A 72,089-nucleotide genomic window follows, 5' to 3' on the forward strand; every position below is an offset into this window, starting at 1 on the left:
CTGTAAATACACACATAGCTGTTGTTGAATCTACCATTGTACATCAGTGGCGGATCCAGAGGAGGCCTAGAGGGTGTACGCCCCCCCCCCTTTTTGCTCGGACTTTTTTTTTTTTTTTTTGGTAAAATGATTTATCAGACTTTGCCATTTCCCGTGTACATTAGTACTCTAGTATTTAATTTTTTTGCGACAATTCTTTACTTAGAAAGATATATTTTGCTGAAATTTACTGATTATCAAAGTCATGTAATTTGCTATGGTGGAGTTGACCAGTGCGTCGCTCTGTCAAATTACAGTAACACAATGCTTTATAGGCTGAGTGAGGATGACAATCACGACACCTTTATAGCAACAAAGTATTGACTTCTATTTCACTATACCACCAAACAGAAAATAATACTCTATAGACTCTCACTCTACAACAAAGGAGTCATCTAACTACGAAAAACCCCAAACGCCCCCGCCTATATTAAAATAACATAGCGTAATGTCTGACCGGAATGTCTGTTTCGCCGAACTGATATATGGAATACTTTTTTCAAGACTAGACTGCAACCTGCCTGCTGGGTGTGGCCTTTATGAAAAATTCTGGCCGTAACTGGATTGAAAACAAAACTCTTTTTGCTATTAGAAATGAATATTGCTAACAGAATTGTATGGCATTAAACATGATGAATAAAACGGGCATATTTTTTGGCAGGGGTTTTAATGTCTGACCGGAATGTTCTTATATGATAGACAAAAAATACGGAGAATACAGAATCGAAAATGTCCAACCGTATAAACACCTTTACAGCAACTACAAAATATGCCCCACGCCAGCAACTTTTTTAAAAAAAAGTGCATATTACTTTATTTTTATGTTTTTAGCCCAAAAAAGGGCCCAAAAAGTAATTGCTACTGTGTTTAATGCTCTGTTATTAATTAGAAACTTTACCATTATTTACATGGCTCTGTTACTGTCTGTTACAGTATCAAATGCTATGTTAATAACTGTAGAAGTATATTATTAAGAAAATCATTTTACCTACATATTAATTCTATTCCTTTATTAAGACAATACCGTGCTGATGGGTACTTCTGCCGTTGTGAAGATGAAAAGCAAACACTTATAGTTACTTTTGGTTTTGCCAACTGTGTTAGCTGTCTAAACATAAAATAGTATGAATCAATTCATAAAATCCTTTTTCGTATTCGTTCTTCTTGTTATTATAATAATAAGCAGATATCCGTGAATTGTATTGAATTGATGAGACATAATTTTAAAACAATGTTTTTCGATTGCTATGCAATAACTATACATTGTGTAGAGAAAGTTGGTTGATCATCAGATTAGGAGAAAAGTTTAGCGAATCTTCCGAAAAGCTGCGAACAAAACTGAAAAGCTGTGTATATATACGATATTCCCGTGCTTGCATTTCCTATCATGATTTTCTTGATAGAGGGTTGCTGCTCACACGGAAGCTATTAAACCAAGAGTTCCAAATGATGAAGTTGAAATCATCCCTTCGTACATTTTACGGACACCATCACGTGTTGGTTGACCGTTATGGAATAACCGTTTCACAAATGATATCGGATATGTTCCTTATGTTGTAACTACAATCCCCTTCCCTTTCATGAATGTGACCTACCGAATTATACTATTTACCGGATTTGTTATCACATAAGCAACACGACGGGTGCCACATGTGGAGCCGGATCTGCTTACCCTTCCGGAGTACCTGAGATCACTCCTAGTTTTTGTTGGGGTTCGTGTTGTTTATTCTTTAGTTTTCTATGTTGTGTCATGTGTTCTATTGTTTGTCTGTTTGTCTTTTTTCAGTTTTAGCCATGTCGTTGTCAGTTTATTTTCGATTTATGAGTTTGACTGTCCCTTTGGTATCTTTCGTCCCTCTTTTATAGCATGTGCATATGAATTGATAACGGTTTCGAAAAAAAAGAATTATATTTCTCCATCAATTGTATTTTTTTTTATTAATTTATGAGTTCAACATTTCTTACGAATTGAAATTTGTATTCAGTATCAAAAGATAAAAAGTTTATACATGTGTATGTCAATATCCGATAAAATATGTTAAATACATATTGCAAGCTTTCAGTATGAAACAATATTTTCATATAAAATTTTTCAATTTCATTTATTTGTAGTTTGCCATACCAATGACATTTATGTTAAATGTGACTTATAGGCCCAAAGTATTAGTCCTTACAGTGTTTTGTTTATTGTAATATACACTTTTGTCAGAATCACATGTAACGATAACTAATTTGGTTAGTTATTAGAAGTGAATTGATTTCAAATGGAAACAAGCATATGTATAATGGATGTTTAAATGGTCATTTGCTAAATAAATATAACAATTATAGTCAACATTTTAGATATTTAATTTTTAATTTACTTTATCGTACATTTCTGTTATGAATACAAGATATGTTGACAAAACAATATACTTTGAATACATGACGTATCACCCTTCTTACAGGGCTAAATCTTTACAAACAAATCAAAATTCCAGCTGGACAGTTGCGGTATGAAAATGCTCATATTGTTGCCTGCTCTTTTCATATTTTTACCCTCTATAAAATGTGTATTATTGCGAACCAGTGTTGGCATAAATAATATAGATTTTACAGATTTCAAAATAACAGAAAACAATCTTAATCTTGGAGTGGCACATAATGTGAATGGTTGCAGTATCCGTTGTCTGGAAAATCTCCAGTGTCTATCGTTTTCTTATAACTGGAAAACAAACGCGTGTGAAATGTGGGACGAAGATTTTATTCATATTTATGACACAGATGGGTCAACAGATGTTGGGTGGATATATTACTACATCATCCGAGGTAAGACCATCTGATTGAAATATATTTTGAGGAAACATGATTCTTTTAAAGTATAGACATATATTTATTGTGTTGCTAGGCTGTTATCTAATTGATGCAATTTATCGACTATCTTTTTATATTCAGTTATTGAAGTAAAAATGTTGAACAAGAATAGATATACAAAAACGACAGTCAAACATCAAAGTACTTACAAGATTACTCATAATAATGTATCATTTTCAAATACAAATTTTATTTTATGCATTTCTTTTTTTGAATTAGGCGCATCACGTCTATATACAAAGTTGCATGTTACCATCTTTAAAAATAATGGCGATAACACTTTCATAATTGTGAGTTCTCTTTGTGGCCATAAAAGTGCCCTCTTATCAGTTACAGCTCTAGTTGTAGACTTTCCCGTGTCGGTATCACATGTGGAACAGGGTATACTTATCCTTCTAGAGCAATTTATAGCATGCCTCGTTTTTGGAGGGGGGTCGTTTTGCCCTGTCTTTAGTTGTGTATGTAATTTATTGTTACGTAGGTTGCTGTTTATCTTTTCGTGTTTTTTCTTTTTCATGGTTCTGTCGGTATGTCTTTTTTTTCTTTTTTTTCTAGTCGTATTTCTTTCTGAAATTGGTAAAGCTTTAACATATTTATTTAGTGTCGTTTCTTTTCCTGGATGTCTTTGGAATATTTGGCACTGGACCTTTCAAGGAAACAAGTAACAAATCGGTTCAGCAAACAATCAAATTTGTAGTTGTCTGCATTAGCTGTATTTGGCTTACATTTTGGAATTATTTGTTTTCCATGCTCTGTATTTCTATTATTTATAAGGTCTCCTAACTTTTATGTTAACGGAAAGCGCTCTTCACGTTCCAAACTTTAGCCCGGGTTGCGTTTAATACAGTAGCAGCTAGTATAGCCGCTACATGTATGTCTAAGATGTATATCTTTATTGAACGATATGCTACGTAGATATAGACTATCAAAATGACGTCATTATTAATAACTTTTTCCGACGCCATTTAGGATTCCTAGATAGTAGGAATAGTAGCTTCGTTATTAAACGCAAACCTAGTATCTATAATAAGCTCTAGCATTATCGAATGCGCTTCAATCATTCAATTCATCGTTGTCTGACCCCATTAGTTGTATTTAGCTTACTTGTTAGATTTTTTATCATGCTCTTTATTTCCTCTTTTTATAAGGTCTCCCAACTGTGTTATAAACGGAAAGCGCGACCAACGTTACAAATTTCAGTCTGGTAACTATAATGAACTCTGTTATCATTGAATATATTTCCCTACACAAATTAAAATGTCATCGGAATATCACTCACGTCACAAGATATAAGTAAAAGTTGCATTATTTATCAATCATTAGAAATGTTGTCCAATGAGAAAATATAATTGTCTAGAAATGAGCCTGACAGTACTTTGATATGGTTACTCTACCTGAATGATTACCTTGTTTAGCGAAAGAAAACTGATCAACTATTAGCCAGTTGTGATAGTTAAGTCTGGGCGACGTTTCTCTTCTCTAAGATTGTTAATCATTGGCCCACTGCTTAACAGCTACCGTACACGCTTGCCGGAAATTTAACATGCCTATTCAGGACGATTACACCATAATAAGATAGTAATATACTCATCTGTGCACTAAGTCACCAAGCCGAGACTGATAAATCATATTTAAAGAACATCAAAGAGTTATAATTTCAGTTTTTTTAAGTACAACTTGAATACAATAACAAAAACATTGTAAATGTGGATGTTCCGAAGCATTATGTATTCGGTTTGGTGCTATTTGACACTTTCTTCAACAAAGACAGAAATAAAAGTACGAAAGCGATCCCAACCATGTGTTTTTATAACAACAATCATCATTTGCTATACATCAAACTACAGGTTTGAAAGGACAAACAACAGAGCGTTTTTGAAACGTCGAAACCAAAATAATCTAAAATCAACTTTCATAAGCTCACCATAGATGACCAGGCTTCAAATAGTGTACTTCAAATTTAAAGGTTTGATAACATTTTGATTATACTAATGACAATATCGTTGATATTTCATTCCAACACAGAACCGCTTACTCCTGGGATGGCGATACCTTATAAAATTGAGAATGGAAATAGGGAATGTGTCAAAGAGACAACAACCCGACCAAATAAAAAACAACAGCAGAGGGTCCCCAACAAGGTCTTCAATTTAGCGAGAAATTCCCGCACCCGGAGGCGTCCTTCAGCTGGCCTCTAAACAAATATATACTAGTCCAGTAATAATGAACGCCATACTAATTTCCAAATTGTACACAAGAAACTAAAATTAAAATAATACAAGACTAACAAAGGCCAGAGGCTCCTTACTTGGGATTACCGATTGAAATCCACATTAACCGATTGAGAGTGCAGTCGTAGATTTAATACAATCACATGATGCTGGTAATCACAATTGCGTACTACGTATTCATACCAGTACCAATGTCTTAAAGTTTTCTTCTATTTTGAAAACACAGTAGCACCATCTGGACTTACACTCCATTTATAGAGACCTCAACCAGTCACAGTTATATATGTGATTACGATGTATGTGCGAATGATATATTTTTGATAATATTGATGAATCAATTCTATGAACAATAGTTTATGGTCAGGTTTTTTCTACCTTGATTCCATAATGTATTTGTAATCCACCATTTTTTTCGCAAAACTCCTGTACTTAGTCAGAAATATGACAGTTCGTTTGATTTTGTCAGATTTTATGTACTCTTCCTTTCATTAACTTACCTTGGGGTTTAGACTTTGTTTTATATATTGTTTTCTACTTCGACCCAGACATAAGAAAATTCCTGTATCAAGTCAGGATTATGACAATTATTATCCACTCGTTTAATTTCTTTTAGCTTTTCATTTTGCCATTTGATTAAGAACTTTCCATTTTAAATTTTCCTCGGAGTTCAGTTTTTTTGTGATTTTACTTTTTACTATGGTCAATCTCTTTTTAACTTACAGTTTATCTGTATAACTAATTGCGATTTATAGTTTAAGTATCTATAATTGACTGGTATTGATGAATGTATTCATGGTTCTGTTATTTTTCTATAGTTCATTATTTTAGCTGGTTTTGTTTCATGTCATTTAATGTACATCTTGTGTATTCATATTTGTTTTCGTCTTAATATTGACACTTACTTCATCTAAAATTGATTATAAAGTCAGCAATATCATACGTTTGTTCTTATAGCTTTAAGAATTTAAAATCATGAATTCATTCAGTTGTTGGATACAAGGGCTATTTATTCCGGAAAAAACAACTTATAGACACTAAATACGGGGGCGAAGGTTCGTGTAATATAAGTTATCATCCCCAGTGTTTTGGTGGGGTTTGTGTCGCTTAATCTTTAGGTTTTTTTATGTTGTATCTTGTGTACTATTATTTGTCTGTTTGTCTCCATTTTTTTCTTTAGTCATGGCGTTTTCAGTTTATTTTCGATATATGAGTTTGAAAGTCTCCCTGGTATACTTCATCCCTCTAATATCAATCAATAACAACAACAACAATAAAAGTAATAATACTGTACGTACATGTAATTTGTTTGTAATAATATGACGGTTTTCCATGCTATTTGTCTCCTTTCAGATCTAGAGTGTGGTATTACAAAAGAAACATGTCTTTCCCATAGCGGGTTTTCCTACACACCTTGTTTCTGTCATAGATATGTATCAACACAGATGTTCTATCAGAATGCATTAGATAATTGTGCGTCCCACAACAGTTCTCTGGCAAGAGTAAACAGAGGATTTTTTCAACTAACACTTGAAAATATATTAGGTATTTTAATAGAAAATTAAACATTAGTTTAACCTTGAACACGTTCTTTCATTGTGCATTAACTAACATACGTTAAATTACTGTGATTAGATGAATACTTTTATGATATGGTTTTGAAAAGAAATTGAAGAGTATTGTGCACTATATTTTGGTGTAAAATTCAATGTTGATATCCTGACCTTATATTTTTTCATTATTTGTCTTTTATTTGAACATATCCACTCATCCGTATTTTATTTTATTTTTTGTAATATTTCATTCTTTGGTAATACGAGATACTGCAAAGTCTGTGTTAAACAATATTATCAAATAGGACAGGAAAGTGTAAATGATGTTGTGTGTTTGGTCTGGGTTAAACATTTTATTTCGGTTGAATCACAAATGTGAAAGTTACATATTGTGCATTAACATCGATTTATAGATAGCTTAGAATAATAAAGCCTTTACGGTTAGTTTATATGAACATCAAGATTGTTGTTTGTATGTTTTATAGACCATTTTCTGTTTGATAGTCCGTATTTGCATATCATGTTTCCCATTGAAAGTAAGATTGTACTATTCTACTTGTAAGTATTTCCGATATATTGCACCAGATATTTCATAGTTTTTCTGGGAAATATTCCTTATACATGTTATATAGGTACCATGGTAAATGAGTTGGCGATTCTAGTCAGCTGTGTTTTCCAAAATTGTTTTATGTTCGATCTTTTCAATTCAATTTTATGGAAACATTAGGTTTCAGTTTTATTCAACCGCTTTTATTTTTTTTTTATATAGATAAATGTAAATGGTTTTATGAAGGATCACTCAAATGGATTGAAAGTCTATTTTGGATCATATTTTGTGTGACTTGTGACATTTTCTGCTTACCTCTTTTTGTCTGTGTTTTGTATCAAATGGATACAGATTTTTTTCCACGGTTATACCAAAAAGTTATTATATTTTACAATTAAAAATCAAATCTATGAAAGTGCTGTGTTCATGCATATGCACACACATGACACAAACAGTAAGCTTTATTTGTTAGAAGGCAAGCGAAAGAGGGTGGATGAAAAAGAGGGACGAAAGATACCAGAGGGACAGCCAAACTCATAGATTGAAAATAAACTGACAAAGCCATAGCTAAAAAATAAAAAAAGACAAACAGACAAATAATAGTACAGAAGACACACCATACATGTAGAAAAATAAAGATTAATAAAGGCAACAGTAGTATACCGCTCATAAATCCATGGACAAAAAACTAAATCGGGGTAACAAACTAAAACTGAGGAAACGCATTAAATATAAGAGGAGAACAACGACACAACACTACAATGTACACACACAGAAACGGACCAAGCATCAGACAAAAGATTAAGCAACACGAACCCCACCAAAAACTGATGGTGATCTCGGGTGGTCCGGAAGGGTATTAGGTGTGTCAATATTAATGTGTTTTTCTAACTATGTATTGCTAATTACAAAATATATTTCAGCACACGTAAACGATGGTGAAGTTAGAATTCAGGGCGATCGAGCCAGTATAACATCAACATGGAGATTTGACAATGGAGATTTAATGAAATACTTTAACTGGAATACAATCGATAATCAACCAAGCCAAACCCCGACTGAACTATCTATTATTATAAGAAAATCAGAAGGATATCGTTGGCATGATGCTCACATAGATTATGCCCTTAGTTCTGTGTGCCATATCTACTGAACTTTTAGAGCAAAGTACTTTGCCAGTGGTTGTCCTTTATATTTTGTGTGTGTTGTCGTTAATAACATATCTTTTATTGTCCCTTTCAAATTCGTTTACCTCTTATTTTTACTTTCAATGGATTTAGATGTGACTATTTTGTACAGACTGGAGAATTGATGAAGGCCGTAATATGGTTATCTTGAGAAAAAGAAACATTTACATGTTTACTTTATCGGAAAAGTGTATATAAAATTATGTTACTTTTGTAATAATGAACTACAAAAAGTATTTTGTTGATTTCTTTGTTAGGTTTATTTTTGTGTTTGTTTCTTTGTTAGAATTATATTTTTATGTTATATGTAAGGCATATTCAAGAAGATATCATGTTGATATAAGATTAAGTGATCAAATTCTGAATGTTGACTTGAATACGTGCAGAAAATGAAACTACATTATCAATAGAGTCTCAATCTAAAATACGTAAACTTCATCCTAGAAAACAACAAAATGTCATAAAAATTATATTGTTTTCAAAGTAACTATAGAAAAATTTACATAAAGTTGGAGCAATATTGTTGAAATGCATTCAATGTTTAGTGGATTTTTACACTTCAATTTCAAAACATATATATATAGATTTAATCCTAAATCCTATGAAAAGTGCTTGAAATAGAAATAATGCAAATATAATAAATGACTAGTATGTTTGGTCTCATCTCATGTAATAAAATTATTCAAAGTAAAATACCTAAAAATGGTTCAATGTGTTTATGATATGTTTATGGCATAAATTTGTCCTTTTCTCCTTTTAAAACACAAGCTAACTTACTTAATTTAATTTAGTTTGTCGATTCCTGATTGAAAGGAGAACTATCATGTGTTTGTATTTTGATGGGATAAGTTTTTCTGATCGTTTTCCTAAACTTGGTATGAGTGTGTGGATAGGGATCGGTCATTTCTCTATTTCTTTAATTTTAGGTAATTTTTATGTATTCTTTATAAAGTTTGTCTGTTTATATATCCTATTCTTATTTTAGCACCCTATTATTTTCTATGCATTATTGTTTTGACCATTTGTTATCTTTTCTTTTTTCTTTTAGTCCTTTATTCTGTACATTTTTCTCATTATCCTCTATGCTTTATACCCCACTCAGACCTTCTGGAATAGCTTCCTTGTGTTGCATTAGACTAAGTAGCAAAAATTTGATATACAATCTTCCAAATTGTGTTGGTCAACCTCATTAAAGATACCAGTCAATATGACATGTTTGCATTTGATAACAGAAGACAAATCAATAGCCCCATTTAATTTCACATTCAGATATATTGATGATGTTCTTTCCATTTACAATCCAAACTTTTCTGATTGTGTTCCATTGATATATCCCCGGAACTATTCCGCCTCATATTAGACTACACGGTCATCTCAGTACCAGAATCTATGACAAACAAGACGATTTTAATTTTGAAATCATCAATTTCTCCCACATATTAAGTATTAATATACCAACTTCACCTGCATATGGGATATACATTTTCCAACTTATTCGGTATTCAAGAGCTTGCAGCTCCTACTCAGATTTTGTTTAATGTCACCTGTCTGAGCAGAAAGTTGACGAACCAGGGGTATAAAAAATCTATTTAAACTAAAGGAACGTTTCGAACTTTTTATAACAAAAACTTCAACGGAAGGTACCAAGACCTTCTTGGTAGATATTTCGTTTCAACCTCACAAATGATATACGACAGTGGTCTTGACGTATATATTACTTTTACTGTTTAATTAGTTTGATACATATGACGTGGCTGTGTAGTTATATATCCCGTCATTGTATTATTGTTCTATGATAATTTTTGTATTCTTGTCTTTCATTTTTGCTAATGTGCTTTGTATTCTTGTCTTTCATTTTTGCTAATGTGCTTTGTCTTCATGTCTTTTTGTGTTTCTTAAATTGATACGTATGACGTGGCTCTGTACTTGTGCATCCCGCCATTGTGTTATTGTTCTATGAAAATTTTTGTATTCTTGTCTTTCATTTGTTCTAATGTTCTTTGTCTATATGCCTTTTTTCGCTTCTTTGGTGTATATTTGTATGTTTTATAGAGTTTGCTGTGCCCCTGTTGTTGAAATTTTTTCCCGTCGTGTCTGTTTGTTTTCCTTACGCATCGTTGTCAGTGTAGGGGAATTTGATGCGACTGTCATACGGGTGAGAGGTTTGGCTGGCTATAAAACCGGGCTTAATCAATCGTTTTCTACATAATAAATGTCTGTACCAAGCCAGGAATATGACAGCTGATATCCATTCGTATGATTTGTTTAAGCTTTTGATATTGCCATTTGATTAGGGACTTTCCTTTTTGAATTTTCCTTGGAGTTCAGTATTTTTGTGATTTTACTTTTTTCTTTACTGAGTTTGGTCATTAACTGTACGTGATGCATAACAGTACAAAAACACGTCTGTTCAGTATTAAAAGGGCGCTACTATTCGATAAAATTGAATGTCGAAATGTACATACATGTAAATATGATCAAAGAGAAAACTTAACAGCTTCAATCATCTAAACACATCTCAAGTAAGCATAGCTAACATATTAACCTTTTTCGTAAGAGAAGAAGGCTTTAAATGAGTTGCAGCAAATATAATTTTTGCTATCTGATTTACAAAACGACCATTTAATTAAATATGAAAACTGTTGTTTGATTTTTGTATATAAGTGTAATGTAAAGAGATCAACTGTAAAACCTGCCATCAGAAGCAAAACGGCTATCAAAACCACGTTATTTATCTAAACATTCAAAGTGTGTTTTACATTACAACATTAATTCTTAAAAGAAGATCTGGTGTGATTCCCAATGTTACAACTCTCCACGCTAGACCAAAAGACACAGAAATAAACAACGATACATCCACGTTAGGCCTTATAAAATTAGCAAATTTCACTATTTTCATTATTACAAAAGTTATATTTATATAAAGCCTTGGTCACAACGAACCCACGACACATCTATGCAGCTCCACGATTAGAAATATGGTCAAATCGCTGGACATCTGTGATCGTCGTACGACGGCTGCACGACAGTCGCATGATATTTTCAGCATCGTGGCGCTGTCATGTGTCGTGGGAAGAAAATTGAACATGCACCTTTTTTTGCTCTACGATTATTTGTCGTGTCACTGTCTTGTGGCTGTCGTGTGAGTGTCTTACCACAGTCGTGCGACTGTCGTGTGATAAACACATTGTCGTGGGTACCAAAATAAACCATTTTTATAATAAAAAAAAAACAATCGTACGATTTTCGCACGACTGTCGCAAGACACTCGTGATACAGTCGCATGATTGTCTCAGGATTACAAAATTTCGTACGTTGCTCGCACAACATTGATTGTATGTCGTACGACAGTGCATGGTACGTATACGTTCGTCGTGCAACATGTTTTTGTTTTATTTAGAAAAATACAATTCGGCGAGAATGTCCGTAGACTCCTATCTGGTCCCCCGTCACAGTGACGACATTATCAGCAGCGGGTCGTCTCCAGCAGTTTCCGAATCGTTTAAGCTTGTGGTAGGGCCGGGGTCCTTCGTCTGGTCAACATCACCCACGTTTACTGATACCATCTTTCCTTTGTTAATTTTTCTTTTCGGGTGCATCCCGATTTAAATTCGGTGAACAATTATAATATAAACTAATATTAAAAACGTCGTTTATTTAAACCGAACTTATAATGACACTGAAAAATATTGAAAGCAAATGGCGAATGGCACGCAATAAATCGGGTCTTCTTTAAGGACTAGTAGTTCGGAGTCAAACGCACGAGTGACCAACGAGTGTTGTGCGACACTCGTGCGACAGTCGTTCGACAATGACACGACAGTAACATGCGCATCCCATGACAAGGAAACCTGAAAAATAGCACCAAACAACTCACGATTGTCGTATGACTGTCGCACGGTTTCGCACGACTCACTTGCGACAAACCCACGACAGTACGATTACAATTATTTTTTCCTGTACGGTACCGATCGGGGAACCATCGTGGGCATGTCGTAGCTGATGTGACCACTCGAAATATTTTTTTGACATTTTGCACGACAGTGCCACGAAAACTATTTCATAGATCTTCCACGACAAGAAATCGTATGATCTGGTTGTGACCGTGGATTTAGTTATTTGATAGTAATGACGGAACACGTTAAAGATCGTTAAAGCAGTCTTCACGCCGAGTGGCAGCCCAGGCAGCCCAGGCTGGTAAAATTGCTCTCGGGCCTGTAAAAATCAGACCTACAGGCCAACAGAATCTAACTAAAATTTTTCAAAAATTGAGCTGCGGGCCTGTAGATTGTGCAGTTCAGCGTGAAGACTGTTAAAGGAACAGAAAGATAATTTGTAGACACAGAAAAGGTATAATATAAGGTATATAAGAATTTTTTCTAAGACAATTAAGTGCCTGTGGTTGTAGAACACTGGCTATATAGATGCCACTGGGATGAAACGATAGTTTACTGGTGTTTTGAGTAGTTAAGATAACTAATACATAGCAATATATTTAAAAGAATAAGAAACGCGGATCAATCGAATTCCCGCGGTTCCACTAACGACCCCCCCTCACTAACTTTTGAATAGAATAGAATAGAATAGAATATTTTTATTTACCAAATTAGGGCCCCAGGAGGGCATATAGCATACAGACAATATTATTATAAAATATTATTATGAAATAGACAGATCAACCATGGTCAACCATTTATTTATATTTATGAAAAGTGAGTTAGCATGTATAATAAGTTCCCAAATGAGATGTTCTGCCTCTTGAGGACTCTGGATATGGGGATGGTAATGGCATTGGTAGTCTGTTTCCCGGCCGTTATTGAAATTCTTGACAATACCGTCCGGTATGGGCTAATTTAGTCTGTTTCCCGGCCGTTATTGAAATTCTTGACAATATTTGTATATTCCGAAGGCATACTGAATGTTATAGTACGGAGGGGACCAACCTATGGCATTGGTAGACATTTTCCGGAAAATATTCCGAACTCTTTTACATTTTACAATTACCTTTCACCGGAAGTTTGTAAATGCGAAAAATGGAATCGCAGGAAAATCGAAATAATTCTGAATTGCCAGATTTATCAAGTTTATCAGAGACAGAAAGACTACAAGTTATTGCTGTAATGCAGCGAGCTAAGGTAGCCAAGTGTTGCAATAAAAATGACAAAGATATACGTTAGTTAATTCGTGTTTCCCCAGTGAACCCCTTTCAAAAAGTAAATTTTAAACGTCAACATCCTGTATTGTGTCGCCACCTGAGATTCCGGTGTCATAAACCGATGTTGACACCCCTTCCTTGCAACCTTGAAGCGTATAGTTGATCATTTGACCATCTCCCTGATTAGACACCAAAGACTGCCTAGTAAGAAAAAGCATTTATCATTCTTATAACAAGGATAATTTGTATTACATAAAGTATTATAAGGCAGGTGTTGCATGTACCTCTGATCATAGTCATATGATAGAGAATTGATTACTGATTGTAATTTGTGGGTAAATTGGTACTACAAATACATAAGTTTGAATTTTGGTACAAAGGCCATCACTTTTTTTAACATTTTGCAAGATAGGACATTTTTAAAAACAAAAAAACGTAACAATTTGCCTTTTCAGAATGTAGAGGACTATGGGCAATCGCATTGTTCGTACATAAAAATGACAAAACAAAATTACGTCATTGGTAAATTTCTATTGTTTATCAACTCCAACACATTGTCTTGATGAACACATGGAACATGATGAATCTTTATGATCTTTTAAATGAATATCTTCTGATAAAAATTATTAAACGAACCAAGCAAATTTCTAAATTCCTAGTCCGAGATTACTCTGACGTCCAACGGCTGTTTTGCCAGATAAGCTGGGGATGTGGGACATCAGAGCTCGTCCCATATCAAAAAGTGGATATTTGCCCGTCCAAAATACATGTAGATGCACTGCTTCGTTGCTTCTTGTGCCGTCTAACGGCCTAGGAATTATATAAATCGGGTATCAATTTGTTCATTTTTCATTTATCTCTTCATTTATGTAAGTTTCACCTACCTGCCACCCTTTATTTTCTCATATTTAGAGAGTTTTCAAAGTGACCCATCGATTCAGACATTTTTACTTTTATTTTCAAATGGACTTCAAGTTAAGAGAGATTTCACGATCTCGAGACTCAAATATGAAAATATTTATACTTTCCTCCATAATGACGCATTTTGACGCCACCCTCTTTACTCCATAATGACGCCTTTTGACGCCTGTGTACCTCAGTTGAAATGCTTTGACTACAAAGTGTCTGCAGTAGACTTAATAAAATTTGTATCCAATATGAAAAGGAATGTCATAGGTATATCCAACTTAAATTTGTTTGATGAAATATTTGTTTTTTGCAATGCATTAAACCTTTAAAGCATATTTTCAGCATTTAATTGAAAAATCCTATGTGAATCAAGTATGGAAAAAAAAAAATTTCAATGGAGGAAAGGGTTAAAGGAGATCGATAACTAACATTTATCGTCCTTCCCTACGCCTATATCACCCTGCTCTGTCGCCCAGTAATTCTCGTATCAAGACTTCAAAACAAGACCAAGCATTATCAGCGACGTCACAATGTGAGAGGAGAAGTTATCAGCGACGTCACAATGCGAGAGGAGACGTTATCAAGCTTGCTTTCAACAAGCTTCAAACTGTATTAGGGAGAGGAAAAAAGACCATTAATAGAACGATAAACAGATAATCAGGTTTTCTACGCTCGACACAATGTGAAACTTCTTAGCTCGTTCAGTACGCTCACTCGCCAAAAAGCTTCACATTGTGGCTTGTGGCTGATATTTTACGATATCAATGTATAGAAAACCCGATAATCTATACTTAGTAGTCAACCACAATATTTCACCTCCTTTACAGGAGATCGGTATTAAGCATTTAGTGTCAACCACTATTACAATCGGAAGCTCTCGGACATTTACATTACTTGCATCATAAATGAACAAGGTATTGACCTAGGATCATTTGCATACATCATCTCTCATAGTCCATTGTGCCTTACTTTTTTCTTGTGATCACGTGACAATCTTTCAAAATGAAAGTTAAAATGCCAGAATCGATGGGTCACTGTGAAAACTGTCTAAATATGAGAAAAAAAGGGTGGCAGGTAGGTGAAACTTACATAAATGAAGAGATAAATGAAAAAATGAACAAATTGATACCCGATTTATATAATTCCTAGGCTGTTAGACGGCACAAGAAGCAACAAAGCAGCGCATCTATTTTGGACGGGCAAATATCCACTTTTTGATATGGGACGAGCTTAGAAGTCCCACAGCCCCAGCTTGTCTGGCAAAACAGCCGTTGGACGTCAGAGTAATCTCGGACTACTAAAATCCAAGTTCCTCCAAATTGTGTTTAAAACTGGTCCAAGTTATCTTTTAGGTACATGTAGCAATATACATAATACATAAAATAAAAAACTCGAAAATTGACTCCCCTCTTTCCGTTGCTTTTTATCAAATAAGGCTTAATGTTTGTGTTATGTCATGTATGTATGGAAACAGCAGCTTCCATAGATATTATTTCGAATAGTTAAAATTGTAGAATATAATCTCCTTTTAGTGTTACCATTGAATTGGCAACAATTGCAATTATTTGACATGTTTGATACAAAATATTTCAAAAAGGTGGGTGAAAAGGTCACAAAAGTTCCCAAAAATTCAATCAAGATTTAGAATCATATTGCTTCTGCTTACTGATAGGTCTGAAACCCTTAAAATTTTCATAAAAGACATTTTTGTTTAAACACAAAAAACATTTCCTTATAAACCTTATGTAATTTAAGTTTTTACAAATATATAATCATATAATCACCTTGTCTACCATGTCTGTCTACCTAAATAAGTACATAAAAAGAAATATTTCCAGAGGCGGATTTAGGGAGGGGCCTGCCCCCCCCCCCCCTTTCCAGGAAAAATTTGGCCCTGGGGAGAACTGAATGGTTTGAAAATAATACAACTTTGACTTTACCATGTTTACACTTGCCTGTGTTTATGTTATTTTATATATTTATTAAACAATTTTGTAGGAATTTGAAGAAACTGAAGACAAAGTAGTAAGCAGAAGGTGTGTTATTTTACTAGCTACAATTAGTACATTAAAAATAAAGTTATGTTGATGGAGTAAAAAAATCTATTTTGGGTACAAAATGAAATTGTTATTTGTAATTATTCATTTTCTTATTTTCTGCTATAAAATCAAATGCATGAAAAGAATTTCATTTATAAATGCACCATGGTCGTAACAGCTAGAGAAACAGACAACTTATATGACTTACAACATTTACATTGTATTGGCATGATGGGGTCAAGATTTAATTTCTATTTTCACAACCAATACTACACACAATTCACATATTTATGATATTTAAGCATAAATAATGCATATCTTGGCAAGTAAAAATTGAAAAAATTAGTTTTGATTGAAGTGTTTTCCCTCTTAAACACTACAAAAAGAGTAATGTACAAAATGTATTTGAACTGCAATTTTTTAGTCTCTTCATGTACTGTAGAAACATTAATTTTTGTGGGGTTAAAATTTCGTGGTTCTGTCTCTATGGAAGATTTCATTGGGATTTAATTTTGTGGTTTCCAGTAAATGGAAGTGATATCAGATGTACAAATGTAGGTAAAATTTTCGTGGAGGTTTAAATTTCATGGATATATTCATTCTACGAAATAAACGAAAATTTCTGCTTTTACAATATTTGTAAGTATTTTTGTTTAAATCATTGTTTCTTCTTAAGACAAGCAATGGAAGGCACACTGAACAAGTATACCAATGTGATGAAAGGCTGGCAGCACAGATGGTTCCTCTTAGATCCTCAATCAGGCATGCTGGAATATTTTGAGGTAGGTGCATATAATTAAGTTAAACAATGACTTTATGGGGGCATAACAGGGTTCTCATCTCAAAATTTTGCTTTTCAATTCTTAATTTGTAATTTTTGTTTAAGGTTGACCGCTGCTTTATCAGATTTTACATACATGAAGATTATGAGGTAAACAGATAGTTCTTATAAAATTGAGAATTTAAACAAGAAATGTGGCAAATAGTGAAAAATCCAGACTTTAAAGTACATCGTTTTTACAATGAAAATGAGAACAGGGAATGTGTTCAAGACACAACAACCTGACTGAAGAGAAGACATTAGCCCAAGGCCACCGATGGGTCTTCAACACAGTGAAAAAAATCAGGCTTCAGCTGGTGCACAAACAAGAAATTATACTAGTTCAACTATATACATATGTGTATATAACTTTTATGGATTTTATCTGAGTTGCTTCATCTAATTAATCAATTCTGACTAATTGGAAGTCATTTGCAAATAATTGTATTATTTTACAGTCACATATTAAGTCATATTTCAAATATTATGTTGTTCATCTTGTGATAGCTTTTGATTTTGTATCATGTTATTTTCTTTCAGAAAGAAGAATATAAGAAACAAAGACCAAGAGGCTTTCTTCATTTGGCGGTATGTAATCTAAACCTGTATATTTGTTTATTTGTTGAATATGTTGAACAAATTGAATGTTATACTCTCTCTACAGCAATCCTTTGTTTTCCTTTTTTTGTGTCAAGTCATATTTTCTTAAATTATCTTTTATCCCTCCTGGAATTAGCTGACAAATGTTGAAATTGGAATTTCATAATCACATGAACCATAATTACTAGATTTTCTGATTTTGGACAATTATTCCTTTGTATAACTATTTAACAAATGTTTAATGTATTTCATGACTGCTATTTGAAAGCAAATTTTCAGAATACTTTTTATTTTTTTATTTTTAAATTAACAGGCAGCAGTTATCTGCCCTTCAGATGAAGATTCACAAACATTTTCTGTCAGTGCATCTAATGGAGAGACTTACAGACTAAGAGGTAATTATAACAAAACTATGTCATTTAGGCAAATTCAAAAGTACTACTAAAGGTAGATATATTCTGATAAACACATGGGTGCTACTTTGAACAGGAACTGCTCCTTGATTCAACTTTTTGTTTTTGTTTTATATAATAAGATCATATTTTTCTAGAAAATCAAACTAACAATATAAGAATTTATCTCATTCTTTTCTTTCTCCCTGATAGGGGCTGCAACCTGTACTTTTCACTTGTAACTTTTTTCCCAACACCAGCTAGTATTATATGATCCCCACAGCGGCCGATCCAGGATTTTTCATAAGTGGGGGCCCGATTTTGTCACGCTTCAGTGATTCCCTATATAAGCAACCAAATTTTTTTCTCAAAAGGGCTCCCCCCCCCCCCAAATCCGTCTCTGCCCCACCTCTAACTATTCCTGACTATCAGATTTTGTGTCTGGAGTTGTTACCTTTTCATAGGTATCAAACAAGGACAACTAATCACTACACATAAAGTATTTGTTAGTATACAAGAATAAATATATATTGTATGTATATGAATGTCTAAGAATGCAACTAACACACTAATGTATATTGTATATATGTATTAACTTTATAACAAGAGAAAGAGCCAATGATACAAGTTTAATATTTTGGTTTTATTTTATGTTGAAGCATCTGATGCCAAAGAAAGACAATTGTGGGTGGACAAACTGAGATCCACAGCAGAGTACTTTACAGCTCATATGTCAAAAGTAATGTATTAAGTTTTAATTTTAAATATAAAATTAAGAAGATGTGGTATGATTGCTAAAGAGACAGATCTCTCTCTACCAGTCTTCCAAATGAATTAAGCAACTATTGGTCACTGTACTGCTTTCTTTAATGAGCATCACCAATACCTCATAGTAAGCTATAAAAGGCACCCAAATATCAAATGTAAATCACATTCGAATGAGAAAAGCTAACAGCCTAATTCATGTAAAAAACAACGAAAAAAACAAATACCGTAAGGTATGCAGCACCGAACAGCAACCACTGAAATTACAGGCCCACATTTGCTAGTAAGATCAAAAATGTTAAATCTAATCCAAATACATAACACCTTTTATCTTACCTCCTATACATTTCTACGAAATCAAAAACAAGGTTTTTACTTTAAAAAAACATATTTAAAGATAACAAGTTGTTATTGTTGGCATTTGGTTTTGAATAGACCTATGGAAATTGGTTCATAATGCTAACAGTATTAAAGACAAGATCACTTTTATATGCCACTAGTCTAAATATCACATGTTAAGATAGTCGGTAAGATAAATTTGTTACATAGTGTGCTAGTGACCTAATATGATATATATGGGGGTCAGTAAATTCCATATATAGGTCACTAGCGCACTATGTAACTAATATAATTTGGGTCTTGGACCCTAGATTTTCTCTGTTTTTCTTAACTTATAGTTTTGATTATCAGCTTTGTATCTCTTATTTCCCTTTTTGTCCTGTCTTTGAATTGTTTAGAAAATTAGTTTTTTATCATTGGCCTTAGTGTTAAAGTTTGTTATTAGGTAACATAAGGGAGACTTCTGTGCTAACAATTTATTTGTATCCAGTCTTTTTTTTTAACAGAGTGCTTCTTTCACTAAAGACAGATCATCATCAGGTATTTCAGTCAATGAATTGTTCAACAAGAAAAGATCAGATTCAAATGAACAGATTCACAACCAGCGTGCAGTTGTTCCAAGGTATTTATTAACTGTTCTCATTATGATTGATTGGTTGATAATCAAGAAAAAGTATCAACACATTTTTCTGACTCCATACCAACAAATCTTAGCATAAACTCCTAAATACTGCATGCTATATAAGCAAAATCAGAAAATACCAGTTTTTATACGACCGCAAAAATTGAAAAAATTTTGGTCGTATATTGGTATCACGTTGGCGTTGTCGTCGTCGTCATCCTAATACTTTTAGTTTTCGCACTCTAACTTTAGTAAAAGTGAGTAGACATCTGTGAAATTTAAACACATGGTTTATGACCACAAAAGGAAGGTTGGGATTGATTTTGGGAGATTTGGTCCCAACAGTTTAGGAATAAGGAGCCAAAAAGGGCCCAAATAAGCATTTTCTTGGTTTTCGCACTATAACTTTTGTTTAAGTACATTGAAAATAGAAATCTATGAAATTTGACACAATGTTTTATGACCATAAAAGGAAGGTTTGGTTTGATTTTGGGAGTTTTGGTCCCAACAGTTAAGGAATAAGGGGCCCAAAGAGTCCAAAATTAAACTTTGTTTGATTTCATCAAAAATTGAATAATTGGTATACTTTGATATGCCGAATCTGACTGTGTATGTAGATTCTTAATTTTTGGTCCCGTTTTCAAATTGGTCTACATTAATGTCCAAAGGGTTCAAAATTAAACTTAGTTTGACAAAAATTTAATCCTTGGGGTTCTTTGATATGCTGAATCTAAAAATGTACTTAAGATTTTTTATTATTGACCCAGTTTTCAAGTTGGTCCAAATCGGGGTCCAAAATTAATCTTTGTTTGATTTCATCAAAAATTGAATAATTGGGGTTCTTTGATATGCCAAATCTAACTGTGTATGTAGATTCTTAATTTTTGGTCCCGTTTTCAAATTGGTCTACATTAAAGTCCAAAGGGTCCAAAATTAAACTAAGTTTGATTTTAACAAAAATTGAATTCTTGGGCTTTTTTGATATGCTGAATCTAAACATGTACTTAGATTTTTGATTATGGGCCCAGTTTTCAAGTTGGTTCAAATCAGGATCCAAAATTATAATATTAAGTATTGTGCAATAGCAAGAAATTTTCAATTTCACAGTGTTCAGCAATAGCAAGAAATCTTCAATTGCACAGTATAGTGCAATAGCAAGAAATTTTCATTTGCACAGTATTGCGTAATAGCAAGAAATCTTCAATTGCACAGTATTGTGCAATAGCAAATATTTTCAATTGCACAGTATTGTGCAATAGCAAGAAATATCTAATTGCAAAATATTGTGCGATAGCAAGAAATTTTCAATTGGAGTTATCTTTCTTTGTCCAGAATAGTAGTTGAATCAACTTAAATCATTGTATTATACAATATACAATGTATATTCACTTTTACTACCAACTGATAAATTAAAACAATCTTTACCATTCAGTGATAACAAGCACTTTATTTTACATTTTAATATTTTATGATGTATTTAAATGAGTAGTTATTGTTGCAAACTCCATTAGAAATTTGAATTGAGATCAGTTTTGGAAAAAGGGAAAGGGGGATGTGAAGAAAAAAAATGGTTAAATTTTTCTCATTTCAGATTTCATAAATAAAAAGAAAATTTCTTCAAATATTTTTTTGAGGGGATTAATATTCAACAGCATAGTGAATTGCTCTAAGGCAAAAAAAATATTTTAAGTTCATTAGACCACATTCATTCTGTGTCAGAAACCTAGCTATGCTGTGTCAACTATTTAATCACAATCCAAATTTAGAGCTGAATCCAGCTTGAATGTTGTGTCCATACTTGCCCCAACTGTTCAGGGTTCAAGCTCTGATGTCGTATAAAGCTGCGCCCTGCAGAGCATCTGGTTATGATCTTGGTTTGACCTATCAAGGCACATCTTGCATTTGAGACAAATACTTGGCCACAAGACCACCAAGGCAATACAATGATTTTAAAACTTGTTTTTGTGAACATTAAAACTTCTTTTGAGATTATTAAAATTTAAAATAGAGAAAATAGATATAATCATTTATAAGTCTGATAAAAACATAACATGAAATTTGTTTATGAAGAATTATTAAACAACTATAAAATATGAAGAAATCAGCTATCATCAGAAAACACATTATTAGAAAAATAACTATGTTATTTTGGTTCATGACACAAAATCTTTATAAGATCAAAATAAGAATATGTGCTATGATTGCAAATTGGACAACTCTCAACCAGAGACCAAACGACAGCAGTTTACAACTAAAGTTAACCATACAGCCTTCAACATTGAGCAAAACCTGTGTCGCATAGTCACACACTTGACAAAACCCAAAGAAAAAGAAAAAAAGTTATTCCAAGAAGAAATAAGAAATATCTGAAAAAAAATCATCTCCTTAGTGAGGCAATGTTATTTTGAAGCCTCCAAATTGTTTGCACTCATACATACAGTTCAAGTTTGTGATTAAGTTAAAAACTTTGAACAATACCATTACTTCGTGATAGCATAAGACCTCTGAGGCAGAGAGGAAGAAAAATAGAACTGACTGATAAATTGTTGTATGTTTTAGACCTCCACACAGAGCACCAGCCTCCAGACCTCATACACTAGATCCTTTCAGGGAAGTCAAGGAATACTTAATAGAAGCTGAGGATTATTCACACCATCTTCAGCAAAAATGTGCAGTAAGAAAATTTCTCAAATGTCACTAAGAGGTTTTTTTTTTATCTATGGGATGTTATACCTGTGGTTTTCATTTTACCAACTGTTAAAAATTTGACATTGAATCATGATTATCATGCAAAATATAAAGGCTGGTTTTTTTTACCATTGTGACAAGTTTTTAAAAAATTTTAAATCTGTTTTCTGAACAACAAAAAAGAGATACATGTAGATGCAATCATATCTTTGTATATCTTACATCTAGTGTGCATTTTTTTCTTTTAAAAAGAGAAATGCAGTGTTTTCTCACTGACATTTTATTAAAAAGAAATTTTATCTATTTTCAATTGGTGATTATCATAACCTACTAAATACAGTGGTAGAATCTTCATATATATATTGGTCAAATGCTCAGATTGTTTTCTTCTTACAGTAACTATATTTTTTTAATAAATATTTGTTTGAAGTTAACATGAATATTTGAATTTAATCCTGCAATCAGCAATTTTACTATACAAATACATTATCATTTATTTCCAGTCGCTTCCAGTATCAGAAGAGCCTATTGGTGGTTTGGATAAGGTATGCACTTAAATTTTCTTTGCATTATACCATGTACAAATAGAAAGGCAATTATCTTATATAAATTGTAAAAAAGATAAAATCAGATATAAATGGAATAAAATAAATTTGATTTATTTTTTTGAAAATAGACGACTTCACAACATTCATTACAATTTTTCATTTCAGTCATTCAAAAGAGTTATTCTATAAATCAGTATTATTTTTTTTTCTTCAGGATTTACTGTTATTGAAAGCCACATCAAGTGCCACCCTAAGTTGTCTCAGTCAGTGTTTGAAAATGTTAGAGCATAAACAGGTAAGTAACTACAGTGAAACCTGTGTAAACTGAACCATATTTGTCACAGAAGATATTGCCAATGACAGGTGTTAGATAGTTACAGGTTAAAGTCATAAAAAAAATATGAATTGAACAAAAGTATAGTTTACACTGTATTATGCTTTATATATTTTGCAGCCATTACATACCTTGCTTAAGTAGTCCTTAGAAGAAAAAAAACTCACAATTGTTTAATTTCACTTTTTTTCAGTATTTGGGATAGAGTTCAAAGAATGTGTCTGCCTTACTTCTAGAAAATGATTCATTGTTTGAAAGTGTCATTTTTATCCAACAGTGATCTAAAATATTTGCTTTTACAAAAAAAACATTCTTGTTACGATTTTCAGCTTATTAGAATTTTTTAAATATGGTAAATTCAGTGGTATTTAATATATTTGACTTACAATCAGTCAAGATCTGTTAAGTCTTTTGTCATATTATTGTAAATCAGTACTGCACTTAAATAAAAGCTTCAAACTGAACCTTTGATATTTACAGAACAGATGGTAAATAAAGTGTATCCCCTTCTATAAAACTAAGTGTAGAGACTGTATTTCCAAATAGATTTTGTTGTTTTAAGTGTATTTAGTTTTGCATGCTTATTTTGGTAAATTTTATTTTCTCTTTATTAGGGGGTTGGTTCTCATACACACAGTTTACAGTTAGGAATAGAACCAGCATTAGAAAGAGAAATTCCAAAGTAAGTTGAAGGAAATGCTTGTAAGGGAGGTAATTTTAATATTATAAAGTAAGGGAGTAATTTTCAGGAAAATATTTTTCATATAATTGACAAAAGTGTAACCAGTGGCATAGCCAGAGTTGAAATGATGTGGATGTTTAGCCGAGCGGAGCGAAGCGAAAAAAAATTTAGACCTTTTTATGCAGATTTTTTCTTTTATTTAAGCACATGTATTCCCCCAGAATCCGACACTAGTTAGATCTTTGTTTAAATTCAAAATACCAACCAATAAATATATTTACATTTTAACCCAATTTTATTGTTTCCTCGAAACTACCATCATTCAATCCATAAATATTTGATGTAAAGTTTCCCACCCAATCTTATATTTGACATATCAAAAACGGACCCCATTACAGCGGTACTTCTGTATAATTTAGGAACTTCGGAATATAGGAACTGAAGTGACTTCTCTTTCCAGGAATTTGAGTCTACAACCTTGGGTTTTTGATTTTTATGCCCCACCTACGATAGTAGAGGGGCATTATGTTTTCTGGTCTGTGGCTCCGTTCGTCTGTGCGTCCGTCCATTCGGGTTAAAGTTTTTGGTCAAGGTAGTTTTTGATGAAGCTGAAGTCCAATCAACTTGAAACTTAGTAGACTTGTTGCTTATGATATGATCTTTCTAATTTTAAAGCCAAATTAGACTTTTGACCCCAATTTCACGGTCCACTGAACATAGAAAATGAAAGTGGGAGTTTCAGGTTAAAGTTTTTGGTCAAGGTAGTTTTTGGTGAAGCTGAAGTTCAATCAATTTGAAACTTAGTAAACTTGTTGCTTATGATATAATCTTTTTAATTTTGAAGCCAAATTAGACTTTAGACAACAATTTCACGGTCCACTAAACATAGAAAATGAAAGTGGGAGTTTCAGGTTAAAGTTTTTGGTCAAGGTAGTTTTTGATAAAATTGAAGTCCAATCAACTTGAAACTTAGTACATATGTTCCCTATAGTATAATCTTTCTAATTTCAATACCAAATTAGATTATTACCCAATTTCACGGTCCATGGATCATGGAAAAGGATAGTGCGAGTGGGGCATCCGTGTACTTTGGACACATTTTTGTTGATTACTAAGCTAAATGCGTTGCAGGAGACATAAAAATACCTGGCGTCCAATCTTCCGGTCTTGTTAGCACTCTCATGTGCACAATTCTTGTAAGATAAAGTGTAACTCATATCATAAGCAATGTCTTTGACAATTTGAAAATTAGTCGTAATCAAATATTTTTTAACCAGTTATGACCCTTTGAAATATAAATCCCATTTCATTTGCTGTGTAGCTTTTATTTCTCTTAAGATATTAAAAATAAAAAAGAAATAAGAAAAACAATGCTTTTTAGTTATTCCCTTGTTCCTTGCCCTTTGATAGATAGACTATGACATGTAATGTGTATGGCTGGGAACATTGGATCTTTGTTCTTTACTGATTGAAAATAAAATTAGTATTTGAACTTAGATAGAAACGAGAATTCATAAGCTTAGGACTAGCCTAGCAAAAATTTGAAACACTATTCTGCGATTCAACTATCTTGTTTACATAAATTAAATTATCCAAAATGAAAGACCAGGCATACTGCTTTGAAAATGACTGGACGTTAGTCTTATATCCCCAGCCTTGTTACATTTGGATACTTCCGAGTTAAACTGCTGCTATTTTTATTTATTTTTTTTGTCAAAATGATGTGGATGCTTGAGCATCTGAGCATACATGCAAGCTATGCCACTTGTAACATCTGATATTCATTATGATTTTTTGTACAGATTTTTTTTTATCATTAATAGGGAAAATTTTATATTTTTTTCCAAATTGCAGAATACAGCTTTTTATTTGTTGACCAAAATTAAAGACATTTGGTTTCTTTCAAAAAGCCTTTTTAAAGTTCTTCAAATACCAATTGCTATTTTTGTCATACAGGGAACGTAGCCATTCTTTCCTGTCAAATGTCTCCGAGAATAGCACACATGAATTATCCCGAGCTGGTAGTTTCTCTTCGGCAAATGTGAAATTCCCTCTTACTGATGACCATCCAGAGGGTAAGTGGTTTAGCAAACCTCAATTAAAGTAACTTTTAAATTAGTTTTTTTTGTACTTTTGATATGCACTGTTTATTTTGAATTATTTATCTTATTTTATGCTTTGCAAATACACGTACAAGTGTTATGTTTTCTGGTCTGTGTCGGTCCGTTATTCTGTCATAAAACATACTCTACTGGTACACCTGTATATACCGTCTGGTGTCATGACACATAGCTTTATTTTATGTTGGATATGTCATCGTGTGCCGTACCACATAGCTAGAGTTTACTGGTACATTTGCATTTGTCATTATGTAGATGTTGTATGTGTCATCATCCTTGCAGATGCATCATAAGCTTATTAGTTATTTTATTTCTATTATGCATACCTGTTTGTCACTTCTCAACCAAAATTAATAAACCTATTGACTAGATGTTTAGTAGTGCTTTAACTGTATTTATTTTGATATGTATTTTATTTCCATATCTGAAAAGATAAATAATAATTTACTTTGTTATGTTTTAGGCCCAATTAATCATGAAGAGGAAGTAGAAGATGATGATAGTTACCATGACACCGACCTAGAAGGAGTTGAGGAACACAAAAGTATCATTTTACATCTCCTGTCTCAACTCAAACTAGGCATGGATCTAACTAAGGTTAGTATATTAAAAAAAAAAGGATATTGAGTGTCAATACAGTATATTTATATTTATATATATATAATAATAAGCAAGTCTAAAACGGTAAAACATCACCAATTGAAGGTAAAATCATGAAAAAATGTTAAACATGTCACTTGCCTACACATTATAGATTATGAGTTCGAACTCAGCACACAGCAGGTTCATTCTACTCCAATCTTTATTGAGTAAGATAGTTAGTTCTAAAAAAATATCTGAAATGATGGAGGAACTATTTTTGGAAGAGGACTCGCATATTCATTTAAGGTTATGTCCATCCGTACATACAATGTCCCAAAATAAGTTTCTGTTCTCTAACTAAAGTTTACTTCTACCAAATGTATTGAAACTTCTATGCAATGCTCATTACCACAAAACACATATCAACTACCAATTTGGGCAGCTTCATTTTAATCTTCATGAGTTATGTCCCTTTATAACGTTAAATGCAAGCAGGCCATCATCATGATTTTTATGCATATCCACAATTTTACAGTATTTAACTGTACGCGTTCTATCACCTATAGTATTAAAAATATTTTACAGGTGGTTCTTCCCACATTTATTTTGGAGAGAAGATCTTTGTTAGAAATGTTTGCCGACTGTATGGCACATCCTGACGTGTTCCTTAAGTAAGTCTTCTGCCATGCTTGTTTTTCTTTAATTGTTTTAGCATGAACTAAAGATTCTCATGTTTAAGCTTGAAGGCTAATCCAAAACCTTGCACTATGCAGAAATTCCAGCTTTTGTTACAAGGATGAAGATGCCAATATTAATCAAACCAGACTTATCGTTTCAAACATGACTCTCTATAGAGCATTTAATTGAGAAATTTCTCGATTTCATATTGCAGCCCATGTACAAAAGAAACAAAAAGCACAAACATACAGCAATGTCAAGGAAATAACACAGCAATAAATTGTACTTGATCAAATCTTTATATGTAACCCAATAATATTTTGGTTTTCATATGAAACTAGATATAAACTATAGATTTTGGTAGTAAAAAGATTTCTTCAGTGAAATAAATATCTGTGTGCTATTACAGAATTCCAGATTTACCTGACCCAGAGTCTCGTATGATGGCTGTTTTAGAGTGGTATCTTACCTCATTCCATGCTGGCAGACAGGTTTGTTATGTTTACCCCATTCTTTGCAATCAGAAAATTTTTATATCTGAACAATTTTTAACACTATTTTTTCCCATTTTTGTTTTACTTGTATTATTTAAGTATGAACTAAGCCATTGTTTTGTTTTGTTTAATTTTTTTAAACTATGTTTTGCTATACTAGGATCTTTTATAGCTAACTATACATTATGGGTTTTGGTTTTTGTTCATTGTCGAAAACAGTATGATGACTTATGTGTGTCAATTTGTCTCAAGTGGATAGTTACATTGCCTCTTTAGAAATCATACCACATCTCCTTATATTTTTACTGTAGTAAACTAAGTTTTTGATTTTTTGAAGTATTTGAAATATTTAAATATTTATTCCAGGGATCTGTTGCCAAAAAGCCATACAATCCCATTATAGGAGAGACATTCCATTGTTCCTGGAAATTACCTAAGAAATCAAAGATGTCTGACGATGAGGGATCGTCTGTTGATACCAATCAATCGTCTGTCAACATAGGGGAAGAAAATGTACAACTTATCTATTGTGCAGAGCAAGTCTCTCATCATCCTCCAGGTAAGCACCAGTTTTTGTGTAGGGGAAGAAAATGTACAACTTATCTATTGTGCAGAGCAAGTCTCTCATCATACTCCGGGTAAGCACCAGTTTTAGTGTAGGGGAAGAAAATGTACAACTTATCTATTGTGCAGAGCAAGTCTCTCATCATACTCCGGGTAGGTATTGTTTTAGTGTAGATGTGGTAGACTTGGGATGTTATTGTGTGAATGGGAAAACATATGCATAGATTGTCAAAACCGCGAAATCAAATACCCACAAAAATCAAAGAAAATTGATACCCACGGAAATAAATGAATCCACAGTATATTTGAAAGCAATGCTTAAATAAAGTACAGGCTCTAAAAAAGGGTTCAGGGCAGAGGGTGATTACAATTTGTTTTTTCTTATAAAACAATTATCCATAAATGGCATGCTTTTTCCATGTGAACAATTCATCAAAAAGCTGCCTAGAATGACAAGAAAAAAATATCTTTCTTTATCCTAATCAAAAGCAGGCTTCTGTCATTACCTGTATATCATTTCAACCTAAAAACAAGGAATGGTTTAAAAACAAATTTTGACACTATAAATGCTTATCAAAGGGAAAATGTTGCTTCATAGTTGGATTTTTCCTTCAATGAATTTATGTTCTATTTTTTTTTCACATTAATATATTATGTTTCTTTCATGAGTTTATTTTAATAATCATGTATTATTTATTTTCAGTGTCAGCATTTTATTTTGAATGTCCAGGAAAACAGATGTGTATGGATGCCTCCATATATACCAAGTCAAAATTTTATGGAATGTCTATTGGAGTCAACCTAATCGGAAAAAGTATGTTAGATTGATAAATACATTATGTTAAAATCAACAACAAAAATCAATAACTGCAATAAAAAATCAACGTGAACCCATAGATTGTCTTAATACTGCACAGTGATCAGAATGAACTTACAAAAGAGTAATTTCAGTAAGGGCCATATTTGGTCCCATTATAAAGTTCAATGTTATAAGACAAAAAATGTTTTAAGTTGACTTACAGACATGTGAGAAAGTTAAATAGAACTATTTTTGTCAAAGTTTATTTCTAACACGTTGATTTTGACATCCCAAAAAGCTCAAAATTTGGAAAAATCAGCTGGATTTCAACCAAATTCAGGACCAGGAAAAATAGAGCACAGACAAGCTAAATATTCAAATAAGACATGTGAAATGTCTTCACAAATCACAAATAATATGTTAAAATATTTTTGTTGTCAACGTATGCGCTCTATGTTTCATGTCCAATAGTCAATGGAAATTTCCCCATTTTCATTTATTGTTTTGTGGAAAATCAATATGAGTACAACTTGTAATGAAATGCAGGAATGTAAATTTTATGAATCGCAGGAATGTAAATTTTCAACAAAATGGCTTATTTCCTACCTAGTCACTGTATTAGCTATAATTAATTGTAATCGGGGATCTCCATGGCCTGTTTAACGATGGCGCCCCGCCATCGTTCAAATGTCTTGCGCCATCGTCAAATGACTTGCTCCATCGTTAAAAAGTCTTGCGCCATCGTTAAATTGTCTTCCGCCATCGTTCAAAACTTCATCGTTTTTTTGTAGCCCGACGCCATTTTTTTTTTTTATCAATTATAATCAAATGCATGTAATTGCATAACCCTTAGGCTTTTTATGTTATAATCCAATACAATTCTAACGCCTGGGGGATATATCCGGATTAAGATCGCTAATCACTTGTACCTGAGCTTGTACAGGTAGATCAACAAACCAGACAGGAGAATACTATCTGAGGATAGACGATCCATTTGTCGAATTAACCAAATAAGTTTCAGCAAATGATTATGATAATTTAGATTAAATAGATAAATTAATAATCCAGTTACAAAGAAAACAGTTTAACAAGTCGAACACGTGCTTTATTTTGACTTACGCAATCGGCATCCCCCTTTTTTAAGAAGTACAAAATAAGACGCAAAACAGTAAATATAATTTCATCGCAAATAACTCAAGTACTGCTGTAACGATAATTTAGAATTACTTTAAAAGTTTAAAAGAAAAAATTTAATATTTCCTGTAAGAAATATCGTATCGTAATTCCGAATTCATTTCGTATATTACAATCAAATTGATACATCCGGGTTTCCGGTTTCTTTTCAGACTCGAAAGATGCATGTTGCACAGCATCAATTTGCCAGATAAAGTAATTAAAAACCTTTTCATTTGTCAACATTAGCTTTATAAATCTCTTTAACCTTTTACATAACCCGTACGAATCGTTTTGTTGTTGCTGCAAATCAGCCATACCGGTAATGGGTTCTGAATTTGACAGTGTCCATGAAAAATAAGCTCCACATCATATGATTTTTAACCCCCATAACAATTACCAAAAATACAAAAAATCTACATGGGGACCTTCGTGACAGCTTTTGGTCATCAGTGGCGTAGCTAGGCTGTTTTTAAGTGTACGCCCCAACCACGGCAAAGGGTTTGAGATCCCAATCGGACCCAGGTTATAACACCTTCTAGCAGTGGGTTTCGAAAAGGGGGGCATTTCTTTTATAAAAAAAACTAATCATTAGCAGGTTGAACATACCTAATATAGAATACTTTTTTTTATCTTTTATATTTAATGTATTCATTGTGTTGATTTGAAATCTAATGGTCATTGGTGTTAGGGTAAATATCCAAACTTGTTACTTTAAAATATGTTTAAAGGAACCGTGGGATAAGGCCCATTGCTGTGCAAATGTCGTTAATGAATATGAAATGATTAATTTGCAAAGATGTTTAGATGCATTATGAAAATTCGTAAAGGGTTTCGTGAAACCGTAGTTCTCGCTAGATTGCCACTTCCCGCGAAAATTGAATCTTTTTATCAGTCTATAATAGGATTTTAAATAATCAAACATTTTCGTTAGATTTTTTTTTCTTGATCTGGTATATTAACTTCTACCCTAGTCTCATGACAACATCTGAAGGTTTTCAAAATCATTATATAAAAAATAATAATCACAGAGAGTCTGTTAAATCTGCTAAAAGATAAGTCTGTATGTCAGTTGAAAAATGGAAAAAAAATATACTTTCAAAATTTTGCTTCAGACATTAATCACAAAAAAAACTTCTGCAAAAGTTTCATAAAATTCAATGAAGGATTAACAAAGTAATTGAAGTGTAACAAACTTTATCAATAGACTGTATATGCAAATAGAAATCCCTTTTATCAGTAGAATACGGGGAAATTAAAAATTAATTCATCATTCCAAGGTCTGGATAATCTTTTGAGAATAAAAAGCTTCTGTCCAACTTTCGTAAAATTTAGGTTTGACAAAATCATTTATATTAAAAAAAATTAAAAAAAATTTTTACACCATGTTGAACCTAAATGTTAAACAATTGTCGCCTCAAATGATTCAGACTTCCACAGACAGAAAAATGAACAAATATATGATATACATGTATAGTACCATTTGATCGGGGAAAAAATGTTGCTTTATTCGCAATTACAAGGAATTGAGGGAAGATTTAAAAGACTGATGTGCTTTATACCAGATCTTTTTAATTTATTAAGATTAAAATATTTTTTTTACCAAAATTCAAGTGTACGCCCGGGCGTTTTGACGTAAACGTAGCTACGCGCCTGGTCATTCTCAACTGAGGGGTGACCATGAAGACTTGGCATTTAAATGATTAAAAACGGCAATAAATGAAAAAATGATACTTCTAATTCTATAATGAAAATTCAAATAAATATAATTTAAATTTAGAAGCAATGAATTAGCATGTTCACCATTCCTTGTTTGGAAGGATAAAATACTTCCGATCGCGCTACACTGTACAGCGTAGACACGGTTTGTAATGGTGAAAGTTCCTCCATCGTTCAATTCTCATCCATGGAGATCCCTGGTAATATTGGTCAATAAATCCTAATTTGAAATTTACGCTAACAAAGGGGGCTATTTTAGGACCTTATTGAACATACTCCTTTTTTAGTAACATGATATTGAATATTAATAGAACATCACAGATTGTTTTTGACTCATTCCTACTATAACAAGACTACCACATGATGTAGTATTTTATTTTTCTAATGTTAGAAGTTGTTGTTGTTAAGTATCCCCAAAAAATTTATTTCATGTTTTAAATACTGACTATACTATGATAATTCTTGCTAGACAGTCTACCAGGTATTGCATTCAGAATATAAAAGGCCATGTTTCTTGTTATTTTCAGTTAAGTTAAAGCTCCTAGCTTTGGATGAGGAGTATGTGTTTTCTATGCCAAGTGCCTATGCTAGATCAATATTGACAGTTCCATGGGCTGAGATGGGAGATAAAATTAATATGACCTGCCAAAAGACAAATTTATCATCTACAGTTACATTCCACACAAAGGTATTTATTTTAAAATGTAATTATGTTTATCTAAGAGAGTATCTGTTATCCATTAAAACTTAAAGTTAACGAAGCACATCTGCTAGTATTGATAGCCAGCCATCAGCCATGCTTTCTTTTCCAGTCATTTTGTTGGTAATATTTATAGATTCTTCAATTGCTTCATGTGAGATATATTAGTTCTACAAAGAATATCTTATATTTATCAACTTGTCGTATGTTTTAAATATTAAAGACAAACACTCCAATCATAAAAAAAAAATGGTAAAATCTGCTTTATACAGAAAATGGTGTGGAAGATAAGGCAAATTTAGTTTGCTGTACATTTGTTTAAATTGAGAAAAATGAAGAGTGAAGAGTTAATAAGTGAAAGACAAACTTTGTAACATTGATAGAGTTATATTATTGATTGGCTGTTATTTGTTTAACATTCATTGAAATGTGTTCAGTGTAAAACATGACATTTTTGTCATTTGACTCCTCTCCATACACTGAGTGAAAGATTTAAATGTCTCCTTCCAGTTTGGCATAACTGCTTAATAGATTCCCTTGACTTAGGTCTAACTGCTGAAACAGCTGAGCTTTGATGACAATATTTTGATATATCTTGGTCAGCATTGTTGGAGATTTGATACATGAAGTGGTCATATCCATATATTCACTAGAAATAATAAATATATATTTGTGGGGTTCAAAACACTTTCCTGGATAACTGTTATCAAGAATGCTCTAAAAATTGTAAAGTAAAGAACTTATAACTACTTAAATGAATATGTGAGGAGCTTATGAACAAAATGGATTTAACAAGAATAACCAAAATCATCAATATCTAGGGTCAACTGCCTGAGGTAATTGAAACCTCAGTTTCTAATAATTTCTATTGTCTACACTTTTGAATACACAAGTTGTATATTTTTATAGAAGATCTAGAGTTGATTTGATATTAATATTTCCTGTTAAGGATAGAATCATTTATTCATGCATTTTGTCTTTTATTTTATTTTTGTAGCCATTTTATGGTGGAAAACTTCACCGTGTGAGTGCTGAAGTGAAGAACAATTCAACAGGGAATGTTTTCTGTAAAGTTCAGGGAGAATGGAACAATGTTATAGAATTCTCTTACTCAGATGTAAGTTTAGAAAGACTGAGGTAGTTTTCATTGTTAGAGCAGAAGATAGAAATTAAAAAAACAATAAAAAATCTTATTCTTGCTATGAGCATATGGCATTTACTCCAATATTAGTACAGTCGAATTAAATAATACAATAATATTTTTATATCATAGAAATAAAAGCAGATGTTCCTTGTCAAGTGCCTGATTTATTGTTTGATTTGGGGAGGAAACCAATTGGTATTTAATTGTCATGCCTGCATTGAAAGTCGCCGAAGCATGAAATAGTGATCCTTATTTACACCATCATCACTGTCAACAACGTTAAAGGTTAAGTTTTGGATTCATTTTTTTCCAGATTTTAATGTTTTGTCAAAATTTCATGTTATATTACATTAATTAAACGGAAGCTTAATTTATGATCAAAAGACAATATTCTGAACAAGATTTTTCATTTTTTACCCCAGTTCAAGAATTTTTTTTTGCAGTTAACATTGCACTTTTATGTTGTCAGCGGACATATCAGATGGAATCCTTTCAAATTGTTTTAAAGGTATTTATTGAAATAACTTTGTGATATGAACAACTGATAGGATTTTAATTGACTGTTATAGGGGAGAAGTAAAACAATTGATGTGACCTCATTAGAAACATGTAAAAAGAAAGTAAGACCAATAGATAAGCAGGGAGATTTTGAATCACGTCGTCTATGGCAACATGTGACCAATGCTTTGAGAGCCCATGATGTAAATATAGCTACAGAACATAAGAGATTGGTGAGTGTCCTGTTTGTAAATAAAGTTGTAGTACACAAGTCACAAACAAATCTATTATTAAGTATGATAGAATCGAGAACGGAAACATGGAATATGTCAAAGAGACAACAACCTGATCAAAGAGCAAACAACAGCCCAAGGCCAACAAAGGGTCTTCAACGCATCAGAAAAATCAGATGGCCCCCTAAACAAAAATGTATACTAGTTCAGTGAAATGGACACCACATTATAGATGTTTTGTGAGATCTCAACCCTCCCTTTAACCTCTAGCCAATTAAAAATAAACAAAACACACAGCAGTACAATCAGTAAAAATCAGTTTTAAAAAGTTCAATGTTAGAATAAGTAACAGAAGAAACTAAGCAAAATGGCAATGCTCAGCTATGATTAACAAAGGACTTCTTACAATTAGTCCCAAGTTACTGACATGCCAGCTCCAGACCTCAATTAAATAGATTGAAAAATTTTGTCTCCATCACTGAATATCAACCACAATTTTTTCTGTAAATTGTATATTATCATGCCATCAGAAATTATACAATCAGAACATTTCCTGTTTCTTGTCAACAACTGGTTTTAGAATAAAAAAAAATCTGAAGTAAGACCCTTTGAGTGAATCGATACTAATTCCAATTTTGCCATCTTTAATGACTTGACAGAAGTATCTTAACCTATTCCTTGTGAATAAGTCTGTTCAAAGATTTGGTTAGCATTGAAGTAAACTACGTCAATTTTGCAATTTGCATAGAATATTTCCATATTAAAAGATGTGATGTGAAATGCCTGAACATATAAGATGTCTGTACACTAATTACAAGAATCTGGCATGTCAATTGAAACATATGGATATATACCTATTGCTGAAGACTTAAAATTTGTTATTGAATATAGTTATTGGCTGGCTGGCCCACATCTTTTTTATTAGTATATAAAATCCATCTTATAAATAGCTGAAGGACTGATTATCCAATGGTAAAAAGAAACGAAGAGCAGCTGTCTTGTTTTTTGTCCATGGATTTATGAGTTTTGAACAGCGGTATACTACTGTTGCTTTTATTTACATATTACCTCACCTCTCCATTTATTCAATTTTTTGGGTGGATCAAAAGCATGTACCTTTATATATAGACTTGATTAAAGTAGTTTTAAGTTTTGCAAATTCGAACTGAATCTTTTGTTACAATGTGTAAACATTAAAATTTACTGTTTCTTAATTTTTACTTTTTATCCTCATTTTCATGACATATCAATTTGATTATTCATGTTCTTTATACTTCAGTTGGAAGAGAGACAAAGGGAAGGAGAAAGGCATAGGAAAGAAACCAGTACTCAGTATCCTACTAAGGTAAGCATAGGGTAAAGCTTTTGAAATGGTTGCAATTCTGTGGAATAGATTTTATGTAAAGATTGCATGAAATGCATCAAAACATTATGGGACTGACTTGTTCCAAGGCTAATCACTTCCTTTATTGATACACAAAATATAGTGCATTGATCATAAAATTCAATACATCCTATCCATGAAAATTTCCAGACATTTATCAATGTAATTTATGCTCATATATTCAAGGCACAAAATGATGTTGCACTTTTCAAGAAAATTACATAACTTTTGCAAGTTGCAGGAATCTAATATCTGTTCTTAAAATAGAATGATCATTGTAAAAATCAACTTTGAAAAATTTATCTTCCTTTGTCTAGAATTGCTGTTAAATCAACTACAACCAATGCAATAATTGATTTTAATTTCTCACTGTTAAATTGAAGCAAGAAATGAAAAGCACTTTGATTTTTGTTTTACCAGCGATATAAGTAGCTGAGGTAGAGACATGGAATTTGCTTTTCCAGTGAAGATGACATTGTGTCACTCGCATCAACAACTGTTAAGTTTTTTGCTGAATTAGTTTGACAGGAAATACTTGTGATAGATTAATTATTTTTATGCCCCACCTACGATAGTAGCGGGGCATTATGTTTTCTGGTCTGTGCGTCCGTTCGTTCGTTCGTCCGTCTGTCCCGCTTCAGGTTAAAGTTTTTGATGAAGCTGAAGTCTAATCAACTTGAAACTTAGTACATATGTTCCTTATGATATGATCTTTCTAATTTTAAAGACAAATTAAACTTTTGACCCCTATTTCACGGTCCACTGAACATAGAAAATGAAAGTGCGAGTTTCAGGTTAAAGTTTTTGGTCAAGGTAGTTTTTGATGAAGTTGAAGTCCAATCAACTTGAAACTTAGTACAAATGTTCCCTATGATATGATCTTATTATTTTAAATGCCTAATTATATTTTTTACCCATTTTCACGGTCCATTGAACATGGAAAATGATAGTGCGAGTGGGGCATCCGTGTACTTTGGACACATTCTTGTTTCTACAAAGTTGAAAATAAGAAATCAACCTGCCACTGGACTTTTTACAGCCTTTCATCCATTAATTAACCTCTATAGTAAACCCCAATGCATATCATATTTTTTACTTGACCATAATAATGAAACCCCTGGCAAATCATCTTATTATTCTGAAAACTTTTGTATTGGATGATTGAAAGAAATACCTGATTCATTATTATTTGTTGGATACCATTTTTTGTGGATTTCCTGGGTATAGTTGAACCACAAAATTAAATGTTCAATGAATTACAAATATCATATAGGCTTATATACAAACTTTGGCAAAACCACGAATTTCAATATTCAGAAAAATGTTTTCCTTAATCAATGAAATTTGGTACCCACGAAAATAAGTGAATTAACACTATTTAATTAGTTTACTTTATTTTTTTACCTCATTGATAGATTTACAGAATACAATTAAAATCATAAGCTTATATAAACTGAGGTTTTCAGTAAATTTGTAAATTTCTATTGCAGTATTTCAAGAAAGATGGTGACGGCTGGACTTACAATAATATTTTACAGAAAGGAGATTATAGAGGAAGCCTCTAGCGCTCAGAAGTAGTGATAACAAAATTATTCAACATGTATCATATAGACTGTGATATTATAAAAATGTGCTATGTCCGTATTAATTTTTATTGTTTATTGTTTAAGAACAAGCATTATTTGAATTTTTACAAGTTTAAGATAAGTTTACATTATTTTTCTTGCTGTTGAAAGACAATTGAAGTGCATGTAACTATAAGTCTTATTTAAGTATATTTTTAGGGGGAATAGCGTGGGAGCATACTTGTAAGAGGACCTAAATATTTGGCACTCAGTAGGGAGATCGTTCTCTGTTTTTGTATTCAATAAGATGTTATTCTGTAAAACCAGAAATCAAAAGTCAGGGTTTCACATGGTTTTAAATATTTCAATAAAAATTGCTGCTCATGGCAGGATTTTAAAAATTAGTATATGTTTATCACCTTCTGTTTTCTGGATATTAAAATAAACTTATTTTCATTTCCTGTTTATCTGCCTCACATTATCTCAAAATCATTGACAATTGAAAAATATGAATACAAATTATATACCATAGTATGTTTGATCATATTATATAAAAATCCTTTTATATGTTCACTGATACCCTGATTTCTCTGTAATTTTATTATTCATTGCTTATTGCTTAGTTTGACAACTTCAGCAGGCTTTATAAACATAAATTGTCTAAACTCTTTTGCATAAATACAGTGGACTCTACTTAATTGCATAACCGTGTTTATATTTTCATGAGAATTTGAAGTACAAATCATTTGCATTCCTATTGTAAGTTTAAGAGTTAACTCCCCTGAAAACTATAATAGAACCAGAGAAACATTAACATGTCAAAAAGGATCAAAAGGACAAGATCTACAAATCTATCTTTATTTGCATGACCTTAAGGTAGCACAATACAAAGATTTAATAACTCCATCTCCCAAGTTTTAAAATGCTATAACTTTAGTAATAATGCTTGAAAATTTATAAAAGTGGTAGTTTTGGATAGCTAACAGATTACTCTTTCAAATTAATGCAATGTTAGTATTATGCAACAATTATGTAACCAATTATAATGTTAACTGTGTCTAAAATATTTTTCACCAATTTTCCACTTTCAAATGAAATAAGCTTCTTCATAGGTATCCCTAGAGGGTTGATTTTATTATACGACCGCAAAAATTTTAATTTTTTTGTCGTATATTGCTATCACGTTGGCGTTGTCGTCATCGTCCTGCGTCGTCTTGCGTCGTCGTTGTCCGAATACTTTTAGTTTTCGCACTCTAACTTTAGTAAAAGTGAATAGAAATCAATGAAATTTTAACACAAGGTTTATGACCACAAAAGGAAGGTTGGGATTGATTTTGGGAGTTTTGGTCCCAACATTTTAGGAATTAGGGGCCAAAAAGGGCCCAAATAAGCATTTTCTTGGTTTTTCGCACTATAACTTTAGTTTAAGTGAATAGAAATCTATGAAATTTTGACACAAGGTTTATGACCACAAAAGGACGTTTGGATTGATTTTGGGAGTGTTGGTTCCAACAGTTTAGGAATTAAGGGCCAAAAAAGGGCCCAAATAAGCATTATTCTTGGTTTTTGCACCATAACTTTAGTATAAGTAAATAGAAATTTATGAAATTTAAACACAAGGTTTATGACCATAAAAGGAAGGTTGGGTTTGATTTTGGGAGTTTTGGTCCTAACAGTTTAGGAATAAGGGGCCCAAAGGGTCCAAAATTGAACTTTGTGTGATTTCATCAAAAATTGAATAATTGGGGTTCTTTGATATGCAGAATCTAACTGTGTATGTAGATTCTTAATTTTTGGTCCAGTTTTCAAATTGGTCTACATTAAGGTCCAAAGGGTCCAAAATTAAACTAAGTTTGATTTTAACAAAAATTAAATTATTGGGCTTATTTGATATGCTTTATCTACACATGTACTTTGATTTTTGATTATGGGCCCATTTTTCAAGTTGGTCCAAATCAGGATTCCATATCAAGTATTGTGCAATAGCAAGAAATTTTCAATTGCACAGTATTGCACAATAGCAAGAAATATCTAATTGCACAATATTGTGCAATAGCAATTAATTTTCAATTGGAGTTATCTTTCTTTGTATAGAATAGTAGTTGATAATATATGTTGGAAATTTGCCAGACAAGACTATGATGTCATTTTCTATTTTTATTTGCCAATAACTTTATGTAAATAACTTCATTGGAAATTTGCCAATATAAAATGTTGCTGATGAAGCTTTTTTTCCTTATCTTATCTAAAATGTTTTTAGATAATGTATGTTGGACATTTGCCAGACATGACTATGATGTCATTTTCTATTTTTATTTGCCAATAACTTTATGTAAATAACTTCATTGGAAATTTGCCAATATAAAATGTTGTTGATGAAGTTTTTTTTCCTTATCTTATCTAAAATATTTTTAGCTTAAAAGTTGTGTCCATACTTGTTCTCATTTCAGATTTCATAAATAAAAAGAAAATTTCTTCAAACATTTTTTTGACAGGATTAATATTCAACAGCATAGTGAATTGCTCAAAGGCAAAAAAAAATTGTAAGTTCATTAGACCACATTCATTCTGTGTCAGAAACCTATGCTGTGTCAACTATTTAATTTTAGATTTAAATAAGTTTGAAGAATAAATCTTTTATTGATTTGTAAAATCTTGACATCTGTTTTGTGTAAAAAACCCATATAATGTCAAAAATTTGATCACAATCCAAATTCAGAGCTGTATCACGCTTAAAAATGTTTTGTCCATACCTGCCCCAACTGTTCAGGGATCGACCTCTGCGGTCGTATAAAGCTGCGCCCTGCGGAGCACCTGGTTATATGTTGTTCTTATGGCCATTATCTACAAAAGGGTATCTCAAATTTCAGATAGAATGTATAGAACAAATTTTACACCTAATTAAACATTATCTTCTTTTATGTGGTTAGGATGATTACACTAATTTGAGATTTAAAAATACGAGTGAACCAACACCTGAAGTGGGGATCGTGTGGTAGGGTAAAAACGAGTGGATACCGCTAGGTATTCACAGTCATCTTGAAAATAAAGAATGTGTCGACAAAAAAGACAACAACACTCATGTTTTTACCGCATAGTATCTGTTTTGTTTACTTTGTGTGATTTCATCAAAAATTGAATAATTGGGGTTCTTTGATATGCAGAATCTAACTGTGTATGTAGATTCTTAATTTTTGGTCCAGTTTTCAAATTGGTCTACATTAAGGTCCAAAGGGTCCAAAATTAAACTAAGTTTGATTTTAACAAAAATTAAATTATTGGGCTTATTTGATATGCTTTATCTACACATGCACTTTGATTTTTGATTATGGGCCCATTTTTCAAGTTGGTCCAAATCAGGATTCCATATCAAGTATTGTGCAATAGCAAGAAATTTTCAATTGCACAGTATTGCACAATAGCAAGAAATATCTAATTGCACAATATTGTGCAATAGCAATTAATTTTCAATTGGAGTTATCTTTCTTTGTATAGAATAGTAGTTGATAATATATGTTGGAAATTTGCCAGACATGACTATGATGTCATTTTCTATTTTTATTTGCCAATAACTTTATGTAAATAACTTCATTGGAAATTTGCCAATATAAAATGTTGCTGATGAAGCTTTTTTTCCTTATCTTATCTAAAATGTTTTTAGATAATGTATGTTGGACATTTGCCAGACATGACTATGATGTCATTTTCTATTTTTATTTGCCAATAACTTTATGTAAATAACTTCATTGGAAATTTGCCAATATAAAATGTTGTTGATGAAGTTTTTTTTCCTTATCTTATCTAAAATATTTTTAGCTTAAAAGTTGTGTCCATACTTGTTCTCATTTCAGATTTCATAAATAAAAAGAAAATTTCTTCAAACATTTTTTTGACAGGATTAATATTCAACAGCATAGTGAATTGCTCAAAGGCAAAAAAAATTTGTAAGTTCATTAGACCACATTCATTCTGTGTCAGAAACCTATGCTGTGTCAACTATTTAATTTTAGATTTAAATAAGTTTGAAGAATAAATCTTTTATTGATTTGTAAAATCTTGACATTTGTTTTGTGTAAAAAACCCATATAATGTCAAAAATTTGATCACAATCCAAATTCAGAGCTGTATCACGCTTAAAAATGTTTTGTCCATACCTGCCCCAACTGTTCAGGGATCGACCTCTGCAGTCGTATAAAGCTGCGCCCTGCGGAGCACCTGGTTATATGTTGTTCTTATGGCCATTATCTACAAAAGGGTGTCTCAAATTTCAGATAGAATGTATAGAACAAATTTTACACCTAATTAAACATTATCTTCTTTTATGTGGTTAGGATAATTACACTAATTTGAGATTTAAAAATACGAGTGAACCAACACCTGAAGTGGGGATCGTGTGGTAGGGTAAAAACGAGTGGATACCGCTAGATATTCACAGTCATCTTGAAAATAAAGAATGTGTCGACAAAAAAGACAACAACACTCATGTTTTTACCGCATAGTATCTGTTTATTGTAATACTCTGTTAAATCTTTATGAACACTACCCAAAATTAACATAAAGATTTAACAGAGTATTACAATACTTTACCACCGGTTTAGAAAGAAGAAACCTGCTGGAAGCTCTTACAGATTCAACATCAAACTACAGCAAAAGCGTTAATCATTAACACAGCTCATAATTAAATATTTACGGATCTACCAATATTTTAATTTCCAAAATGTGCGACGATCATACACCTCACACCATTACCGACGCAATTGGAAGCAGTAACTGGAGGGTCCCAGAGCGAAGCCAGTTGGCTGTACGGAATGAACAGTGAGGTGTTGTCCAATTTGGAATTCACTGACATGATTATTAGATAACAATAACGTACAATACCACCAAAGACTTCCCATGAGATTAACTACACAGAACGGGATAGATGTCAACTACACGAGATGCTGTTACCTTTCAAGAAAACACTAACATTTCTATTTATATATTTTCTATTTTAATTTACTTTCACTTTCACTTTCTATTTATATAACGTCACCATAACTACTATTATGTAACTTACACTTCTGGTTAAAACCGCTAACCGCTAAATTCATACTTCACTGTCATATTTCTTTGTACAATTGTCCTGATGATGCCTATCGATTAGGCGAAACATGTAGACCCAATAAACAGATACTATGCGATAAAAACATGAGTGTTGTTGTCTTTTTTGTCGACACATAATTAGAGATTTCTGAGAGAATGGAATACCATAGAGACAATCTGAGACAGCCTTTTGAAGCCCATGATGTGTTGATAAGATTTCGTTAAAATTTTCTGTATAGTTAAAGAGATGATAGAGCTAAATTCATTCAAGTGAACTTACCCAGATTTTGCCACTTATTACATAATAATTGATTATATAATGATTGCATAATAAAAAATTGCATTCATTTAAAAGATTAATCTTTTATCTATCTATATATACCTCTTTTGTTATTTTCTATGCATTCATAAGAAAGTTACAGAATTTCAAAGGTTAGTGATTGGAAGTAAAAAAATCTTTGTATTGTGCTACCTTAAGAACTGAAGATTTCAGTATAGTTATTGAAATAAGATTACAAGTGTACTGTTCTTGAAAAAGTATTTTTGCAAGCTAAGTTAACTGATATGTAGTGAAGAAATAAGGAAAATGTCAAATATGTTATATGCAATAAATTTGTTTTTAAACAGTATTCTGTTCATTCTTTGTAACGACATTAAACATGTTAAAGGATCAATTGTTAGTGTCTTGAATGTGTTAGTCATTAAGATATGTTTTTTTTTTATGAAAATGTGAAGACTACTAAAGATTTATGGGCAAAAACCTATATATCTATATATTTATATGATCTATGATGTGTCTTTTTGCACCTCCAGTTTCTTAAATACCTAGTAGTATTTCATCGAAACATTAAAGTCATAATAAACGAGTGACTGATGAAAAATAATGTTATTCCAATTCTTGAACCAATGCATACAAACATCATAAACTTAGTCTGTGTACGATTTTATCATTTTTATACGACCGCAAAAATTGAAATTTTTTTTGTTGTATATTGGTATCACGTTGGCGTTATCGTCCGTAGTCGTTGTCCGAAGACATTTGGTTTTAGCACTCTAACTTAAGTAAAAGTAAATAGAAATCTATCAAATTTAAACACAAGGTTGGTGACCTTAAAAGGAAGGTTGGGATTGATTTTGGGAGTTCAAGTCCCAACGAATTAGGGGCCAAAAGGGTCCAAAATTAAACAGTGTTGATTTCATCAAAAATTCAACTATTGGGGTTCTTTGATATACTGAATCTAACCGTGTATTTAGATTCTTAATTTTTGGTCCCGTTTTCAAATTGGTCTACATTAAGGTTCAATTCTTGGGGTTCTTTATGCTGAATCTAAACATGTACTTAGTTTTTTGATTTTGGGCCCAGTTTTCAAGTTGGTCCAAATCGGCGTCCAAAATTAAACTTTGTTCAATATATGGGGTTCTTCTATATGCTGAATCTAACCATGTACTTAAGATTTTTAATATTTAGGACCAGTTATCAAATTGGTCCACATTGAGGTCTAATGGGTCCAAAATTGAACTTTATTTGATTCTTGGGGTTCTTTGATATGATGGTATTTAGATTTTGGATATTGGAATACCACAAAGGGATGGTAAGAATTGTCTTTGGGAGTTATGATGGCTCAAACGGTTAAGGAATAAGGTGCAAAAAAGGGGGGAAAAGTGTTTCCAGGTTAATGGACAATTATTACTTAAGTACAAAACATAATTTAAAAGCAGTGTAAGGTTGATAATTGAAACTCATTTTAATAGGTCACCTAAGCTGCTCTCAGTGGCGGATCCAGAAATTTTCATATGTGGGGGCCCACTGACTGACCTAAGAGGGGCCCGCTCCAGTCACACTTCAGTGATTCCCTATATAAGCAACCAAATTTATTCCCCCCCCCCCCCTCTCTTCCTAAATCCGCCTCAGGCTCTTAAATTATGTATATTGGAAAGTTGCTAAAGCTTTGTTATTAATGAACTTTATTGGAAATTTGCCAATATAAAATGTTGCATTGGAGTTATCTTTCTTTATCCAGAATAGTAGTCAAATCAACTTAAATCATGACGGTATGACATTTTATATTTTATGATGTATTTAAATGAGTAGTTATTGTTGAATACTCCATTAGAAATTTGAATTGAGATCATTTTTGGAATAAGGGAAAGGGGGAGGTGAAATAAAATTGGTGGGGTTCAATATTTCTTATTTCAGATTTCAGCAATGAAAAGGAAAATTTCTTCAAATATCAAAAGATTAATATTCAACAGCATAGTGAATTGCTCAAAAGCAAAAAAAAACATTTTAAGTTCATTAGACCACATTCATTCTGTGTCAGAAACCTATGCTGTGTCAACTATTTAATCACAATCAAAATTCAGAGCTGTATCCACTTTGAATGTTGTGTCCATACTAGCCCCAACCGTTCAGGGTTCGACCTTTGCGGTTGTATAAAGCTGCGCCCTTCAGAGCATCTGGTTTTCGCATAAATTTTGTATAATCATCAATTTTTTTTCAATCTGTCAGTGTTGTTGTGAAAATATGGTAGGTAATTAAAGTTCGTGTTTTGAAGCCAAAGTTTAACAAATGTCACCTGTTTGTCAATAAACAACAAAAAAGCATGGATATTGAGCACGTGTTTTACGAGATGGGTCACACTGAGGTCACTTTGCATACGGAAAATATGTTGCTTCCTGAAAGCATAATGTCCTTGAAGGAAGCAATTCAAATAAAGTAAACTTCTTCTAAATATGAACAAATTAAAAAAATTTCTTCCGAAAAAGGTATATGTACATAAGTTTTATAATGAAACTTTCCATTGAGTTATAAAAAACATATGCATTAATTTTTTTTAATTTGAGGTTTCTTATGATTTTAAGTACTGTAAATTCAGAAATTATGGCGATGTTTTTATTTATATGTTTAAATATTTCGATAACTAAATGCGACTAGGTTATAATCGTAATTTTATATGAATTGAACAGGATTTTTATCAATATCTGAAAAATTAAAATCACATTTTAGTCAAAAATGACAAAATCGCAATAATAAAAGCACCAATAATTTCTAAATTTTCAGTATACTTTTATAGAATCTTATATTTATTGAATTTGTATTTATTTTTAAAACTGTTACAACACACACTTTTTTAAGTTAGCTTGAAGGCTGATATTTGTAGTTCTTTTCATGTGCACATTTTTCTGCCACACGTATGTTTTTCAGTCTGTGCATCTATTTGTTCGTCAGTTTGTGTCTGTCCCACTTCATATTAAGTTTTTAGTCAGGTAGTTTTTGATGATTTTGAAGTCCAATCAACTTGAAACTTAGTACATATGTTCTCTATGATATGATCTTTCTAATTTTAATGCCAAATTATAGTTTTGATCCCAATTTAATGGTCAACATAGAAAATGATAGTGTGGGTCTGGCTTCAGATATGGGCACATTTTTGCCTCTTTTTATTGATGTGTATTTTGCATTATAAGCAGTCAACCTGATTACAAACTATCGTTATTTGAATTCCGTGTGGAAAGAGGTCGGGTCAGTTTCGAGTGTTATCTGCCATCTAAAGATATTTTAAAATTATTTCAGTCGTTGATATTACAACTTAAAGTCGACTGAACATGAAATATGTTGCAAATTTTACAATTTAAAGCATATTTCTGTACGTGAAGCTGTATGACTTATAGTTATTTCGCACCCCAAGGGTGACTGGGGTATAGAAATATGGTCACTTGGTCTTCTCCCGACCGGCAGTAAAACGCTTGTCAAAGTGGGGCGTGCGGGCTGTGCGGGATGTATCAAGTTCGCAGTCACGTCCGGTCAGAAGGGGGACGTTAAATCCGATGCCTCGTGTAAAGAGAGTGCCACGCTCTTTGCACGTTAAGAACCCTTGCAACAACTCTTTGAGGGGTCCGTAGGTGGCCTGTTGCAAGGCAAAATTTCTGTCCCTATCCAATATACCCTCATTTTCCAGTGGCAGTCCAAATTTACCCGACCATCATCCCAGATGGCCTCTATTGTATCAACCTACCTATTGTATTTATTGTGAACTTGTTCTCGTCCTGAATATGCATGAAATATTTGCCACTGGACGTTAAGCAACCAACAATCAATCAATCAATATAGTTATTTCGGTCTTAGAAAAGTGTGAAGTTATCGTTCCTGAATAGTTGGAACCGTTGTAGCCTATCTGGGTCTCACTAATTAGAGACAAGAAGCGTAAAGAAGATTATTTAGCGACAATACATAAATAAAAAAATATCATTGAAACAACTTATTCCCAATAGTTATTGAAAAAAAATATGCATTATGTTTTATTAAAGGGGCGCTTATAAAACAGTTTTTACATTATATTGATAGATAAAAAATTAAATTATTATAAAGAAGAAAGGGATTGTCTAGTTTTTATTGAATATTAAGAATATGATTTATGACGTAAAAATTAGAAATCAAAACAAAAATTTTCCAACTCACTTTTAAAGAATGTATTGAATCAAAACCATACAATTTCATTTCCTTTCTAACCGTGAAATTCGTCGTTCTTGATAGGAACACCATTAATAGGTGTGGCTTCACTCTATCACACCAAATAAGAGTAGCCTCGTGAGAGATAACGATTCGCGCGTTCCTTGTTTTTTTATTGTCGTTTCGTCACTAAATCATTCTTCTTGTCGCTTTTTGTCACTAAAATTCTTCTTGTCTCTAATTAGTGAGACCGGCGGGTTCCGTCCTTATTAACTTCCGTGTCTGCACTTCAAAACAACCACATTTCCAATTAAGACAATTAACGATGCCTAGTCCTTGATGTTGTGTACCTGAGTGTCATTTAAGAGGAGGAAATGCATTTCCAAATGACTTAATAAGATGGAAAAGTTGGATCAACGCAATGGCTCATACGTAGATTGTCATGATGAAATCGGGGTCCATCTCAATCAGCTGTTGTTCGCAAGGCACATTTTGCCGAAAACGACTACATGCAGGAAACTATTCATGGTAAAACTTTAATTTCTTTAAGAAATAGATACTGTTATTTATATAATCGCCATGCAATTAAACCAAAGTCTGTTTGCAACCGCAATTATCGTTAAAGAATTAAAAGGGGGGGGGAGTAAATTCATAATTTTTGGGATTACGATTCAATGTGATTTGTTTGAGATTGTTTGGTGAATGCTACAACAATAAGGTTTTCCTACAAGAGGTATATCATACTGAGAATTATTTTAGCAGTAATTATTAGTAAGATATTAGAAAAATATCAATGACAATGTAAACAGGAACAATACAATGACATGAATGATGCTCTCTTCTATATTATAGTTATTTAGGTATGTGTGTTGCATAAGTCTTTCACAAGTTTAAAAAAAAACTTATGTTATATATATATAAAACTTTTTTCAGGGCACAAACTTAACTTATGTCCACTGCCATTCCCAGCCTATTTGCATGCACCATTTGCAAGCAAGAGACTGAATGGTTTGCAAAAATAAAAATCAGGACAGTGTCCCGTTAAACCAAAAGAACTAAACTGGATGAATATTGTAGGAGAAATCTAGAGGAAAGTTTCGATTTGTGAAAATGGTTTTCCCGAAAAGTCATTCATCCTGCAGAAAGATTTATGACTGCCCACCACTAACTGACAAGCTCATGTTGAGCTTCACAGATGAAATTACACAAACACCATAAATGCCTGTGTTGCAGCACAGATTTCGCAAATCATGACACAACCGTGCATATTTTTTTTATACCTTTTTATTTTTATATAAATAAATTTATATTGTGTAATTTTAGAACTTTTATTAAGTGCATACGAAATGGGTATAAGCAGTTTCAGGTACTACTGTACAATCTCCAACAAAGAGATAAACTCATATCGTAAAGAGAATTTCATAGATTTACATCATGGCGGGATACAGCAAATATACTGTAAACAGTAGACTATAAATATAGGTGAACTAGGTACAAGAGAACTCTAAATCTTAAAAACACTACAAACCACCTCTGTACTATGGGAGATAATGATATAACCGGACTAGAAATACACACAACCTGTAATTAACTGCCTTTCCAGCGCTTTCGCGCTTTGATTTTCTGAATCTTACTGATGAATAACCATTATTTGTAGGCATTCAGTTTTTACTCATTTACACTGTCAAAAGAAGTCAGGGGCAAGATACATGGTTCTGTAACACCCTATTTCAAATATGTAAATATGATAATGATGAATGGAAGGACAAGTAATTTTCTTACGACCTTAAAATTTTTAGGGGTTCGTATAATGCAAGAGGTTGTCGTCGTCTGCTTCGTCCAAAGACACATTTGGTTTCCAGACAATAATGGTTTACTTTTTTTGAATTGTTATTTGGATGGAGAGTTGTCTCATTGGCACTCACACCACATCTTCCTATATCTAATAGCTTTAGTTAATGTAAATGGATCTCTATAAAATTTTACAAGAAGGTTCATTCCACAAAGTGAAGGTTGGGATTGATTTTGGGGGTCATGGTACCAACGGTGAAGGAATTAGAGGAAAAACAAGCATTTTACTTATTTTCGGACAATGACTATATATGGATCCCCCTGAAATTGTACTACAAGGTTCCATATCACAAAGGAACGGCTGGGATTGAGTATGGGAGTAATTGCTCCGATCATGCAGGATTAGGGGGAAACCAAAAAGGACAAAAAGCAAGTGTATGTACTTTCTAAAATTGTTCTACAAGGTTCCATACCACAAAGGAAAGGTTGGGATTGAGTTTGGGGGTAGTTCAAGTCGAGAAAAAGAGGACACATGATTGTGGTAGCGGCAATAATATCAGCTTGTACTTTGTATGAAGGAAACTGAAATACTTGATTTGATCCATACTAGGCACAGAAAAGTGAACATATCAGGCCATGATGTCAGTTTAATAGGATTGCAAGCCAATTCATACTTACCAATATTGCAAAATGCCCTCGTGCTGCCTATGGGAATTTTGCGTGCAAGATGGATGTTAAAGTCCTACAAAACCTTTAAAGGAGCCTTCAAATATATTTTTATGTTGTATATTTGCTTCTGCATACTTTTACAATGCTATACCAATGGTAAAATTGGATGTTTTGTTTTAAATTGTGAAATTGATATTTCAAAATTTCCAAATGGAAGCATCCATGGAGGAAATCTCCCGCAAATATTGACAGTTGGCATATATACAAATTAGTTTTGTCCATACCTCTTAATATTGCAAAGCTGGAAGAGAAGAAGTTATTTCCACATTTATAAAAAAAAATTCTGCGCGTTTCTTATAACATTGTATAAGCAAACTTCAAATACACAGTGATATAGATGCATTTCATGCATTCTCAGTTTACACACGAATTGTGTTTCAACTTCTAAATTTCTTAAGATTGTCTAAGCTTTCTTTTCATTGTTAGATCTCTTTCAATACGTTTTGTCAATAAGAGCCAACAGATGTGGAATTAGTACAAACTAATAACTTTAAAAACATTTACAACTATATTAGCATTACGTTGTCACTAGAGTTTATAGCGCTTAACCTTCCGGGACACAAAATGCTGGGTTGGTTTGATTACTTAATCACAAGATTCGCAGGTTGTATTAGTAGAATGACTGTCCTTTTTTCTTTAAGTAATGGTCTTTCCTGTTGTTTTCTTCTAATACTAGTATTTTTGTCTATTAATCTAAATATCATAATATTCAACGAGTCAACACAATTATGGCAAACATGAACGCAAATTTTGCGATTTTAAAATTCGAAGTTATTAAAATTGGAGAGGTTGACCCAATAATTCAGGTTTAACATCAGTCTGACCAAAAGCATCCTCTACAGTCTATTTGCGTATGAACAAAGACAAGGGGATAGTAGAGGCTGGATTTATTGAGAGTTCGGTACGATTCTGGTATTGAAATGTGCTCTTCAACTTCATTTGCTTTACAATTTTTATCGAGCGTCACTGATGAGTTTTTTTGTAGACGAATCGCGTGTCTGGCGTATACAACTTTTATCCTGGCATTATGGCTGAGCTTAGTTTATTGTTCAAACAATGAAGCATAACAAATTCAAATTTAGACAACTACACAATAGTTTTCAAACAGTTTTGTTCGTAAAAAGTAGTAAAACAAAATTTATCCGCAAATAAAATTACACGATACAGGACTGCCATACCGTTTCTGCAGGAAACAAATAAAGTGTTATTACTTTTCTCAAAATACACACCTTCAGGTTTCATTTTTTTACTGTTTTAAACATGTATGTTTATCAAAACATAACAACAATTTATGGTATTGTGATACAAAAAATGAAATGTAACAAATTTCAATTAAGCCAAATGTAAGTCAATAAATTTAATACCGCCATATGTTAAATGAACATAATGCGGGGTTCACACATTGCCGATTATTACTCCCGTTTGAGATCAGACAGCGATACGACACGAAAAGTGAAAAAGTCGGATTAGTATCCTCAATTATCTGGAATGTCCTTTATTGTCTGAACGCAGTCGTTTTAGTTCGTAACAGATTTTGTCTAGTCGTATTACAATCGTGCCTATGTCGTGACAGATTCTGTTGTATCGGATCGAATTCCTAACAATGTTCTGTGTATTCGGGACGGTGTCCTGTGGAACGGGAATGATCTGGAGAAATTTGTTCGAACGGATAACTTCCGTCAGCGTCGGTTCACTGTCTTGTCACTTTCTGATCTCTGTCGGATTACATTCGGTAGAATCGGGACGCAGTCGTGACAGACTCGGTCGAATTTTACCTGGCGAAAGATACAAATCGGATTAGAAGCGGATTTAGAACGGGATTATCTAGATAAATTCGCTTGGAAACGGTTGAATATCGACGCTTCCTGAACAATATCTGATTGTTGTCGTGATTAAATTTTTAAAGTTTGAATTTACATCCACGATTCATAGGATCTTGATCAGACTTTTGTTTGTGTAACTGTAACTGTTTGAAACCTAAAATTTGGCTAGACATAATAATTCAGAAATATTTCTTGGCACCCAAGGTCCTGCGGCAATCTATTGAAAAACCTATCATCTCCAAAACAGTATTTGATAAATTTTAATCGGGAATGGTCCAGTCAAGGACGGCAGTAAAAATCGTGAATGTGTGACCCCAGCTTAAGGGTACACAGTTCACATATCGCAGTAATGTTTGTATGTAGTACAAAAACAGTTTGAATTCAAATATGCAAATCAAATTACTCGATACAGGGCTGCCATACCGTTTCTGCAGGTAACAAGTAAAGTATTATTACTTTTCTCAAAGTACACACCTTCAGGATTATAAATCATATCACTATTTGACAAAAGTAAATTTTCTCTTTTACCGTCGGCAGATATGATTTTAATTGAATTGGACCAGTAGTTTGCAGCAAAGCTATTTCCAAACTGATCGACTGAAACACCAGAATCAGCAAACGATGATCGCCATATCTGTGATCCACCTAAATCACAGCATGTAATGAATCGATTATGATGATCCCCATTAAGAGTATACATAAAATTGTCATTGGACATGGCTAAGTAACCATCTTCTGTAGAAATGTAAACCGGGATTTTTTGACAAATTTTCCATCTAAATTAAACGAATGGATTTCTTTGTTTTGGACGAGAACATAAAGTTTGTCATTGTAGTAAGATAAGCCGTGACATCTACCACCGACATCAATGTTTTGCGATACCACACCCTTATCAATGTTAACAATGTTAATTGATCTAGAATCTCGACACGATACTGCCACAGTGTTATTATTAATTACTGCTAAATCGTAAGGATAACGTCCAACATCTATACTTGTAGAATGCTGTGAATGTCCGTCATTTATGTGTACTGATACTTGATCTTTATTAAACAGAGCAAAAACCATTCTGCCTCCAGGAACAATAATGCATCCTGCATACCTACCTTCCTTCAACTGAATCTTCTGTTCTAGTTTAAGTTGTATCTTATCTATATCTCTGATTGCTGTAGTTGGTACAACTATTTGTGCTCTCTTTTGCCACCATGCTCCTACCTATATCTCTCACGGCCTCTTAAAAATTTGAATTTCACCATAAGAGTTCAATTTTGAAAACAGTTGCTCTAACTGTGGATTTTTTTGTAGCTTGAGGGAATATCCCTGTGCAGCATCTTGCTGACAAATTTTCGAAGCCCAATTTTCTTCCTCACCGTAATTTTGCTTTCAGATCTTTTGTAAATAAGAAAACCTGAACATCTGACAAACCTTCTTTTACTTGTTTTATTGTTTTCCTGGTGTGTTCAAGGCTCTGTTTCTTTTCTTGTACTTTTGACACCAACTGGTTTAGTTCCGACAAATTTATACTGACATTAGTATCTAAAGCTGTCAATATTTTTGCCTCCATCTCATCTAATCGTTTGGTTAACCTTTCCTTCAAAGCCCTGATTGTTATAGAGATTGTTTTCTTGTCGTCTTTTATTGTATCGATATTCTGATGTCTGTTATGTTGAAGCTTTTCCAGAGTTTTTCCAATTTCCCCAAATCCTCTTTCGATGTCTAACATGTTGACAGACTTCTTTGCATGGCGGGCTTGATGACCCAAGCATGTGCTACACAAGCCCTCGTCACAGGTCGTACACCAAACAATGTCAGCTTCTGTTATGTGTTGTACGTCACATGAACCACATATTTTTTCACTTGACAAAGCCATCCTGAAAAAAAAATTATTATCTATTATTCACGAATGCTTCTTGTTAAGATCTACTTTAAGGATAACGTTCCAAAAGCTTTTTCCTGTAGTTGACTTTTCTGTATAAGCTATAGGTTACATGACGTCATGCATGAGTATTAAGAGTACACAATATTTGGCTGTAAAGTTAGTATATAGTTAATTGATTGCCAATTTGGACATTCATTCATAAATGTAACACTGTTTTAGTTTAAACATATTTATTCATAGTGGATTGGGAAACAAGTTATTGCAACTTTCATTAATTTGTGCTGACATGCATTGTCATTGATATCATGGTTATATTTATAAATTTACTGTTTACAAATTTTTTAATTTTTTGAAATACTAAGGCTTTTCTACCTCAGGCATAGATTACCTTAGCTGTATTTGGCAAACCTTTTAGGAATTTTTGGTCCTCAATGCTCTACAACTTCGTACTTGATTTGGCATTTTTAACTTTTTGGGATTCGAGTGTCACTGATGAGTCTTTTGTAGACGAAACGCGCGTCTGGCGTATATACTAAATTTAGTCCTGGTATCTATGATGAGTTTATTTTCAACTTTGTGGGTGAGAGTGTTACTTATAGCGACATTAGCCTACTCTGTTTCGAAATATCCGAGAATGTCTTTTACGTGCAAGAGATATGGCTCTCTTAACGCGGGTCAGCTCTTTATCGTCACCTTCCGACGGACTATCATCGTTTTCTAAGACCATACTTGCAAATGGTGTCAAGGAGAGCCGAAAATCCAGTCACTGCAATTATCGCCCCTGAATGACAATCGAACCAGGAATCTGTGTATTAGTAGTTCCATGCCTTAACCACTACACCACAGCTCTCCTTACATTGATGATTATAATTGTGAAAATTGTTGTTCGGCACTGATTTTAAAATAATCCCTGATGACACGGCCAATAACAAACTTGGACTACTAGAAGAATATAAGTTTTATAAACAATGATATTTACTTTTTTAATTTATTGAAAATAAGATTTGGTTTACAGAATAGATAATAATAAACCATTACTTCAAAATAATGTGCTTAAAAATAAAGAAAAAGGAATAATAGGGTGTTAAAACATAAAGATTATAGACTAATGGGGTGTTAAATATAAAGATTATAGACTTATTGGTAAAATGTTTAAAGAATGGAGAAAAATGGTAAATAATACAGGAATGAAGTTCCCCATAATCCATCCAGATATTCAGACTAATTTCAGTTGTAAAAATTTACCATATTTGTCATTAATTTTCTCTTGTTTTTCATTTTCTTCATTTCCTTATTTATATCATATACATCTTTATAAAAAAGAAGATGTGGTATGATTGCCAATGAGACAACTATCCACAAAAGACCAAATGACACAGACATAAACAACAATAGGTCACCGTACGGCCTTCAACAATGAGCAAAGCCCATACCGCATAGTGAGCTATAAAAGGCCCCGATAAGACAATGTAAAACAATTCAAACGAGAAAACTAACGGCCTTATTTATGTTAAAAACAAAATTATATGATTGAACTGGATCTATAGTAACATAGTGTCACGTAGACTGTTGCTACTCTTTCTTTCTTTTGAATGTGGAGTTGACACCGTTTGAATCACACATACACATAAGTAATCAGAACTACCTGCAATTCTAACCAACCAAATAAGTGACTTTATAGTAACTACTTGGATGCTACTAATGCGCACGGTTACGAAGTGGTGCGAATTAAATTTGGCTAAGGTACAGGTTATATCTATAAAAACGATGAAAGGAATGGCTTATTCAATATCTCATTTATATTAACCAAGACCTCAGTGTAAATTTGTAAATTAATAAAATTGAGAATGGAAATAGGGAATGTGTAAAAGAGACAACAACACTAACGGGGGCAAAAACAGCCGACGGTCAACAATTAATCCTCAACACAGCTAGAATATTAAAACGTTACTAATTCAGTGAAAATGGACGTCTTTCTTAACTCCAAAATATATAAATGAACTAGAAATTTAAAACATACATAGGTCAGAGGCTTCTGACTTGGGAAAGGTGCACCAATTGGACTGGGTTAAACATGTGTTGTAATATTTCAACCCTCCCTTATATCTCTAGCTAATATAGAAAAAAAACACACACAGCAACACGCACAGTAAAAATCTGTTTAAAGGAAACCCGATGCCGATGTCAGAATGGGTAACAAAAATAAAAAGAAATGACAATGATACATAAATTGACAAAGGACTACTAGCAGTTACTGACATGTCAGCTCCAGACCTCAATTATTGAAAGATTATGTCTTCGTCATATGAAATTAAAGCATTCATTAACCATTCACTCCAAAAAATTCCCAAACATCTATATTTAAACCATTGTGGTGACGTCAGCCTATTCATTTACCGTGGATTCTTTTTCTAGAATCAACGCTTCCTAAATCCGTCGCTGAAATGGACTCACCAGGTCCGAAATATCGTGAGCCTAAATCCATCAATTGGAAATTCAACTTTAAAATTTTGATGGATTCAGTTGAGGATTATGCCAGGCAATGGGCTAAGCGCGAGAAGGAAGATGTATACACTCTTTCCGAATGGATTAAGGCCTTGAGGTCGTTGATACAAATCAGAATTAAGAAACTGAATGGGTCTATCAATGCCCATGCTACGTCAATCTTTAAAGACCCAAATGTTGCAAAACACCTATCCTACCTCCATGACAAATATGTTGTTGTTCCCGCAGATAAAGCCCCAAACAACATCGTTTTTGTATGTAAAACTCATTACATTAACTGCTTGATAAACGAATTAGGTATTGACAATTCACTTGGAAACTCAACATATACCCTCACGACACTTACCAAAGAGGAAATCCTGGATAATCATAAGTCTGTTCTGTGTTCCTTTGGAATTTCAAACAACGGTATATTGCTGGGTCTTCCAAGTGCTCCATGTAACCTCTTTCTAAATTATTAACATCTATTTTATCAGCAATCAAAGACGGGCTTCAAAGTTATTGTGAAACTGCCTATTCTAGAGGGGGCGTGAATCAGATGTGGATACTTAAAAATTCCAAAGATCTTTTAGAGTACATACAATCTAACTCTCTTTCATCTTATAACAGTATTAAAACATTTGACTTTTCTACTCTGTACACTAGTATTCCACATTCCAAACTAAAAGACAAATTGAAAGAGTTGGTATTGCTTTGCTTCGTAAAAAAGAATGGCCAACGTAGATACAAGTATCTTGTCTTAGGGAGGGATAAATCCTACTTTGTAAAGGATCACTCTGATTCGAACAAAAAATTCTCTGAAACTGATATTATCAAGATGCTTGATTTCTTGATTGACAACATATTTGTTACTTTCGGAGGACGTGTTTTTCAACAGACTGTCGGCATTCCAATGGGAACAAACTGTGCCCCTCTACTTGCCGACTTGTTTCTTTATTATTATGAGGCTGACTTCATGCAGGAACTTCTTAGGAAGAAAGATAAGAAGTTAGCACTATCCTTTAACTCTACTTTTCGCTATATAGATGATGTTCTTTCACTAAATAATTCAAAAATTGGTGACTATGTGGAACGCATCTATCCAATCGAGCTAGAGATAAAGGATACTACAGATACAGTTATGTCAGCCTCATATCTTGACTTACATCTAGAAATTGACAATGAGGGTCAGTTGAAAACAAAACTTTACGACAAAAGAGATGATTTCAGCTTTCCAATTGTGAACTTTCCATTTCTAAGTAGCAACATTCCAGCAGCACCTGCATACGGGGTATATATCTCCCAATTGATACGATATTCCCGTGCTTGCATTTCCTATCATGATTTTCTTGATAAAGGGTTGCTGCTCACAAGGAAGCTATTAAACCAAGAGTTCCAAATGGTGAAGTTGAAATCATCCCTTCGTAAATTTTACGGACGCCATCACGAGTTGGTTGACCGTTATGGAATAACCGTATCACAAATGATATCGGATATGTTCCTTACGTCGTAACTACAATCCCCTTCCCTTTCCTGAATGTGACCTACCGAATTAGACTATTGACCGGATTTGTTATCACATAAGCAACACGACGAGTGCCGCATGTGGAGCAGGATCTGCTTACCCTTCCGGAGCACCTGAGATCACCCCTAGTTTTTTTGTGGGGTTCGTGTTGTTTATTCTTTAGTTTTCTATGTTGTGTCGTGTGTGCTGTTGTTTGTTTGTCTTTTTCATTTTTAGCCATGGCGTTGTCAGTTTGTTTTAGATTTATGAGTTTGACTGTCCCTTTGGTATCTTTCGTCCGTCTTTTATATTCTATTGTTTCCTTTGTGTTCCTAATATCATTAAGTTTGAATTGACTAATTTCCTGATTTATGTTCACTAATGCAATTATTTTTAAAAACTTACCTTTAATTTTTGATCTTTAAATATATGCCTTCACTGGGAATCGAACCCGTGAAGTTTTGTAACTTGTTACTGACATTAACATATCGACGAAACCTCTGGGCTACCAATCGGTTACGATTTAAAAGTCTATTTTATATATATAATATAAATGAATATATGATATACGTCGGTACAACGAACACACATGGCTTGTACCTTAATATATACATAATAGGTAATCGTATAGTATGAGTTGATAGCCACGAGGTTTCGTAGTTAAGATAAATGAGTTAAAGCTAAGGACTTGTCTGTTTAGGTTCGACTCCCTGAATTCTTTTTGTTGTTCCAAATTAGTCTAGATTTCCAGTTTTTGTTCTTGTTTTGAATGTTATTGTGGATATTTTGTGTAAAAAGCGATTTTGATCGTTTATTATCTGATAATGGTTTGCTATTCCATATGTTTCAAAGAAAACAAAAATGAGTTGGTTAATAATGGTCCATTTTTGTTTTATAAATTAATATTATATGATTTCATCTGTTTTACTACATAATTTTACAAATTTTAATTCGCAAATTCCTATGCTAGAAAATCGTGATATGTCTTGAATTAGGCTTATTGCTAGAAATTCCGAAAACATACTTATTATATGCACTATATATAATGTTTTTGTCGTGTTGTTTTCCCTTTGACACATTCTCCATTTCCATTCAGATTAATTCAAATAGAAATAAGTTCGAATATGTCTTATTTTGTAAAAACAGATAACATTCGGATGTCTGATGATATGCAGATCTTTAAGGGCAGACGTGTTGTGTTATAATATATTTGTATTTTTCTAAATATTTAATTGTGATATCTAATTTATTGTAATGGATCGTTTGACACAATATCATGGTTAATTAAACTCACTTACAAGTTAAGGATACTAACCTTACATTTGATATTTTTCTCGTTTCGACATTCTGTGATATAGATACAATGGATAAGCGTTGATTCGTGAAAAACAAACCATTCGACCTGCGGGCTCATGGTTTCTTTTTCAAGAATCAACGCTTATCCATTGTATCTATATCACAGAATGTCGAAACGAGAAAAATATCAAATGTAAGGTTAGTATCCTTAACCATGTTGATTTATAGAACAAAACTAGTATGGTGTTGAAACTTTATATTTGAATATTAATCTTCATTTAATATAAACACAATCATTTAACAATATATTATTGATCTCAGTTTATCTCGTAAACTCGTTTATAGCGTTTTTTGTTTAGCCGATTTTGTTACATTCCGAGTTTGTTATAATTCGATCTTTTTATAGGTGGTTTTGTTTTTGGCCGACTTATCAAGCAGCGATTTAAAAACTATTCTGAGACATCGATTGGAATTTCACAGAAGTGTAGTACCGGTAATCTATCAATTACAGACGGACAAACAGTTGCCCTGCGTTTCTATGTTCCAACACCGTGTTAATGAAGATCTTGTTATCTGAATGTTTCGAAACTCAAAAACATGCAAATGAAGACAAATCAGAACATGTTCAAGCATTATGATTTATAAGAAAACTGAACTCGAGGTTCCAAAAAGATGTATCCGTATAAAATTAATACAATGCAACAACACCAATTTCGATTGTGTAGCATGTGTAGTTTAAACTAATAAAACGAAGATTCGAACACCAAAGAGTGTGGTCTAAGGCCAATAAGTGAAGATCAATACAATAACTATGAGCAACTTCTACAATAAAATGAGCTTGGAAATAAAAAGATTAAGATATTTTAAATCAAAATTCCATTGAAATGGAAAAATATAAATTGTCAATTCGATGTTCATTCTACTAACAAGATATGAGAATTACAAAATCTATCAGTTTAGTATGTGTGATTGTTTGTAATACAAAAATAATACATACCTTTTCTGACTTATCGGTTGTTTTATAGCTACTGTTTGAGAATTTTGAAAATTGAATAAGGAAGTTGAATAAATTTGTCTTGCCTAGTTACTGGCATGTTTTAATGTCGTTCGTTAAACTTCAACGGTTATTTCCCTTTAAACATAATTCATTACTTTCACGAATTTGGCTATACTTTTTGGACCTTTTGGATTATAGCTCTTCATCTTTTATATAAGTTTTGGATTTCAAATATTTTGGCCACGAGCATCACTGAAGAGATCATGTATTGTCGAAATGCGCATCTGGTGCAAGAAAATTCTGGACTTTCCGAATTGATTTTCCTCTGAGTTCAGTATTTTTGTGATTTTACTTTTTAGTACCGTTAATTTTATTCAATATATATGTAGTTGTTTTTATTAATATGTATTATACGATCAGCATTATAGAATAGAATAGAATAGAATTTAAAAGTCGGGTTACACGAAATACTATAAAACATGCATTCAAAAATAATTGTTTTTTTAACAATGTGCAATAGATTGACTTTTTTTAGTATTGCCTATTTTTAAATTCTGTGAAATGTGAGCATTTCAGATGTTAGTCTTAACAAACATGGGAAAAGAGAGAGGTCGATGCATGGATGTTTAAAATTCTAAACAACGAAAACGTCTATAAGGGTAACAAAATAGTAAGGAATTAGACGTTTAAAGTGTGAGAAGTGAGCAATAACGAAAGGTAGTCTTAGGTATCTCAAGAACCAGTATTAAATATTCCTTTCTTTTAAGAATTATAAGTTATCAAGTTACATAGTAATTTCTCAATGATTCTTAGATTTAATGAATGTTGAAAATATAAAAATATTAAGTTCGAACAATTATATGAGTAACCAGTGAAATTATTTATAATCTGAAGTTTGAAGATGAAAATTTGTAAAATTGAAAAACATATACATTATGTATCAGTATTGTTAAAACTTGTGACACTTGAAGAAGGCCATTTGTTGAGCCGAAATATTTGTCAGCACGATTTAATAACAACATTTTCGTATTATAACATCTTATATCAGTACCGTTGTGCAAATCTTTAGACTGATATAATTTTTTCCTTATCTGCATAGTATCGCCTATTCTAGACGATCCGGTACATAGTAAATTTGCTGGTTGGTCGTTTTTATAGACTTTTATATATATATATATATATATATATATAGATGTGGTCTAGCGGGACGGCTGCAGTGCAGGCGATTTGGTGTCACGATATCACAGTAGCATGGGTTCGAATCCCGGCGAGGGAAGAACCAAAAATTTGCGAAAGCAAATTTACAGATCTAACATTGTTGGGTTGATGTTTAGACGAGTTGTATATACATTATGTACACAGCCATGTATCACCATCATTGATGGCGATCCGATGGATACATCTGTTGTAGGGTTGTCACTGACTCAGACGTACTTATAAATATAATTATTTTCTGTGACTGTATCTTACATTAATTTGTAGGATCCTTTACTATAGATAATTTAGCTGATCTGTAACATTAACATCTTCATGCCTTATATATCATGTACTGCAGTACGCCGCTAGATTAAAACTGACGTGGAAAGGTAACACACGGCCAGCGAAAGCTCTTTATTTTAGAGAGCCCAGGTGGTCGTGTGGTCTAGCGGGACGGCTGCAGTGCAGGCGATTTGGTGTCACGATATCACAGTAGCATGGGTTCGAATCCCGGCGAGGGAAGAACCAAAAATTTGCGAAAGCAAATTTACAGATCTAACATTGTTGGGTTGATGTTTAGACGAGTTGTATATACATTATGTACACAGCCATGTATCACCATCATTGATGGCGATCCGATGGATACATCTGTTGTAGGGTTGTCACTGACTCGGACGTACTTATAAATATAATTATTTTCTGTGACTGTATCTTACATTAATTTGTAGGATCCTTTACTATAGATAATTTAGCTGATCTGTAACATTAACATTTTCATGCCTTATATATCATGTACTGCAGTACGCCCCTAGATTAAAACTGACGTGGAAAGGTAACACACGGCCAGCGAAAGCTCTTTATTTTAGAGAGCCCAGGTGGTCGTGTGGTCTAGCGGGACGGCTGCAGTGCAGGCGATTTGGTGTCACGATATCACAGTAGCATGGGTTCGAATCCCGGCGAGGGAAGAACCAAAAATTTGCGAAAGCAAATTTACAGATCTAACATTGTTGGGTTGATGTTTAGACGAGTTGTATATGCATTATGTACACAGCCATGTATCACCATCATTGATGGCGATCCGATGGATACATCTGTTGTAGGGTTGTCACTGACTCAGACGTACTTATAAATATAATTATTTTCTGTGACTGTATCTTACATTAATTTGTAGGATCCTTTACTAAAGATAATTTAGCTGATCTGTAACATTAACATCTTCATGCCTTATATATCATGTACTGCAGTACGCCGCTAGATTAAAACTGACGTGGAAAGGTAACACACGGCCAGCGAAAGCTCTTTATTTTAGAGAGCCCAGGTGGTCGTGTGGTCTAGCGGGACGGCTGCAGTGCAGGCGATTTGGTGTCACGATATCACAGTAGCATGGGTTCGAATCCCGGCGAGGGAAGAACCAAAAATTTGCGAAAGCAAATTTACAGATCTAACATTGTTGGGTTGATGTTTAGACGAGTTGTATATACATTATGTACACAGCCATGTATCACCATCATTGATGGCGATCCGATGGATACATCTGTTGTAGGGTTGTCACTGACTCAGACGTACTTATAAATATAATTATTTTCTGTGACTGTATCTTACATTAATTTGTAGGATCCTTTACTATAGATAATTTAGCTGATCTGTAACATTAACATCTTCATGCCTTATATATCATGTACTGCAGTACGCCGCTAGATTAAAACTGACGTGGAAAGGTAACACACGGCCAGCGAAAGCTCTTTATTTTAGAGAGCCCAGGTGGTCGTGTGGTCTAGCGGCACGGCTGCAGTGCAGGCGATTTGGTGTCACGATATCACAGTAGCATGGGTTCGAATCCCGGCGAGGGAAGAACCAAAAATTTGCGAAAGCAAATTTACAGATCTAACATTGTTGGGTTGATGTTTAGACGAGTTGTATATACATTATGTACACAGCCATGTATCACCATCATTGATGGCGATCCGATGGATACATCTGTTGTAGGGTTGTCACTGACTCAGACGTACTTATAAATATAATTATTTTCTGTGACTGTATCTTACATTAATTTGTAGGATCCTTTACTATAGATAATTTAGCTGATCTGTAACATTAACATCTTCATGCCTTATATATCATGTACTGCAGTACGCCGCTAGATTAAAACTGACGTGGAAAGGTAACACACGGCCAGCGAAAGCTCTTTATTTTAGAGAGCCCAGGTGGTCGTGTGGTCTAGCGGGACGGCTGCAGTGCAGGCGATTTGGTGTCACGATATCACAGTAGCATGGGTTCGAATCCCGGCGAGGGAAGAACCAAAAATTTGCGAAAGCAAATTTACAGATCTATCATTGTTGGGTTGATGTTTAGACGAGTTGTATATACATTATGTACACAGCCATGTATCACCATCATTGATGGCGATCCGATGGATACATCTGTTGTAGGGTTGTCACTGACTCAGACGTACTTATAAATATAATTATTTTCTGTGACTGTATCTTACATTAATTTGTAGGATCCTTTACTATAGATAATTTAGCTGATCTGTAACATTAACATCTTCATGCCTTATATATCATGTACTGCAGTACGCCGCTAGATTAAAACTGACGTGGAAAGGTAACACACGGCCAGCGAAAGCTCTTTATTTTAGAGAGCCCAGGTGGTCGTGTGGTCTAGCGGGACGGCTGCAGTGCAGGCGATTTGGTGTCACGATATCACAGTAGCATGGGTTCGAATCCCGGCGAGGGAAGAACCAAAAATTTGCGAAAGCAAATTTACAGATCTAACATTGTTGGGTTGATGTTTAGACGAGTTGTATATATATATATATATATAAATATATTTTTGTATATGCAATGAGTTACTTGTGGTTACGTTTTCGAAATTAAAATTAAATTAAAGTTAAGTTAAGTTACATTGAATATAGTACATATTTATTTATTTATTTTTACCTCCGGCAGTGAGGCGAGAACATGGGATCTTTGAGCTGTCAGTCGCGCATCTTACCGCTGAGCCACAGAATCACCTGTCAAATTGTGTATTCTTAAGTATATAGCTCTACTCTATTGCCTAGCTCTACTTTACGGCCAGGAAAGAGAAAAAATACTAATTTCCCACTTCCAGCTTCTTTTTCAAATAACTTTTTAACATGATGGATTTTTTTTTTATTTGAAATAAAGATAGAAGATATTAGTTTAGTGTCTGTTATTTTTCCTGAACCACGGATGATAGACGTTTTTTTCCCTTCTTTTCTGTATTTCAGTACTTTCGAACAATTTGGTTGCTAGTTTTTTTGGTCTTGAATGAATGAAAAATTGAATTAAATTCGCAGATACATGTTCCAATTCCATGTATTGTTTAAATAATGTTGGTTTGCTGTAATACCTATTATCTGTGATTAGTGTTGTAATATTTGCCGCTGGACATGGATCATGTTTAACAATCTAAATGACTATTTATGTTACAAAATGGTAGGGTCGATATAGCCATAACCTTTAAATAAGAGGGAAGACTATTTACCAAAGGACAAGGCGAAGAAGGGATGGTAGCAACTAAAGGAGATTGGATGGGACTTGCGTTTGTAATACAAATACTCGCGTGTAAAGTTACCATTTGCTTAAGTCATTACTCTTTGTAATACTTTGCAAAGGTTATAAATGTTGTTCGTTGTTTAACTTTACCACGACACGTTAGTATATAGGATATTAATGTTTATACGAAAATGGTGTTTTCTCTGTTCAATAATTGCAAAATACCTGCTATGCTTTGCAATGTGACTATTCGAATGCTTATCTGGGTCATTATTTAAACATTTTGCTTTATTGGAAAACACAACTTTTCTACAATGATGTTATTTGCAAAAAAACCGACTAAAACATCTTTAGAGTTACGTCCCTGCTAAACTGAAGTCTTCAGGTTTCAGCTCTAGAGGTCCCAGTGAAGACATATTTTTTTAATTCTTCACGCACACACGTGCACAGTTTACGAACAAAGTTCGTAAAATGAAACAAAAAATGCACTCTGAAGTATATCTTAACATTTACTTGTGATTGATGCTGAACTGCATACAAACATACAATGTACGTTGAAATCAAAGGTTAAAAAAAAAAGTCCTTATTATCATGTTAGACAGTAACAAAAAGTGTATACGGTAAACGTCAATGAGACAACTATGGAACGAACAAAATATCTAAAATACTTTTATGTACAAGTTGGACAGTAAGATGGAACATAAGATTTACGTCAATTGACCGCAACCCGTTATCAAAATATTCAAAGAAATTCAATATGCACGTTTAGCGGCAAAGTAAAAAAAAAAAACAAGAGTGCGATTATGCACAGAAATATATATATATATATACAAAAATATATTTTTTATATGCAATGAGTTACTTGTGGTTACGTTTTCGAAATTAAAATTAAATTAAAGTTAAGTTAAGTTAAGTTACATTAAATATAGTACATATTTATTTATTTATTTTTACCTGCGGCAGTGTTAAGTCAAGTTACATTAAATATAGTACATATTTATTTATTTATTTTTACCTGCGGCAGTGAGGCAAGAACATGGGATCTTAAGGCTGTCAGTCGCGCATCTTACCGCAGAGCCACAGAGTCAATTGCCGAAATTGTGTATTCCTAAGTATATACCTCTACTATATTGCCTAGGTCCACTATAGGACCAGGAAAGAGAAAAAATACTATTTCCCCACTTCCAGCTTCTTTTTTCAAATAAGTTTTAACATTATTGATTTTTTTTACTTGAAACAAAAGATAGAAGATATTAGTTTAGTGTCTGTTATTTTTCCTGAACCACGGATGATAGCCGGTTGCTTTAGCTTTCTTTTTTTCCCAATAATGTATTTGAAAACTTTCGAACAATTTGGTTGCTAGTTTCTTTGGTTTTTTTTTGGTCTTGAAAGAATGAATTATTAAATTAAATTCGCAGATACATGTTCCAATTACATGTATTGTTTAAATAATATGAGTTTGTTGATGTAATATTTGCCGCTGGACACGGATCATGTTTAACAATCTAAATGACTATTTATGTTACAAAATGGTAGGATTGATATAGCCATTAACCTTTATACAAGGGGGAAGACTATTTACCAAATAACAAGGCGAAGAAGGGATTACAGCAACTAAAGGAGATTGGATGGGACTTGCGGTTGGAATACAAATACTCGCGTGTAAAGTTACCATTTGCTTAAGTCATTACTCTTTGTAATACTTTGCAAAGGTTATAAATGTTGTTCGTTGTTTAACTTTACCACGACACGTTAGTATATAGGATATTATTTTTTATACGAAAATGGTGTTTTCTTCGTTCAATAATTGCAAAATACCTGCTATGTTCTGCAATATCACTATTCGATTGCTTATCTTGGTCATTATCTAAGCATTTTCCTTTATTGGAAAACACAACTTTTCTACAATGATGTTATTTGCAAAAAAACCGACTAAAACATCTTTAGAGTTACGTCCCTGCTAAACTGAAGTCTTCAGGTTTCAGCTCTAGAGGTCCCAGTGAAGACATATTTTTTTAATTCTTCACGCACACACGTGCACAGTTTACGAACAAAGTTCACAAAATGAAACAAAAAATGCACTCTGAAGTATATCTTAACATTTACTCGTGACTGATGCTGAATTTCATAAAAACATACAATGTACGTTGAAGTCATAGGTTAAAAAAAAGGCCTTATTATCATGTTAGACAGTAACAAAAAGTGTATACGGTAAACGCCAACGAGACAACTATGGAACGAACAAAATTTCTAAAATACTTTTATGTACAAGTTGGACAGTAAGATAGAACATAAGTTTTACTTCAATTTACCGCAACCCGTTATCAAAAATATTCAAAGAAATTCAATATGCACGTTTAGCGGCAAAGTAAAAAAGACAAGAGTGCGATTATGCACAGACATATATGTATATAAATATATTTTTGTATATGCAATGAGTTACTTGTGGTTACGTTTTCGAAATTAAATTAAATTAAAGTTAAGTTAAGTTACATTAAATATAGTACATATTTATCTATTTACTTTTACCTCCGGCAGTGAGGCGAGAACATGGGATCTTAAGGCTGTCAGTCGCGCATCTTACCGCTGAGCCACAGAGTCAATTGCCGAAATTGTGTATTCCTAAGTATATACCTCTACTATATTGCCTAGCTCTACTATAGGACCAGGAAAGAGAAAAAATACTATTTCCCCACTTCCAGCTTCTTTTTTCAAATAAGTTTTAACATGATTGATTTTTTTTTACTTGAAACAAAGATAGAAGATATTAGTTTAGTGTCTGTTATTTTTCCTGAACCACGGATGATAGACGGTTGCTTTAGCTTTCTTTTTTTCCCAATAATGTATTTCAATACTTTCGAACAATTTGGTTGCTAGTTTTTTTTTTTTTTTGGTCTTGAAAGAATGAACTATTAAATTAAATTCGCAGATACATGTTCCAATTACATGTATTGTTTAAATAATATGACTTTGTTGATGTAATACCTGTTATCTGTGATAGTGTTGTAATATTTGCCGCTGGACACGGATCAGGTTTAACAATCTAAGACTCTTTATGTTACAAAATGGTAGGATTGATATAGCCATTAACCTTTATACAAGGGGGAAGACTATTTACCAAATAACAATGCGAAGAAGGGATTACAGCAACTAAAGGAGATTGGATGGGACTTGCGGTTGGAATACAAATACTCGCGTGTAAAGTTACCATTTGCTTAAGTCATTACTCTTTGTAATACTTTGCATAGGTTATAAATCTTGTTCGTTGTTTAACTTTACCACGACACGTTAGTATATAGGATATTATTTTTTATACGAAAATGGTGTTTTCTTCGTTCAATAATTGCAAAATACCTGCTATGTTCTGCAATATCACTATTCGATTGCTTATCTTGGTCATTATCTAAGCATTTTCCTTTATTGGAAAACACAACTTTTCTACAATGATGTTATTTGCAAAAAAAACGACTAAAACATCTTTAGAGTTACGTCCCTGCTAAACTGAAGTCTTCAGGTTTCAGCTCTAGAGGTCCCAGTGAAGACATATTTTTTTAATTCTTCACGCACACACGTGCACAGTTTACGAACAAAGTTCGCAAAATGAAACAAAAAATGCACTCTGAAGTATATCTTAACATTTACTCGTGACTGATGCTGAATTTCATACAAACATACAATGTACGTTGAAGTCATAGGTTAAAAAAAAGGCCTTATTATCATGTTAGACAGTAACAAAAAGTGTATACGGTAAACGCCAATGAGACAACTATGGAACGAACAAAATTTCTAAAATACTTTTATGTACAAGTTGGACAGTAAGATGGAACATAAGTTTTACGTCAATTTACCGCAACCCGTTATCAAAAATATTCAAAGAAATTCAATATGCACGTTTAGCGGCAAAGTAAAAAAAACAAGAGTGCGATTATGCAGAGAAATATATATATATAAATATATTTTTGTATATGCAATGAGTTACTTGTGGTTACGTTTTCGAAATTAAATTTAAAGTTAAGTTAAGTTACATTAAATATAGTACATATTTATCTATTTACTTTTACCTCCGGCAGTGAGGCGAGAACATGGGATCATAAGGCTGTCAGTCGCGCATCTTACCGCTGAGCCACAGAGTCAATTGCCGAAATTGTGTATTCCTAAGTATATACCTCTACTATATTGCCTAGCTCTACTATAGGACCAGGAAAGAGAAAAAATACTATTTCCCCACTTCCAGCTTCTTTTTTCAAATAAGTTTTAACATGATTGATTTTTTTTTACTTGAAACAAAGATAGAAGATATTAGTTTAGTGTCTGTTATTTTTCCTGAACCACGGATGATAGACGGTTGCTTTAGCTTTCTTTTTTTCCCAATAATGTATTTCAATACTTTCGAACAATTTGGTTGCTAGTTTTTTTTTTTTTTTTTGGTCTTGAAAGAATGAACTATTAAATTAAATTCGCAGATACATGTTCCAATTACATGTATTGTTTAAATAATATGACTTTGTTGATGTAATACCTGTTATCTGTGATAGTGTTGTAATATTTGCCGCTGGACACGGATCATGTTTAACAATCTAAGACTCTTTATGTTACAAAATGGTAGGATTGATATAGCCATTAACCTTTATACAAGGGGGAAGACTATTTACCAAATAACAATGCGAAGAAGGGATTACAGCAACTAAAGGAGATTGGATGGGACTTGCGGTTGGAATACAAATACTCGCGTGTAAAGTTACCATTTGCTTAAGTCATTACTCTTTGTAATACTTTGCATAGGTTATAAATATTGTTCGTTGTTTAACTTTACCACGACACGTTAGTATATAGGATATTATTTTTTATACGAAAATGGTGTTTTCTTCGTTCAATAATTGCAAAATACCTGCTATGTTCTGCAATATCACTATTCGATTGCTTATCTTGGTCATTATCTAAGCATTTTCCTTTATTGGAAAACACAACTTTTCTACAATGATGTTATTTGCAAAAAAAACGACTAAAACATCTTAAGAGTTACGTCCCTTCTAAACTGAAGTCTTCAGGTTTCAGCTCTAGAGGTCCCAGTGAAGACATATTTCTTTAATTCTTCACGCACACACGTGCACAGTTTACGAACAAAGTTCGCAAAATGAAACAAAAAATGCACTCTGAAGTATATCTTAACATTTACTCGTGACTGATGCTGAATTTAATACAAACATACAATGTACGTTGAAGTCATAGGTTAAAAAAAAGGCCTTATTATCATGTTAGACAGTAACAAAAAGTGTATACGGTAAACGCCAATGAGACAACTATGGAACGAACAAAATATCTAAAATACTTTTATGTACAAGTTGGACAGTAAGATGGAACATAAGTTTTACGTCAATTTACCGCAACCCGTTATCAAAAATATTCAAAGAAATTCAATATGCACGTTTAGCGGCAAAGTAAAAAAAACAAGAGTGCGATTATGCACAGAAATATATATATATATAAATATATTTTTGTATATGCAATGAGTTACTTGTGGTTACGTTTTCGAAATTAAATTTAAAGTTAAGTTAAGTTACATTAAATATAGCTTCTTTTTTCAAATAAGTTTTAACATGATTGATTTTTTTTTACTTGAAACAAAGATAGAAGATATTAGTTTAGTGTCTGTTATTTTTCCTGAACCACGGATGATAGACGGTTGCTTTAGCTTTCTTTTTTTCCCAATAATGTATTTCAATACTTTCGAACAATTTGGTTGCTAGTTTTTTTGGTTTTTTTTTTGGTCTTGAAAGAATGAATTATTAAATTAAATTCGCAGATACATGTTCCAATTACATGTATTGTTTAAATAATATGACTTTGTTGATGTAATACCTGTTATCTGTGATAGTGTTGTAATATTTGCCGCTGGACACGGATCATGTTTAACAATCTAAATGACTATTTATGTTACAAAATGGTAGGATTGATATAGCCATTAACCTTTATACAAGGGGGATGACTATTTACCAAATAACAAGGCGAAGAAGGGATTACAGCAACTAAAGGAGATTGGATGGGACTTGCGGTTGGAATACAAATACTCGCGTGTAAAGTTACCATTTGCTTAAGTCATTTCTCTTTGTAATACTTTGCAAAGGTTATAAATGTTGTTCATTGTTTAACTTTACCACGACACGTTAGTATATAGGATATTATTTTTTATACGAAAATGGTGTTTTCTTCGTTCAATAATTGCAAAATACCTGCTATGTTCTGCAATATCACTATTCGATTGCTTATCTTGGTCATTATCTAAGCATTTTCCTTTATTGGAAAACACAACTTTTCTACAATGATGTTATTTGCAAAAAAAACGACTAAAACATCTTTAGAGTTACGTCCCTGCTAAACTGAAGTCTTCAGGTTTCAGCTCTAGAGGTCCCAGTGAAGACATATTTTTTTAATTCTTCACGCACACACGTGCACAGTTTACGAACAAAGTTCGCAAAATGAAACAAAAAATGCACTCTGAAGTATATCTTAACATTTACTCGTGACTGATGCTGAATTTCATACAAACATACAATGTACGTTGAAGTCATAGGTTAAAAAAAAAAGGCCCTATTATCATGTTAGACAGTAACAAAAAGTGTATACGGTAAACGCCAATGAGACAACTATGGAACGAACAAAATTTCTAAAATACTTTTATGTACAAGTTGGACAGTAAGATGGAACATAAGTTTTACGTCAATTTACCGCAACCCGTTATCAAAAATATTCAAAGAAATTCAATATGCACGTTTAGCGGCAAAGTAAAAAAAACAAGAGTGCGATTATGCAGAGAAATATATATATATAAATATATTTTTGTATATGCAATGAGTTACTTTTGGTTACGTTTTCGAAATTAAATTAAATTATAGTTAAGTTAAGTTACATTAAATATAGTACATATTTATCTATTTAGTTTTACCTCCGGCAGTGAGGCGAGAACATGGGATCTTAAGGCTATCAGTCGCGCATCTTACCGCTGAGCCTCAGAGTCAATTGCCGAAATTGTGTATTCCTAAGTATATACCTCTACTATATTGCCTAGCTCTACTATAGGACCAGGAAAGAGAAAAATAACTGTTTCCCCACTTCCAGCTTCTTTTTTCAAATAAGTTTTAAGTTAACATGATTGATATTTTTTTACTTGAAACAAAGATAGAAGATATTAGTTTAGTGTCTGTTATTTTTCCTGAACCACGGATGATTGACGGTTGCTTTAGCTTTCTTTTTTTCCCAATAATGTATTTCAATACTTTCGAACAATTTGGTTGCTAGTTTTTTTGTTTTTTTTTTGGTCTTGAAAGAATGAATTATTAAATTAAATTCGCAGATACATGTTCCAATTACATGTATTGTTTAAATAAT

At 32.9% G+C, this 72,089-nt stretch overlaps 1 protein-coding gene across 2 annotated transcripts; it reads left to right on the forward strand.

The window, feature by feature from the left end:
* Positions 1–13,396: 13,396 nt before the first annotated feature.
* LOC139482217 (oxysterol-binding protein-related protein 11-like) lies at positions 13,397–43,659 on the forward strand. 2 transcript variants are annotated; one of them, XM_071265948.1, is made up of 23 exons: positions 13,397–13,542; positions 16,470–16,507; positions 17,187–17,292; positions 17,871–17,918; positions 18,244–18,325; positions 18,982–19,061; positions 19,933–20,048; positions 22,608–22,722; positions 23,240–23,281; positions 23,499–23,579; positions 24,233–24,300; positions 26,257–26,375; positions 26,884–27,017; positions 27,588–27,673; positions 28,090–28,171; positions 28,541–28,733; positions 29,442–29,552; positions 32,957–33,117; positions 34,127–34,246; positions 34,843–35,004; positions 36,284–36,349; positions 37,879–38,829; positions 43,514–43,659. In XM_071265948.1, the coding sequence occupies exons 1-22, from the start codon at positions 13,432–13,434 to the stop codon at positions 37,951–37,953; spliced, it is 2,196 nt and encodes a 731-aa protein (XP_071122049.1). In that variant the 5' UTR covers positions 13,397–13,431; the 3' UTR covers positions 37,954–38,829; positions 43,514–43,659. The 2 variants fall into 2 exon arrangements, with proteins under 2 accessions (XP_071122049.1, XP_071122050.1); XM_071265949.1 differs by lacking the exon at positions 13,397–13,542 and adding an exon at positions 13,634–13,766.
* The last annotated feature ends 28,430 nt before the right edge of the window (positions 43,660–72,089 follow it).

The sequence above is a fragment of the Mytilus edulis genome, chromosome 7, assembly GCF_963676685.1.
Source record: "Mytilus edulis chromosome 7, xbMytEdul2.2, whole genome shotgun sequence".
NCBI lineage: Eukaryota > Metazoa > Mollusca > Bivalvia > Mytilida > Mytilidae > Mytilus > Mytilus edulis.

What these genes read in the sequence shown, in the direction of transcription:
- LOC139482217 (XM_071265948.1), top strand. Translation starts at nt 13,432, where the DNA reads ATGCGAAAAATGGAATCGCAGGAAAATCGAAATAATTCTGAATTGCCA. An exon ending in CAGCGTGCAGTTGTTCCAAG is followed by an intron (nt 20,049 to 22,607) that starts GTATTTATTAAC and finishes TGTATGTTTTAG; the next exon opens with ACCTCCACACAGAGCACCAG. An exon ending in AGTCTCTCATCATCCTCCAG is followed by an intron (nt 28,734 to 29,441) that starts GTAAGCACCAGT and finishes ATTTATTTTCAG; the next exon opens with TGTCAGCATTTTATTTTGAA.